The following is a 72089-nucleotide window of genomic DNA, read 5'->3' as shown; positions in this document are numbered from 1 at the left end:
GCCGCGGCACAGGAAAAGGCGGTCAATTGAACCAGTGGCCCCACCATGCGAGGACAGATAAGAGAGCACGGTTCTGCTGGAAGAGGAAAGAAGGTGCCCTTCTCCTCGTGGACCTTCAAGTCACCACAGTTGAGTCTTGTGACCCAATAGTTGCACGAGTAGACGAGAATGCAGACATTTCTGTGATCCTAGTGGCTAGTGATCATTTCTAATCTACGCAAGGCCATAATGTCAACTATGCAGCTTGACAAAAGACCACAAGTTCGACTTTAATTTCAGATACCTCATAATCCCTAGCAACTCATCGGACGAATGTCTGTGCTATGTGAATATTGTAATTGAGCAGTCCATCTTTTTGTTTGCTAGAGGAGATCATGGTTTACAATGTCCACGCTGACCTATATAGATGAACATGCGCAGTTAGTTCCTCCAATGCATTTGGCTGATGGTTGGCTCACATCATTTTTATACATGCGTCTATGGTGGACACGTGATGTTCACATGAGTGTGGTTCATTCACTGCCGTGCATTTAGGTAGCTAGCTTCAAGCCAATATTTCCATGCTCTTGGTCACGTGTACTTTTCACTTGAGTTAAAAAGAGGACTTATCACCATTGAACGATTAGTACTCTGGACACATGGTGGTGAATAGTATCTGGCTAGTTAACTTCTTCTTGTAAAGAGAGCTTTTGTTGTCTCAAAAAATCATATCATGATGACACAACTAACTAAAAATAGTTTTTCATGTTCACATTTGCATAATAAGATGCACAAAACCCACAAAAGGCAAAATTAAAATATAATAGATGTCAAAATGTGATATTAGCCTATTACCAACGGCGAAGGTGAAAGCAATGTCTAATGAGGCTCATTAGCTTACGAAGCGAAGGAGAAATTTGTTTTACAATGTCCCTAGTCAACCGAGAAGGCACGTGAAGTTCCTATATTTTATTGAATTCATGGTTATGTGCGCGTCGCGCGAGAATCTGATGAACTTCTGTGAGTGTCTATCAAAATGGTTTGCAATGCATGTACGAATAGATAACTATTATGCTTTGTGAGTGAATACACTAGTTAGTAAAACCACAAAGAAAATCAAGAAGCTCATCTATGTTGTATGATCATAGAGATTACAATTAAATTAATTTAGTAAAAAAAGTCCAGACCATCAAAGTGTAAAGAGTTTTTGCATGTTTGTCGAATACCCCAATCGAGTGGCACAGAAGAATAGTCTTAGAGGATCGTTTGCATTCTTCTTTTAGCATTGCTAGATAGTACTTAACACTAGCAATGTTTATCCCAGATGATGCATTTGGGTAGGTAGTTCAATGGTTGATTTTCATACATTTGTGGCAATCTCTGAAGGAAATATGCCCTAGAGGCAATAATAAAGTTATTATTTATTTCCTTATTTCATGATAAATGTTTATTATTCATGCTAGAATTGTATTAACCGGAAACATAATACATGTGTGAATACATAGACAAACAAAGTGTCACTAGTATGCCTCTACTTGACTAGCTCGTTAATCAAAGATGGTTATGTTTCCTAACCATGAACAATGAGTTGTTATTTGATTAACGAGGTCACATCATTAGTTGAATGATCTGATTGACATGACCCATTCCATTAGCTTAGCACACGATCGTTTAGTATGTTGCTATTGCTTTCTTCATGACTTATACATGTTCCTATGACTATGAGATTATGCAACTCCCGTTTGCCGGAGGAACACTTTGGGTACTACCAAACGTCACAACGTAACTGGGTGATTATAAAGGAGTACTACAGGTGTCTCCAATGGTCGATGTTGAGTTGGCGTATTTCGAGATTAGGATTTGTCACTCCGATTGTCGGAGAGGTATCTCTGGGCCCTCTCGGTAATACACATCACATAAGCCTTGCAAGCATTACAACTAATATGTTAGTTGTGAGATGATGTATTACGGAACGAGTAAAGAGACTTGCCGGTAACAAGATTGAACTAGGTATTGGATACCGACGATCGAATCTCGGGCAAGTAACATACCGATGACAAAGGGAACAACGTATGTTGTTATGCGGTCTGACCGATAAAGATCTTCGTAGAATATGTAGGAGCCAATATGGGCATCCAGGTCCCGCTATTGGTTATTGACCGGAGACGTGTCTCGGTCATGTCTACATTGTTCTCGAACCCGTAGGGTCCGCACGCTTAAGGTTACGATGACAGTTATATTATGAGTTTATGCATTTTGATGTACCGAAGGTTGTTCGGAGTCCCGGATGTGATCACGGACATGACGAGGAGTCTCGAAATGGTCGAGACATAAAGATTGATATATTGGAAGCCTATGTTTGGACATCGGAAGTGTTCCGGGTGAAATCGGGATTTTACCGGGTTACCGGGAGGTTACCGGAACCCCCCGGAGCCATATGGGCCATCATGGGCCTTAGTGGAAAGGAGAAAGGGGCAGCCCAAGGGGGCTGCGCGCCTCCCCCCTTCCCCTAGTCCTATTAGGACTAGGAGAGGTGGCCGGCCACCCCTCTCCCTCTTTCCCCCTTGGGAATCCTAGTTGGAATAGGATTGGGGGGGGGGGGGAGTCCTACTCCCGGTAGGAGTAGGACTCCTCCTGCGCCTCTCTCTCTCTTGGCCGGCGCCCCCTTCCCCGTTGGCTCCTTTATATACTGAGGTAGAGGCACCCCAAAGACACACAAGTTGACACAAGTTGACACAAGTTGATCCACGTGATCGATTCCTTAGCCGTGTGCGGTGCCCCCTGCCACCATATTCCTCGATAATACTGTAGCGGAGTTTAGGCGAAGCCCTGCTGCTGTAGTTCATCAAGATCGTCACCACGCCGTCGTGCTGACGAAACTCTTCCCCGACACTTTGCTGGATCGGAGTCCGGGGATCGTCATCGAGCTGAACGTGTGCTCGAACTCGGAGGTGCCGTAGTTTCGGTGCTTGATCGGTTGGATCGAGAAGACGTACGACTACTTCCTCTACGTCGTGTCATCGCTTCCGCAGTCGGTCTGCGTTGGGTACGTAGACAATACTCTCCCCTCGTTGCTATGCATCACATAATCTTGCGTGTGCGTAGGAAATTTTTTGAAATTACTACGAAACCCAACAGTGGTATCAGAGCCTAGGTTTTTGATGTTGATGTTATATGCACGAGTAGAACACAAGTGAGTTGTGGACGATACAAGTCATACTGCCTACCAGCATGTCATACTTTGGTTCGGCGGTATTGTTGGACGAGACGACCCAGACCAACCTTACGCGTACGCTTACGCGAGACCGGTTCCCTCGACGTGCTTTGCACAGAGATGGCTTGCGGGCGACTGTCTCTCCAACTTTAGTTGAACCAAGTATGGCTATGCCCGGTCCTTGCGAAGGTTAAAACGGAGTCTATTTGACAAACTATCGTTGTGGTTTTGATGCGTAGGTGAGATTGGTTCTTACTTAAGCCCGTAGCAGCCACGTAAAACATGCAACAACAAAGTAGAGGACGTCTAACTTGTTTTTGCAGGGCATGTTGTGATGTGATATGGTCAAGGCATGATGCTGAATTTTATTGTATGAGATGATCATGTTTTGTAACCGAGTTATCGGCAACTGGCAGGAGCCATATGGTTGTCGCTTTATTGTATGCAATGCAATCGCGATGTAATGCTTTACTTTATTACTAAACGGTAGTGATAGTCGTGGAAGCATAAGATTGGCGAGACGACAACGATGCTACGATGGAGATCAAGGTGTCGCGTCCGGTGACGATGGTGATCATGACGGTGCTTCGGAGATGGAGATCACAAGCACAAGATGATGATGACCATATCATATCACTTATATTGATTGCATGTGATGTTTATCTTTTTATGCATCTTATCTTGCTTTGATTGACGGTAGCATTATAAGATGATCTCTCACTAAATTATCAAGAAGTGTTCTCCCTGAGTATGCACCGTTGCCAAAGTTCGTCGTGCCCAGACACCACGTGATGATCGGGTGTGATAAGCTCTACGTCCATCTACAACGGGTGCAAGCCAGTTTTGCACACGCAGAATACTCAGGTTAAACTTGACGAGCCTAGCATATGCAGATATGGCCTCAGAACACGGAGACTGAAAGGTCGAGCGTGAATCATATAGTAGATATGATCAACATAATGATGTTCACCGATGAAACTACTCCATCTCACGTGATGATCGGACATGGTTTAGTTGATTTGGATAACGTAATCACTTAGAGGATTAGAGGGATGTCTATCTAAGTGGGAGTTCTTTAAGTAATATGATTAATTGAACTTTAATTTATCATGAACTTAGTCCTGATAGTATTTTGCAAATTATGTTGTAGATCAATAGCTCGCGTTGTTGCTTCCCTGTGTTTATTTTGATATGTTCCTAGAGAAAAATTGTGTTGAAAAATGTTAGTAGCAATGATGCGGATTGGATCCGTGATCTGAGGTTTATCCTCATTGCTGCACAGAAGAATTATGTCCTTGATGCACCGCTAGGTGACAGACCTATTGCAGGAGCAGATGCAGACGTTATGAACGTTTGGCTAGCTCAATATGATGACTACTTGATAGTTTAGTGCACCATGCTTAAACGGCTTAGAATCGGGACTTCAAAGACGTTTTGAACGTCATGGACCATATGAGATGTTCCTGGAGTTGAAGTTAATATTTCAAGCAAATACCCGAATTGAGAGATATGAAGTCTCCAATAAGTTCTATAGCTAAAAGATGGAGGAGAATCGCTCAACTAGTGAGCATGTACTTAGATTGTCTGGGTACTTCAATCGCTTGAATCAAGTGGGAGATAATCTTCCAGAGAAGATAGTGATTGACAGAATTCTCTAGTCACCACCACCAAGTTAGTAGAACTTCGTGATGAACTATAATGCAAGGGATGACGTAAACAATTCCCGAGCTTTTCGTGATGCTAAAATCGACGAAGGTAGAAATCAAGAAAAACATCAAGTGTTGATGGTAGACAAGACCACTAGTTTCAAGAAAAGGGCAAAGGGAAGAAGGGGAACTTCAAGAAGAACGGCAAGCGAGTTGCTGCTCAAGTGAAGAAGCCCAAGTCTGGTCCTAAGCCTGAGACTAAGTGCTTCTACTACAAAGGGATTGGTCACTGGAAGCGGAACTACCCCAAGTGATTGGCGGATAAAGAAGGATGGCAAAGTGAACATAAGTATATTTGATATACATGTTATTGATGTGTACTTTACTAGTGTTTATAGCAAACCCCTTAGTATTAGGTACTAGTTCAGTTGCTAAGATTAGTAACTCAAAACGGGAGTTGCAGAATAAACAAAGACTAGTTGAAGGGGAAGTGACGATGAGTGTTGGAAGTAGTTCCAAGATTAATATGATCATCATCGCACACTCCCTATACTTTCGGGATTAGTGTTGAAACTAAATAAGTGTTATTTGGTGTTGGCGTTGAGCATGAATATGATTTGATCATGTTTATTGCAATACGGTTATTCATTTAAGTAAGAGAATAAACTGTTGTTCTGTTTACATGAATAAAACCTTATATGGTTACACACCCAATGAAAAATGGTTCATTAGATCTCGATCGTAGTGATACACATATTCATAATATTGAAACCAAAAGATGCAAAGTTAATAATGATAGTACAACTTATTTGTGGCACTGCCGTTTGGGTCATATCGGTGTAAAGCGCATGAAGATACTCCATAAAGATGGATTTTCGGAATCACTTGGTTATGAATCATTTGATGCTTGCGAACCGTGCCTTTTGGGCAAGATGACTAAAACTCCGTTCTCCAGAACAATGGAACGTGCTACTGACTTATTGGAAATAATACATACCGATGTATGCAATCCAATGAGTGTTGATGCTCGTGGCAAGTATCATTATTTTCTGATCTTCACAGATGATTTGAGCAGATATGAGTATATCTACTTAATGAAACACAAGTCTGAAACATTTGAAAAGTTCAAAGAATTTCAGAGTGAAGTGAAAAATCATCGTAACAAGAAAATAAAGTTTCTACGATCTGATCGTAGAGAAGAGTATTTGAGTTACGAGTTTGGCCTTCAGTTAAAAAACAATGTGAAATAGTTTCACTACTCATGCCACCTGGAACACCACAATGGTGTGTCCGAACGTCATAATTGTACTTTATTGGATATGGTGCAACCTATGATGTTTCTTACCGATTTACCACTATCGTTTTGGGGTTATGCATTAAAGACAGCTGCATTCACGTTAAATAGGGCACCATCAAAATCCGTTGAGACGACGCCTTATGAACTGTGGTTTGGCAAGAAACCAAAGTTGTCGTTTCTTAAAGTTTGGGGCTGCGATGCTTATGTGAAAAGGCTTCAACCTGATAAGCTCGAACCCAAATCGGAGAAATATGTCTTCATATGATACCCAAAGGATACTGTTGGGTACACCTTCTATCACAGATCCGAAGGCAAGACATTCGTTGCTAAGAATGGATCATTTCTAGAGAAAGAGTTTCTCTCGAAAGAAGTGAGTGGGAGGAAAGTAGAACTTGACGAGGTAACTGTACCTGCTCCCTTACTGGAAAGTAGTTCATCACAGAAAACTGTTTCTGTGACACCTACACCAGTTAGTGAGGAAGCCAATGATGATGATCATGAAACTTCAGAACAAGATACTACTGAACCTCATAGATCAACCAGAGTAAGATCCGCGCCAGAATGGTACGATAATCCTTTTCTGGAAGTCATGCTACTAGATCATGATGAACCTACGAACTATGAAGAAGCGATGGTGAGCCTAGATTCCGCAAAGTGGCTTGAAGCCATGAAATCTGAGATGGGATCCATGTATGAGAACAAAGTATGGACTTTGGTTGACTTGCCCGATGATCGGCAAGCAATTGAGAATAAATGGATCTTTAAGAAGAAGACTGACGCTGATGGTAATGTTACTGTCTACAAAGCTCGACTTGTCGCAAAAAGGTTTTCGGCAAGTTCAAGGCGTTGACTACGATGAGAGTTTCTCACTCGTATCTATGCTTAAGTCTGTCGGAATCATGTTAGCAATTGCCGCATTTTATGAAATCCGGCAAATGGATAAACAAAACTGCATTCCTTAATGGATTTATTAAAGAAGAGTTGTATATGATACAACCAGAAGGTTTTGTCAATCCTAAAGGTGCTAACAAAATATGCAAGCTCCAGCGATCCATCTGTGGACTGGTGCAAGCATCTCGGAGTTGGAATATACGCTTTGATGAGTTTATCAAAGCATATGGTTTTATACAGACTTGCGGTGAAGCCTGTATTTACAAGAAAGTGAGTGGGAGCACTACAACATTTCTGATAAGTATATGTGAATGACATATTGTTGATCGGAAATAATGTAGAATTATTCTGCAAAGCATAAAGGGGTGTTTGAAAGGAGTTTTTCAAAGAAAGACCTCGGTGAAGCTGCTTACATATTAAGTATCAAGATCCATAGAGATAGATCAAGACACTTGATAAGTTTTCAATGAGTACATACCTTGACAAGATTTTGAAGTAGTTCAAAATGGAACAGTCAAAGAAAAAGGTTTCTTGCCTGTGTTACAAGGTGTGAAGTTGAGTAAAACTCAAAGCCTGACCACGACAGAAGATAGAAAGAGAATGAAAGTCATTCCCTATGCCTCAGTCTTAGGTTCTATAAAATATGCCATGCTGTATACCAGATCTATTGTATGCCCTACCACTGAGCTTGGCAAGGGAGTACAATAGTGATCTAGGAGTAGATCACTGGACAGCGGTCAAAATTATCCTTAGTGGAATAAGGATATGTTTCTCGATTATGGACGTGACAAAAAGGTTCGTCGTAAAGGGTTACGTCGATGCAAGTTTTTGACACTGATCCAGATGATTCTAAGTCTCAATCTGGATACATATTGAAAGTGGGAGCAATTAGCTAGAATAGCTCCGTGCAGAGCATTGTTGACATAGAAATTCGCAAAATACTTACAGATCTGTATGTGACAGACCCGTTGACTAAAATTATCTCACAAGCAAAACATGATCACACCTTAGTACTCTTTGGGTGTTAATCACATAGCGATGTGAACTAGATTACTGACTCTAGTAAACCCTTTGGGTGTTGATCACATATCGATGTGAACTATGGGTGTTAATCACATGGTGATGTGAACTATTGCTATTAAATCACATGGCGATGTGAACTAGATTATTGACTCTAGTGCAAGTGGGAGACTGAAGGAAATATGCCCTAGAGGCAATAATAAAGTTATTATTTATTTCCTTATTTCATGATAAATGTTTATTATTCATGCTAGAATTGTATTAACCAGAAACATAATACATGTGTGAATACATAGACAAACAAAGTGTCACTAGTATGCCTCTACTTGACTAGCTCGTTAATCAAAGATGGTTATGTTTCCTAACCATGAACAATGAGTTGTTATTTGATTAACGAGGTCACATCATTAGTTGAATGATCTGATTGACATGACCCATTCCATTAGCTTAGCACACGATCGTTTAGTATGTTGCTATTGCTTTCTTCATGACTTATACATGTTCCTATGACTATGAGATTATGCAACTCCCGTTTGCCGGAGGAACACTTTGGGTACTACCAAACGTCACAACGTAACTGGGTGATTATAAAGGAGTACTACAGGTGTCTCCAATGGTCGATGTTGAGTTGGCGTATTTCGAGATTAGGATTTGTCACTCCGATTGTCGGAGAGGTATCTCTGGGCCCTCTCGGTAATACACATCACATAAGCCTTGCAAGCATTACAACTAATATGTTAGTTGTGAGATGATGTATTACGGAACGAGTAAAGAGACTTGCCGGTAACGAGATTGAACTAGGTATTGGATACCGACGATCGAATCTCGGGCAAGTAACATACCGATGACAAAGGGAACAACGTATGTTGTTATGCGGTCTGACCGATAAAGATCTTCGTAGAATATGTAGGAGCCAATATGGGCATCCAGGTCCCGCTATTGGTTATTGACCGGAGACGTGTCTCGGTCATGTCTACATTGTTCTCGAACCCGTAGGGTCCGCACGCTTAAGGTTACGATGACAGTTATATTATGAGTTTATGCATTTTGATGTACCGAAGGTTGTTCGGAGTCCCGGATGTGATCACGGACATGACGAGGAGTCTCGAAATGGTCGAGACATAAAGATTGATATATTGGAAGCCTATGTTTGGACATCGGAAGTGTTCCGGGTGAAATCGGGATTTTACCGGGTTACCGGGAGGTTACCGGAACCCCCCGGAGCCATATGGGCCATCATGGGCCTTAGTGGAAAGGAGAAAGGGGCAGCCCAAGGGGGCTGCGCGCCTCCCCCCCCTTCCCCTAGTCCTATTAGGACTAGGAGAGGTGGCCGGCCACCCCTCTCCCTCTTTCCCCCTTGGGAATCCTAGTTGGAATAGGATTGGGGGGGGAGTCCTACTCCCGGTAGGAGTAGGACTCCTCCTGCGCCTCTCTCTCTTGGCCGGCGCCCCCTCACCCCTTGGCTCCTTTATATACTGAGGTAGAGGCACCCCAAAGACACACAAGTTGACACAAGTTGACACAAGTTGATCCACGTGATCGATTCCTTAGCCGTGTGCGGTGCCCCCTGCCACCATATTCCTCAATAATACTGTAGCGGAGTTTAGGCGAAGCCCTGCTGCTGTAGTTCATCAAGATCGTCACCACGCCGTCGTGCTGACGAAACTCTTCCCCGACACTTTGCTGGATCGGAGTCCGGGGATCGTCATCGAGCTGAACGTGTGCTCGAACTCGGAGGTGCCGTAGTTTCGGTGCTTGATCGGTTGGATCGAGAAGACGTACGACTACTTCCTCTACGTCGTGTCATCGCTTCCGCAGTCGGTCTGCGTTGGGTACGTAGACAATACTCTCCCCTCGTTGCTATGCATCACATGATCTTGCGTGTGCGTAGGAAATTTTTTGAAATTACTACGAAACCCAACAATCTCAAGGGTTTATTGAGGGTATGACAGGTCAACATGAGTTTACCAATCATATAATTTCTGTCAACATACATTGTTTTGGTGGAAAGAATCATGTATTTACAGGCAAAGTGTATAATACAATTTTTCTAATGATCATCTTTCGTCTTTTAAAATTTACCATGTGACCACTATCACAATTCCATATGAGTTACAAGCCACTCACGTAGGAATTTGTTAGAGGATGAGAAAAGACTACTATCCCAAACCATATGAAAAGAAAAATGAATAACAAAACTAAAATCGGGACCCTACAGATTCCTGAGCAAATCGAGCCAAGTGTTTTTATGCAAATCAACACCATTGCCAAGAGGAAAGCCGGAGGAAGGTGTCGGAAACCATGGTTAGAGAGATCCACTACCATCTTCAAGCTTGCATATCGAAGAGAAAGCATCTACCAAATGGTTGAGCATTGATACAAGGAACTTCCATATAGAACATTTCTTGATATTAAAATCCTACAAAGTTCTTATGAAAACCCTTCAAAGCAATTGTTAAGCTTTTGATTTTGATAATTAAGTATGTGTTTCCCAATGATTGTCCTTTCTATTTAATAAATATATTTTACAACAATACAATAATCAAACAATAAATCATATATATTTTTTGTTTCAGTTTTTACATTATTAATTCAAATATTCATGTTTCGTAGAACAAAATCTCATTGAAATATAACATTTGGGGTGTCATCTAGTTAACAATATGCACCAGCCACATGCATGCATGCATCCACACTGTTCATAATTACCCCCCAAAAGTCACATATAAAAAGTAAGATGAGTTTTGGAAGTTGTGTGTGTTATTTATGAAGAGTACAAACATTTTATTTGGTTATTTTATATAGTGTTTGTCCTAGATGATGCATTCGGCCGGGTAGGTAGTTCAATGGTTGCTTGTCATATAATTTTGCCATCTCAAGGGTTCATGTAGGGTATGATGAGTCAATGTAATTTTAATGATCATATATATTCTCTCAACTTAATTTTTGAGCAAAATCTGAGATGACAAACCACACAATGTTGGTGTCCGCATTATTGTATGTCCATGATGCAAAATCTGAGCACCCTTCTAAACTTGTTGGTGGTGGGGGGGGGGGGGGGGTCTTGAGGATCTTTGCAGCTAGGTCTGCTGGAAACATTTCACTAACATTTACCATCAATGGAGAACACACGGTTGACAATCTTATCCTCCTCCCCCATGAAATTTGTACATGTCATGCTAGGAAATGAGTTTGGAATCCAGTTATCTTTAACCAAAGGTAGCTGCTGCGCATCTCCTATTTGCACAATAAGCCCATGTGAATGAGTTTCTTATGGAACAATATGTCGCGCTATATGCAGGAAGCCGATCTTGGGCATCATTATCTCCAGAAATCTCCATGTGGGAAATATCTTCCTTTCAAGACCTTGAAGCATAAGGAATTGGGGTTCACTAAAGGCCTCCAGCATTGCCTTGCAAGCATGGCTTGGTGAAAAAGCACAAAGTCCCCGACTCCCATTTCTCCGAGATATTTGGGAGTGGATAACCAATCCCAAGACCTCCAATGAAAATTTTCCTCCCATCTTCCACTACCCACCGGGAATTGGAGATAGGTCTACACACGTTCTCACATATTTTGGCTGGACGTTAGAAGCATCTCATAACATATCTTGGGATGGCTTGATCCACTGACTTCATAAGTACTTCTTTACATTCTCTAGATAACGGCCTGTCATTCAACCAGTTTAATTCTTCCATAGCCTCCAAGAGAGAATAGTGAAACTTCTCATTGGAGAACGCCCCACCCATGAAGGCTTGGCTTGTAGAGACTCTCTTGAACTCTCAGATTGTTCCTTATTTGCTCTTTCACCCAGTTGTCACAATGTGGTCCAAAGAAGACAAATGACTTATGCAAGTTGATCTTATGGACCGAGCCTTTATTAGTCACAATTGCAGTTTTATGAGTGTGTGCGCTTCTATTGTCGCCTTTCACAAAAAAGATGTTGTCGTCGAAAAATAAAACTAGGAAGGCTTGTTTTCTATTTTGGGATTCCTCTGATGTTCCCTATTGATTCTAAAGCCGCACCAGCGAAGTTTCATAGGTTTGCTTTTCCCTATATGTATTCAACTTTTATAAATAAAGAAAAGTCTAAACGGCCAACAAACTGGCCAACTTATATTTTGGATGTTTGAGGCAGTCCAATACGACATTTTCTATTCAACGCCATGTCTCCCGAATCACATAGGGGAACGCTACATGGGCAAGTCGATGCTCGCCTTTAGCGAGACAAAAGCTGAGGTCGCCTGCAGGGAGCTAGTAGCGGGCTGCCCAGTAGCCATGACCTTTCGTCACACTGGCATCACACATGTGTTTTCTAAATTTTGTTTATATTTTGAGAAAGATGAAATATCTATATTATGAAAAATAATTTAAATACTTTTTTTAAAGTGGTCATCAAACATTTTTAAAATATTTGTGCAGTGTAAAAATAGTCACTCAACTATTAGAAAATATGTTCACCATTAGAAAATATATGAGTCACTTCAAAAATGTTCACCTGTTTCAAACAAATGTGCGTGAAACTTATGAAAAATGTTATACAATGTGGAAAAAATCTTCGTGTAATTCAGAAATATCCATTTGTGCCATTAAAAAATGGATGTAACATTTAAAAAAATGTTCTTGCATTTCAAAAGTATGTTTGTGACACTCAAAAAAATGTCAAAGTGTATTTATAAAATGTTCAACATGTATTCAATTTCTTTTTCAAAATATGTTTTGAAATAATTGTTAACCATCCATTTGAAAAATGTTAAACGTATATAAAAATTTCAAATTCGTGTGGAAAAAAGTATACATCAAAATATATATTTTAAAAAAGTAAATCATGTACTTTAAAAATGTTTTACATGCATACGAAATGTTCTTGATGTATAAATAAAATGTAGAATGTGTATCACAATTAGAGATGTGTTGAAAAAAAAAGTAAACCAGGAAACTGAGGACAGAAAAAAAACCAGCGAAAAAATAAAACTAAATGAAAGTGGAAAATGGAAAACCCAAAATTTATGCAAAACAGTGAAAAACCGAAATAAAAAGTCCGCCGAAAAATAAACTACTGCGTAGTTACAGTATTTGGAAAAATCCTATTTGACGCTAAGTCCGTCAAACTGTCGAGGGTTCGCACAACCCAGAGAGCTCCTAACGGGCGCTTGATGCGCTGGTTGAGGATCCGGGCGCCCACTGCAGCATATTAGTGGACCGGCCATGAACACGCAGCGCACTGTCAAAAATATATTTAGGGCGCAAAAAATTCAACCCAAAACTCGCTCTTGGGAGGATTCGAGCCGAGCCAACTAGCTGTAGTGCATGCTAGCTAACTACTAGACCAACTACGCCCACGTGAAAGATTGTAACGCGAAACTTTTAAGAACTGAACCATTTCCGCGCTATATAGAAAAATGCGATTCCTTTTGATTTTATTTTTTAAATTGAATGTCCACAGAAATAGAAAAAAGTTCATGCAATCAAAAAGTTCATAAAAGTGAAAAAGAGTTCATCGATTTTCAAAAAGGTTCACAAATTTGAAAATAGTTCATAGATTTTGAAAAAAAAAAGTTCACTGACTTTGTAAAAAGTTCATCGATTTTTTAAAAAAGTTCAAAATTTTAAAAAAAGTTCACTGATTTTGGAAAAAAGTTCATTGAATTTGAAAAAAGTTCATCGGTTCTAAAAAGGGAAAACACTGTTTTTCCCACTCTAGTTTTTGCCCACTTTGCTTATGCCACTCTAGAATTTGACATTTTACTTTTTCCACTCCTAATTTTTGACAATATATCTCTTTTACCATTCAGTGGCAAAAGCAAAAAATTTAGAGTGGCAATTGTGATACATTGTCAAAAGCTAAGAGTGGCAAAAGTGAAATGAAAAATTATCGTTTTTGCCACTCTAGAAGTTTTCCCTTTTAAAAAAAGTTCATCAAAGTCCTAAAAAGTTCATCGAATTTGAAAAATAGTTCATCGATTTTCAAAAAGGTTCACAAATTTGAAAGTAGTTCATAGATTTTGAAAAAAAAAGTTCACTAACTTTGTAAAAAGTTCATCGATTTTTTAAAAAAAGTTCACAATCTAAAAACAAATTCACTGATTTTGGAAAAAAGTTCATTGAATTTTAAAAAAGTTCATCGGTTTTGAAAAAAGTCCATCAAAGTTGTAAACAGTTCATCGAATTTGAAAAATAGTTCATCAAATTGGAAAAAATTCATTAAAATTTTAAAAAGTTCATCGAATTCAAAAAACGTTCACGAATTTGAGAAGGAAATTCTTGTATTTAAAAAAAAGTTTAGCAAAAAAACCATTCCAAAAAGAAAGAAAGAAAAAAACCAAACAAAAGCATTCCAGAAAACAAAACAGATTATAAGAAGAGAAACGCTAAAAGTACACACGTGAAGTCCGTTGGCTGGTTGGTTGTGTCATAGAACGTCGAGCCAGTAGATCGCGTGTTCGATACCCCGTATTTGCTGTGTTTTTTGCGTCTTTAAACAGGAAAAAGAAAGTAACGTGGGCCGGCCCAGCGCGGAAAAAGGGGTTGTCCGCCCCGTACGGTTAAGGCTATAACGGGCGCTACGGGCGCCGTTTAGGAAATGCCTACAAGCGATCCCCCCGAGCGCGAGAATTGGACCGGCCCACTATACCATAGCGAGGCAGCCGGTTTTGGGAACGTTCCAGAAGCTTCGCTGAACCGATTTTTGTTTTTAAACCGGTTTAGTAGTTTTGTTTTGTGATTTTTTTTATTTTTCTTCTTTTAGTTTTTATGTTTCATTTCTTTTTTTTTCAGTTTCATTTTCTCTGTTCCTTTAATCATTTTTTCGTTATTTGTTCCTTTTCAGGTACATATTTTTCTTGTTTGCCTTTTCTTAGTCGCAAATTTCAAAAATGTTTAACATCTTTCGAATTTTTTTTGTTTTTTACATTTTTCGGAAATAAAAATTTTATTGGTTTTTTAAACAATTGTTCAAGTTTTTCAGAAAGTTTAGAATTTTGAAATTTGTTCATGTTTTTCCCAAAATTTTGAAGTTTCAAAATTTTGTTCATGTTTTCCAAATAATTTTTGTGATTTCAAATTTTTTTCCCGTTTTAAAAAATGTTCAGAGTTCTGGATAAAATCATGTTTAGAAACCATGTTCGTAAATTTTTTGTTCTCATTTTTCAAAATTTGTTTGCATGTTCCAAAAATGTTCATAAATTCCAAAATTTGTTCACGTTGACCAAATTTGTTCGCAGCTTCCAAAGTAATCAAAACTTCAAAATTTGTTCACATTTTCAAAAAAGGTCAAAGTATTAAAAAATATCATGTTTCTCGAAATTTGTTTGTATTTTTCTTGAAATTTCAGAGTTCAAATTTATTTCATGATTTAAAATTTTGTTCTATTTTTTAAAATTTGAAAATGTGTTCGAAAATGTTGAGAATTTTTTTTAAAACATGAACAATCCTCACTTATGGCTCCACACATGGCGTGGGGAATAGGTGGGGCCCTTGTTCACGATTTTTTTAGCATCAGTACAGACACAAGCGCTCATATACACGCGCATACACTCATCCTATGAACGCACACACGCACACCCTACATATCATCTTGAGATTTACGAAGTCATCGTAGGCGCCTCATTGTCGACGGGAACGTCTCCTCCCACTGAAAACGCATCGCCGGAAATCTTGAAATAAATACAGAAATAATGCGAGCACCAGGATTTGAACCCTAGTGGGTTGAGGATAGCACTGTCCAACTAACCAACTCAACCACAGGTTGATTCGCCTCGTTCACGATTTTTTACATGTTAAACTTACTGGAGAGGAAGGGCGCAGCGCCTTCCGGCCAACTCCGAACGAGCTGCGAGTACAGGGACCCCCGTCATCGACTGCTCAATCCATCCGAGTCGTCACCCCACTCCACCATGGTTTCCACGCCGGTGAACATCACCCGCCGCTGTCCCCCTCCCTCTATTTAAATCTGCCGAATGGCCTCACTAATCAGCCAGTCAGGGCTCTCCCGAATCGGTATTTAAGTGAAGATGTACTTCTAAAGTACGCCTTCGACGCGGCACCTATGGAATTTCTAGAAAATCATTTTTAATTCATTTTTAATTACCAAGTTGACCCAACTTTGACATCATGTATCTTTAACTTTGACAACATGTCCAATTGAGCTGAAACTTTTTGCACTATTTTTATTGTAAGCTCTTTTTTCTGCTTAAAAATGCTTGGATTCTTGTGACCAGTTTAGAATTTATGGAGAAATAAATTTCTTTATACATTTATTTATTAAAAATATTTCCAGAGACATATAGCTAGGTGGTGAAGATCAAAATTCCTATATCTACTTGGAGTAAGGAAAGCCACACCATCCATTTGCATGATGGCAATGCAGTGCCATGGTTTTAAAATAATATTTTGGCTTAAATTTGAATAATTCAAAAATGGTTTATTCATGCCTATTATGTGGTAACATTTTAGTTTGCTACTTCCATGTTGAATTTGGTGTCTAATATGACCAGTAGGTGCATATTTAAAATAATCCTGGGACAATATAGAATACTTGTTAATTCACATAGGTTGAAAGTAGAAATAACATGGTTATCATATTCTTTGGAATGGTAAGTTGGATAGTACTATGACTATGATCATGTTTATAAAATTAATAGGGAAGGAATTGTTTTAACTAAACTAAACTTGATGACATAATTCCTTCATATGTTTATCAAGAGATAATGTCGTTCAACCGAACTTATCAGTGCAACCACATTTGCCTTTATGGGAAGGTCCTAACTTGGTCTAATGTTTTGCATGTTATCCATATCACCAGAGGGAAGGTCATGTGTGCGTGCTATCCTTATCAGGTAGGCGGCGATAATATTGTGAGCCCACTTTAGTTTATATGGATCCAGATCCCCAGTTGGGATCACTGAGCCACAAGGTGACATAGGAGCCACCCAGGACATGACACAAGGGTATGTCGTGATACGGTAAGAGTGTCATAAGGTAGACAAGTTTTCTTTGACGTATGTCTGTAGTGTGGATAAAGTGTTCAACCACTTCATAGTGTTTGAAACTATTCGAATAGTAGTGTTTGTGGTATTGGACACAGTTTATACTAGGTCACACTATCTGATCGCCACTGATACTGATGGAAGGACTCATCTTTATAATTTAGTAAGTAACAGTTTGGCAGAAAGTCGATGATGATTGTGGCATGATCGTGAGGTCATCACGAGATTAAATTGATTGATCAGATGGTCAAAAATAAGATGGTCCGTGTGACCTTAAAACGATGGGTTATTACTACAAAAAGTTTAACAATATCATGTTTATTATTTACTTTCACCCATTTAATAATTGCTCATAATATAACCTATTATTGCCATGTAATTGTTTTGTCTTGATGCTTTTGGTTGTTGTAAGCTTGCAGTACATTCAAGGTACCCCCCTTGCGTGTCATGCCAGATGTAGGTGATGCCGTGAATGTGTATCTCAAGGATCCCGAGCCCGTGGACTAGGATGTTTCCCAAAAGTGTCCCTTTGGAGTGGAGTCCATCATTGTGCGCTATTCCGCTGCTAGTAATAGAGGCTCGAGCATGTTCACCATCTTGCCTCACTAGGAGTTGTAATACCTGAACCCATATACCCTTAATTAGTATTTGCAATAAATAGTTGTTATTTCTGTGCCAAGTTAGAGTTAATTGTACAGAAGTACTACAATTGGGGTATTGGAAGCAGATTGGTACCAAATTTGGTAATTTTTCGGGCAAGGCGTTGCAGAACTGACTAAATGACGTATAAACACGTATTGACGGGGAAACTGACAGCGGGCTTCAGAGGCTGACGTGGCATCTTCTTTCACAGAAAAATCCCTCGGTTTATATTTAATCACACAAATGGCCTCGTTTGTGGAAAAAACTCAAAACCAGCAAAAATAAACTACGCGTGCGCGCAACGATTCGAACATGCGATGCAGTACCCGAGGGAAAGGCGCGTTACCACTACGCTACGAAACTCTATTCGGTATAGTTGATGATTAAATGTACTCCCTCCGTCCCAAAATTCTTGTCTTAGATTTGTCTAAATACGGATGTATCAAGTCACGTTTTAGGTACAGTTGATGATTAAATGTACTCCATCCGTCTCAAAATTATTGTCTTAGATTTGTCTAGATACAGATGTACCTAATACTAAAACGTGACTTGATATATCCGTATTTAGACAAATCTAAGACAAGAATTTTGGGACGGAGGGAGTAGTAGTCATGAACCAAGCTTTGGATGCGTTTATGGTCTTCACAAATTGTGCCATCAATCTTTCGTAAAAAAATGATTCTATTTACTCTTCTCCTTTTTGAGGCTCTTACTTGCAAAAATAATTATTTATGTCCTCTTCCTTGAGCTAGTGTATTCTTGACTGTGTTTGGGTCATTATTTCTTCTCTTTCAAGCATTTCACGTAGCTTATTTTAAATATTTATTTTCCTATTGAGAAATGTCTGACCCATTATTGCCTCCGGATTGGAGTCAATCTTTTCTCCAGCTTCTTAATCTCCTTTTTTATAGACCCGGAAGAGTTCCTACTCCAGGTTTGCAAAAAGTTATACATTCTGTTCATCGTATTCCATGTATTTCTAAGAGATGGCGAGACTTCTTTAAGGGTCGCCCACTTGTCCAACACCATCTCCAAGTAATGTGGAGCCCTCACCCATGTTGCCTCAAATTTCAAGCTGCTCTGAACCGGAACACTCGTGAAATTGCATCTCAATTGAGATACATTATAACTAAGAACTTTTCCCGCCCTCTGAGGCTATTAGTGTTCCGATCTGTTGGATTGTCACTTTTAGTCACTTTTGGTCGTCCGATTACATTATAATGCCACATCAATGCTTCGTTCCAATCCAAACGAGAGCTAGACTGATCAGGCCGCTGCTCTGGTGGTTGTTTTGGGCGTCTGAGATTTAATTGGGCCTACTGGGCCTGTACCAGGCTCCCGTGTGACCAAAGCTGGTAAAACCTAGAAACACTCGACGCTCACAAGCCACTCACGACCTCTGCTCTTTCATTGGCTCTCACCTCGTCTGGCGGCTGATACGTATCCGACGTATCTATAATTTATGAACTATTCATCCCATGTTTACAATAATTTTATATGGTTTTAGTATGGTTTGCATGGAACTAATCCGGACTAGCGCTGTTTTCAGCAGAACTACTGTGGTGTTGTTTTTGTGCAGAAATGAAAGTTCTCCAAATGAGCTGAAACTTTTTGATGATTTTTTTGAAACAAAAGAGACCCCGAACCTTCGTGGAACGACCAGAAGGTGAAGGAGTAGGGCACAAGACACCGGGGCGCGTCAGGGGGCCCAGGCGCGCCCCGGTGGGTTGTGCTCACCTCGCAACCAGAAGGTGAAGGAGTAGGGCACAAGACACCGGGGCGCGTCAGGGGGCCCAGGCGCGCCCCGGTGGGTTGTGCTCACCTCGAGGCCCATCTTCGCGTGAAACCGACGCCAAAAATCCTATAAATAGAGAAGCCATCAAAAATAACCCTAGATCGAAAGTTCCGCCGCTGCAAGCCTCTATAGCCACGAAAAATCAATCGGGAGCCCGTTTCGGCACCCCGCCGGAGGGGAAGATCATCACCGAAGGCGATCTTCATCATCCCTATGGTCTCCATGATGAGGAGGGAGTAGTCCACCCTCGGGGCTGAGGGTTTGTACCTGTAGCGATGTGTTTAATCTCTCTCCCTCTCGTGTTTTTGATGGCACGATCTTGATGTATCGGGGGCTTTGTTAATATAGTTGGATTATATGGTGTTTTCCCCTCTCTATCTTGTTGTGATGAATTGAGTTTTATCATTGAGATTTCGTTTGATTGGATTGAATACTTTTATGGATTTGAGAGCACTTGATATATGTCTTGCATATGAATACCCGTGCTGATAATGGGGTATTATTTTGATTCACTTGATATATGTTTTGGCACTCAACTCACGGATTCCCGAGGTGATATTGGGGTAATCTATGCATAGGGGTTGATGCACGTTCTCGTCTTTGTTTCTCCAGTAGAAATCTTGGGGAACTCTTTGAGGTTCTTTGTGTTGGATCGAGTATTATAAATCTGAATTTTCTTTCGTGTTATTTTAGTACGAACTCTTGATAGATTGATCGGAAAGAATAGCTACAAACAATTTATTCTTATGTTCTCCGCTAGATAAGAACTTTGGGGTGATTCTTCATTGCATGTTGAGGGATCATTATGTGATCCAATTATATTAGCATTGTTGAGAGGTTGCACTAACGAAAGTACGTACCCCAAGCCTCATTTTCAAGCATTGCAATACCATTTGTGCTTACTTTTGTTACTTGCTACCTTGCTGTTTTTTATTGTTACTATTACAAAAACTAATATCTACTATCATTACTACACTTTTATTACCATCTCTTCGCCGAACTAGTGCACCTATACAAATTACCATTTTATTTGGTGTGTTGGGGACACAAGAGACTCTTTGTTATTAGGTTGTAGGGTTGTTTGAGAGAGACTATCTTCATCCTACGCCTCCCATGGATTGATAAACCTTATGTCATCCACTTGAGGGAAAATTGCTACTATCCTACAAAACTCTGCGCTTGGAGGCCCAACACGTATCTACAAGAATAAAGTTGTAATCCCGGACTTGGAGACAAGAATTGGATATAAGAGATGAACTAGGGTTTTGAGAGGAGATGGTGCTGGTCAAGATGTTGATGGAGATTGCCCTCTCCCGATGAGAGGAGTGTTGGTGATGACGGTGGCGATGATTTCCCCCTCCCGGAGGAAAGTTTCCCCGACAGAACAGCTCCACCAGAGCTCTAGATTGGTTCCGCCAAGGTTCCGCCTCATGGCAGCGGAGTTTCGTCCGAGAAGATGGCTTATGATTTTTTTCCTCATCGAAAGACTTCATATAGCAGAAGATGGTCATCGGAGGGCCACCAGGGGCCCACGAGGTAGGGGGCGCCCCCACCCTCGTGGGCAAGGTGTGGCCCCCTGGTGAACTTCTTGCGCTCGGTATTTTTTATATTTTCTGAAAACGTCTTCCGTGAAGTTTCAGGACTTTTGGAGCTGTGCAGAATAGGTCTCTAATATTTGCTTTTTTTCCAGCCCAAAATCCCAGCTGCCTGCATTCTCCCTCTTTATGTAAACTGACGGTGTCCTGGACTAGGGGGTACTCACCACGTCGTCTCCCGATCTATTAGATTGGGCTGAGGACACCCGTGGCCGTATACTCATGGGCCAGTTCGGACGGCTACCGCATACAAGAAAGATTCCACAAGACTTGGCGATCAAGACAAGGACTTCTCCCCACCGGCGTATTCGGCTAGGACTCTTGTTATCCTAGGCCTCCGGTGCATTATATAAATCGAGGCCAGACTAGTCGATAGATATACAATATATACAACAATCATACCACAGGACAGCTTCTAGGGTTTAGCCTCCTTGATCTCGTGGTAGATCTACTCTTGTACTACCCATATGATTAATATTAATCAAGCAGGAGTAGGGTATTACCTCCATCAAGAGGGCCCGAACCTGGGTAAAACAAAGTGTTCCCTGCCTCCTGTTACCATCCGGCCTTGACGCACAGTTCGGGACCCCCTACCCGAGATCCGCCGATTTTGACACCGACATTGATGCTTTCATTGAGAGTTCCGCTGTGTGATCAACAAAAGGATCGATGGCTCGCCTGCAGATCAACTGCGACTTCGGCATCCTTGTCACCAGCTCGACTGGTCACCTTGGTTCGACCAAGAATTGCGCCCCGTGTTCAGATCACCATGTCCGGACGAGGGCCTTCATCAAACATCAACTCCGATCTCTATCAAGATCACGGAGGAATCATCTATGGAGCTCGGGGGCTCAACGTCAACATTGCCCTCAAGCGACCGTGCTGTTTTTCTGGACAGCGAACTCGTATCTGCCACCACCACCTCCTCGAGTATCGCTTTGACGATCGCTTTGGTGGAATTGTGCGGAATTGAGTCTACAACAACCCTGGAAAATTTCGTCGAGTTCCGATGGAGGAATCTCTGGCAATCCACGATATACCGGAGCCCTGTCAAATCTGGACGGGAATTTGGATGAGTTTAGGGCGTGGTGTCCAGCTTCTAGCTCGGACGTCCTTTGGAAGATCCAACCGTTGATCGGCTGCGGAATTCCTATATCTACCACCTCTCAAAATTTCGGCTCGATCCGACCGTCCAAACTCCGGGAACCTTCGATTAGTGCATCACTTTTCGGATCTGTTTTCTGCGCGAAAACGAATCCGACCCGAGTTCATCTTTTTTATGAACAGGATTTCGGACATCCCTTTTGAAGGAAGTTTTGTATGGGGTATTGTGTTTTGTTCCCGAACACATCCCACTAACTTTAAGATCTTTTGAACATGATCTTCAACATCATGCTGGTGTCAAACCAGTCCGGCAATATTACTCCACGGCTGCCGACCTGCGCTAGACACGGCGTCACTTTATTGAGCCGAGCTCAACTTCTTCGGATCATCATCTCGGTAAGCCGAACAAGAGCCCGGCATCGCGAAGGATAAATCATCACCAACATTGCCGCCCCACGGATTACACGGAGCGGGCATACCGGCATCGCCGCACGGTCGCTTCATCAAGCCGGCATCGACCACGTCACGACCTACATCGACAGGGCCGCACTATTGCTTCTTCAAGCTGGTATCCATCACGCCGACCTACTTCGACTCATCGGCTGACATCGAGGCTTCGACATCTCGGCTAGACCGGGGGCTTCGCCATCTCTTCGTCAACCTACTCCGGACACTTCGACATCACTAGCCGACCAGCTCCGTCACGTTAGCTGGGCCGAGGGCTTTGCCTCGGCGAGTCAACCTTTACCAGCATTGCCATGCCGTCGTTTTATCGCCCATCAGGCAATGGGTGTGCGGAGCGAGTCCCAATTTTAGGAATCACCTTCCTTCGGATTGCTACAACAAATAAACCAGGTGCTATTAATCCCAATATTTTTTACTTGTTTGGGTTCATTTTTCCTAAGGAATTATTACTCTGGTTTATCCATGATATGTACACAGGTCTATCAAATGGTGACCGCATTAACGACGGTCGCGTGGTGGTTCGATCAGTTTCCATACATAGTCCGGCGACCGCCGTATCCGGAGCTCGGACCGACCTGTGAATTCAGGCTTTGCCACGCCTTTACTACATCACGCCAACGCCCTGCATCGACATTGACATCGGCGCCAGGCCATATTTATTTTATTACTCACTTTGCATAAATTATTCATTATGCAACGGTTTTTTTTAATTATCATTATTACTATTATCTCCGGTTTGCACTATTTTTTGTGCACAGGAAAATGATCCGGGGACTTCGGCGTCACTCTGCCGGTCTGCATTGACCCTGCTATGTCACCACTTCGGCGTGTCGAGCTCTCCGCTCCGCCACCTCGGGACCGGCTTGAGGGATGGAACCTTGCCCCGCATCAAGCTCTGACCGCATCATCAATACCGAACACATTAACCAGCTAAGTCGCTTTCATGCTCAAAGTTTTAATTTTTAACTTGCGTTCGGTTCGACCAAGCATTATACTTTTTTGGAAAAAAGTTGCTTGTAAAAATTTCCTTGTCCAAACTTTGTTTGTGACACACAAATTCAAGGACCCAATTCACTTGGGGGCTTCCTTTATGAAGCTTTTCCTCTTGCATATGATTATACTTGTACGGCTTCGTTCCTTGTTCGTGTATTATGCCACAATATGCACCATATTGACTTAAGCGATTTGCAAGCTGGGTTGCCTCGCTCCTGTGTTTACCCCTACGTTCCCGATTGTTCGGCTAGGGAGTAAAGGGAGCACCTCTGCGATTGTCACGATCGGGTCACCCGAGCCGGACCTCAGACTGGGTGAAGCCGAAAGCTAGCGCTCTTATAGTTTTCAATGATGGTCGGCACACAACGGAACTCATGAGTACAAAAAATCTATTGCACAAGTCTCATAATAACAATGAGCACCGAAGAAAGGTATCGGTGGGGGTACTATTTTCTTCGAAGATGCTTCTTACACTTCACGGTAATATAGCATAAGTTCCCTGAGCGCGCTTTGTCTGTTACAGCCTTATAGCCTGATTGCCTGATTATTGGAAACACTGTCGATATTCTCGACCGATGGAGTACATAACACTTTTCGGTCCTTGACCGAAGAGGGAGAAGCTGACGGTCGGTTAAGACGCGTTTAAAGTTCGGTTGAACATAGATATGATATAAGTACTTCAGTACATGCAATCATTCTTCTACCCAAGTCACTTGGGGGCTCTTAAGTTTATTTGAGCCGTTTTATAATAAGTGTTCTTCTTCTTAGTCGTTGCAAAGTTTTATTATTATTTATCACTCCTTTTTTCGACGCGAGTGTGTGGTCACTAGCCGGGGAGCCTAATTTCTCTCTCAAAGCCGCTAGAGTTTAGTTTGCTAAACTGGCCTAATGAGAAGTACTCCGCCCTCGGGATAGGAGGTTGAAGCCGTAGGCTGACCCGCTCGAAGTCTTGAGATAGGATGTGTCATGTTAAAGGACGACAGAAGCACTTCTTTTTTCTAAGACCAATTTTCGGATTGGCACCGAACACTTGATCTTGTTCGGACGTCATGTTTTTACTGACGTTTCTTGGTTTTCCAAGCTTTTTGCCACTTTTAAACTATTTGTGCTTTTCCAGCATTAGTCTCGCAGTGCAACGCCAGTCACCTTTAGGGATTCAGCAAAAACATTCTCAGATATTGCTATATATGCATCGGTTTCGAATTGTGTCTTCGGTCAATAGTTGGGTTGCCCGGCTCCTGCACTTGCTTCCTACGTTCCGTTTTGTTCGGCTAGGCGTGCAAAGGGAGAACCACTGCGATTGTGCTTCCAGCTCACATGGTTAAGCACCTTAGTGGAGAAAGCCGAAAACTGACTGTCACAATAAGCGTAAACTGGTCAGCGATCCGATGACTATGACGGGCCATTCATAACATTGGCCGAAGTGTTTATGGCTTGACCTCGACTGTCGCCGAACACTACCGGGGGCTATTAACTGGCCTCCCAAACTAAATCCTCGATATTTTGCTCTTACATTCGAGCTGAGGTTTCATGATCATGCTTAGCATGACAACCAAAGAAAGGAACCGATAGCGGGACTATTTTCTTTGGAATACATTTCTTCTGTTAAACAGTAATATAACATATCTCTCTGCGTACCTTTGTTTATAAAATCGTGTGGCCAGATTGCCTTGTTTGTCGTAAATCTTTGCCCTCATAAAAGCTTTATAAAGTAGGACAAACACTCCTCGGCTACTGGCCAAGGAGGTGGAAGCCGATGGTCGGTCAACAAAATTTTGTACAATGCGGATCCGAGCATTAATGACGTAAAGTACTTGGATACATAGAGTCATTACACATAATTTGTGATTTTACTACGGATATTGATCCTTAATTCGGCCACCCGTGCCCGCATTAAGGCTCGGGGGCTACTAGGCTTCGGGCTTATTATTTACAAACATTAAAGGGGCACATCGATCCCCTGATCTGGTGTTGCCACCCGACCAGTGTCTCGCGGGCTACTGCATTGCTTGTCCAATGCAGAAAATTTTATGTGCAATATAGTTTCCGAGGAGATTTTGATCCTCAGGTTGGTCGGCCGCACCTAACCTGAGTCTTGAGGACTGAGCACGCCGCTTTTGTGTCCCGAAGTATTATGCCGAGCTAGGACTTGATCCTCAGGCCGATTTTGCAAATCAACCTGAGTCTCAGCGGCTACTGGGATCAGCGGTCTTATGTCATCCTTCATGTGCATCTCGGGTTTTAGACCGATACACACCTTGAGGGCTACTGTCTATATATCTCGGCAGAGAATAAATTGCACCAATAAAAAATATTGACAAAAAATCGGCCCATAGTCGGGGTGGTGCACCACCTCGGAGGCAGTCCGGCATAAAGCTTGGGCGCTAGTGGTTGGCTCCATAGAGGGCATTTCCGGCATTAAGCTCGGCTAAACTCCTTCAACTTTTTTGAACCAAGGTGATATGACACCTCGGATATACTTCGGCGTTGGAGCTCGGATATACAGTCCGGCGTTGGAGCTCGGATACATAGTCCGGTGTTGGAGCTCGGATACATTCCGGCGCTAGAGCTGGGAAGCGGTCCGGCATTGGTGCTCGGCTGCAAAAGATACCTCGAATGCAGTCCGGCGTTGGAGCTCGGACGCAAGAGGACCCTGCCTCCCGGGAACAACTTCAAACCCGAGGTGTGGCATAAAAATAAACAAGGCATTGATAAAGGCCGGAAACTTAAAGGCGCTCCTCGGATACCCGACGTGTAAACTCGTCGAATGCATTTCGGCGATCCTCAAGATCGAAGATAAAGAAGATTTGTTGAACCAGTTTTCAAGACCGGCAACCGAAGATGAAGAACAGTTCGGAAGAATCGAGGAGCGTCCCTAACTTGAAGACCGGTTCAGGGGGCTACTGACGGTGTCCTGGACTAGGGGGTACTCACCACGTCGTCTCCTGATCTATTAGATTGGGCCAAGGACCCCCGTGGCCGTATACTCATGGGCCAGTTCGGACGGCTACCGCATACAAGGAAGATTCCACAAGACTTAGTGATCAAGACAAGGACTTCTCCCCACCGACGTATTCGGCTAGGACTCTTGTTATCCTAGGCCTCCGGTGCATTATATAAACCGAGGCCAGGCTAGTCGATAGATATACAATATATACAGCAATCATACCACAGCCTAGTTTCTAGGGTTTAGCCTCCTTGATCTCGTGGTAGATCTACTCTTGTACTACCCATATCATCAATATTAATCAAGCAGGAGTAGGGTATTACCTCCATCAAGAGGGCCCGAACCTGGGTAAAACAAAGTGTTCCCTACCTCCTGTAACCATCCGGCCTTGACGCACAGTTCGGGACCCCCTACCCGAGATCCGCCGATTTTGACACCGACATAAACCTTGTAAAATAAGAGAGAATTGGCATAAGTATTGTGACATAATGTGTAATAACAGCCCATAATGCAATAAATATCGATATAAAAGCATGATGCAAAATGGACGTATCAACTCCCCCAAGCTTAGACCTCGCTAGTCCTCAAGCAAAAGCCGAAATCAAAAAATATGTCCACATGTTTAGAGATAGAGGTGTCGATAAAAGTAAAATACGGACATGAGGGCATCATGATCATTCTTAGACCAACAACTTATATAATTCTTGTCATATGATTTATTATGCTAGAGTGATAATTCAATCACAATTTCAAGTACGAATCGTAAACTTCATTGAAAACTAACAAACTATAATCTCAGTCATTGGAGCAATTGCAATTTATCATAACATAGGAAAGAGTCAATATATAAGAGCTTTTTAGCAAGTCCACATACTCAACTATCATAGAGTCTTTCACAATTGCTAACACTCACGCAATACTTATGGGTATGGAGTTTTAATCAGACACAGAGAAAGATAGGGGATTATAGTTTTGCCTCCCAACATTTTACCTCAAGGGTAATGTCAACAATAATAGTTCATGAAAACTCACATCCAATTAGCCATATATACCAGGATCTTTCCAACATATTGTTCTTGCCAAAGGATAAAATGTAAAAAGGAAGGGTGAAGATCACCATGACTCTTTGCAAGGTAGGAGATAAAGGTAAAAGATAGGCCCTTCGCAGAGGGAATCAGAGGTTGTCATGCGCTTTTATGGTTGAATGCACAAAATCTTAATGCGAAAGAACGTCACTTTATATTGCCACTTGTGATATGGACCTTTATTATGTAGTCTGTCGCTTTTATTTCTTCCATATCACACGATCGTATAAAGCTTATTTTCTCCCACACTAATAAGCCATACATATTTAGAGAGCAATTTTTTTATTGTCTGCACCGATGACGACTTACTTGGAGGATCTTACTCAATCCATAGGTAGGTATGGTGGATTCTCATGGCAAAACTGGTTTAAGGGTATTTGGAAGCACAAGTAGTATCTCTACTTGGTGCGATGAATTTGGCTAGCATAAGGGGGAAAGGCAAGCTCAACCATGTTCGATGATCCATGACAATATAATTTATCTCAGATGTAAGAGAACATAACCCATTACATTGTCTTCCTTGTCCAACGTCAACTCTTTAGCATGTCATATTTTAATGAGCGCTCACAATCATAAAAGATGTCCAAGATAGTATATTTATATGTGAAGACCTCTCTTTCTTTATTACTTCCTATTAATTGCAACGATGACCATAACTATGTTTTTCAACCCCCAACAACTTTTATTCATCATACTTTTTCTATGTGAGCTCATTACTCTCCATAAGATCCATATGATCTCTTTGTTTCCTTTTTTATTTATTTCTCTTTTCTTTTATTCACTTAGGATTATGGCAAAATAATCAAGCCCTTGACTCAACACTTATCTTTATTATATAGCTCACGGACTCGATTACATAGAAGGATCATAAAGCAAAACTCACAACTAGATCATACTAAGAACTCTTATTCTACTAGATCAAGATATTACCAAAAGGATCGAACTAAGAAAAATGGTAAAGATAAAAGTGATGGTGATACGATACCAGGGCACTCCCCCAAGCTTGGCAGTTGCCAAGGGGAGTGCCCATACCAGATACTCAATTCTTCTTTGTTGGTGAAGAAGGTGATGGTTTTGTTGATGGCGTAGGCTTCTTCCTTAATTTGCGCTTGAGGACAGAATTTTGGTCCCTTAGGTCCTCGATCTCTTGCTCCAGGCTCGGTATCCTTTTGCATAGTTCCTGCTTGTTTTCCTGGAAGAGGCGAAAAGGGATAAACTCGATCTTAGGTTTCTTTACTCTACCCGGGAGGCTTGACTTTTTGAACTCCACATGCATGTCCCCAGGTTGAGGTAGTGGGACTTCATCTTCATATGAGCTCGTCTCCTCCTTTCCCTTAGGTTCATAGTCCTCTTCTTCTTCCGTAGTCCAACCACAATGCTCCACATCTCCATTGTGAAACAGTAAAATGGGGAGAGCTATGCCCCTCCATAGCGATTCGACCTCTTCAGCCGTTGGATTCTGCATACAAAAAGAGCAGATCGCTCAACTATCCCGTAGTGCATGCATGGGCCTTTTTTATCTCGCCAGCCCCGAGCGTCATGATTGGCCCACGTCTATGGGCTGCTACTCCGATGACCAACTTGGACGTCCTCACATTAATCGGGCCGAGGAACCATCAACGGGCCGCAATTTCTCTCTTATGTACGAATTGGGTGTTAATCTGTGGGCTTCTTGTATGCGGTTGTCTCATGGATCGTGGCGCCCGAGATGACGGGTGATGGCGGTAGGTTACGGGCGACGGCGGCGGCAGGCGATGTGGAGCAGGTGGAGGTGCGGCGCCACCAACGACTTGAGAGTACGAAGAAAGAAGAGGAGTGCTTGATCCATCTAACACAGCTGCTTAGGAAGAGATAGGGGGTTGAAGAAGACATGGGATCCAATCCAGGTGTCCACACTGCACCATCTGGCTGCAACATCTACGATTTACCAGAGTCAGCGCCTTCCATCATGGTAAGATTTCGTTACCATAGACCTTAGGATCTGCAAGGTAATCGGCCACATAGCTTTCTCCTCCCGAATCCTGGGACGACATGTTGCTCTAATCTGCAGCAGCAACAACTCGAAACACAAACAGAGGATAATTGCGTGATACGGGTGTCAAAACCCCCGGGAGGTTATATAATGAATTTTTACCGACCAAAATACGTATTGTGTAAGTAAATGGAGTCCGGAAAGCGCACGAGGTGCCCACGATGTAGGGAGCGCGCCCAGGGGGGTAGGGCGCGCCCTCCACCCTCATGGAGGCCTTGTGTCCTTCCCGGACTGCTACTTATTTTTCTATTTTTCTAAATATTCCAAAACGGAGAAATATTGCCTTAAAAGCTGTTTTGGAGTCGGTTTACTTACCGTATCACATACCTATTCCTTTCGGAGTCTGAAACATTCTGGAAAGTGTCCCTTATGTATTCCTCCGGGGTTACGATTTCAATAACATTGGTTTCAACATTTATGAGATTACCTGAGATATAATGTTTGATTCTTTGACCGTTCACCACCTTCGGATTTGTGCCTTCAAAGTTGTTGATTTTTATGGCACCACAACGATAGACCTCCTCGATAACGTAAGGACCTTCCCATTTAGAGAGAAGTTTTCCTGCAAAAAATCTTAAACGAGAGTTGTATAGCAATACATAATCACCTATATTAAACTCACGCTTTTGTATCCTTTTATCATGCCATCTTTTAACTTTTTCTTTAAACAACTTGGCATTCTCGTAGGCCTGGGTTCTCCATTCATCAAGTGAGCTAATGTCAAATAACCTCTTTTCACCGGCAAGTTTAAAATCATAATTGAGCTCTTTAATAGCCCAATATGCCTTGTGTTCTAGTTCGAGAGGTAAGTGACATGCTTTTCCATAAACCATTTTATATGGAGACGTACCCATAGGATTTTTATATGCAGTTCTATAGGCCCATAATGCATCATCAAGTTTCTTGGACCAATTCTTTCTAGACCTATTGACAGTCTTTTGCAAAATTAATTTGAGCTCTCTATTACTCAATTCTACTTAACCACTAGACTGAGGGTGATAAGGAGATGCAATTCTATGATTAACATCATACTTAGCAAGCATTTTATGGAAAGCACCATGAATAAAATGTTAACCACCATCATTCATTAATTATCTAGGGACTCCAAACCTTGTAAAAATAACTTCTTTAAGCATCTTAATAGAGGTGTTATGATCAGCACTACTAGTTCGAATAGCTTCTACCCACTTAGTAACGTAATCAACAACAACTAAAATATGTGTATATCCATTAGAGGCAGGAAAAGGTCCCATATAGTCAAAGCCCCAAACATCAAATGGTTCAATAACGAGTGAATAGTTCATAGGCATTTCTTGACGTCTACTAATATTACCAATTCTTTGACATTCACCACAAGATAAGACAAACTTACGGGCATCTTTGAAGAGAGTAGGCCAATAAAAACCAGATTGCAATACCTTATGTGCAGTTCTATCTCCAGCATGGTGTCCTCCATAAGCTTCGGAGTGACACTTGCGTAGGATCTGTTCCTGTTCATGCTCAGGTACACAACGTCTAATAACACCATCTACTCCTTTATAAAGATGTGGGTCATCCCAAAAGTAATGTCTCAAATCATAGAAGAACCTTTTCTTTTGCTGGTATGTAAAACTAGGTGGTATAAATTTAGCAACAATGTAATTAGCATAATCAGCATACCATGGAGCAGTATGAGAAGCATTTATGACATTTAATTGCTCATCGGGAAAGCTATCATCAATAGGTAGTGGGTCATGAAGCACATTTTCTAACCTAGACAAGTTGTCTGCAACGGGGTTCTCAGCTCCCTTTCTATAAACAATATGTAAATCAAATTCTTGTAGCAAGAGAACCCATCTAATAATTCTAGGTTTAGCATCTTTCTTTTTCATAAGATATTTAATAGCAGCATGATCGGTGTGAATAGTTACTTTAGAATCAACAATATAAGGTCTGAACTTATCACAAGCAAATACAACTGCTAAGAATTCTTTTTCAGTAGTAGCATAATTTCTTTGAGCATTGTCTAGGGTTTTACTAGAATATTGAATAATGTTTAATTTCTTATCAACTCTTTGCCCTAGACCAGCACCTACAGCATAATCACTAGCATCACACATAATTTCAAAGGGTAAATTCCAATCAGGTGGCTGAACAATAGGTGCAGAGATCAATGCTTTTTTAAGTATTTCAAATGCTTCTACACAATCATCATCAAAGACAAATGGTATATCATTTTGTAATAAATTAGTCAGAGGCCGAGAAATTTTTGAGAAGTCCTTAATGAACCTCCTATAAAATCCGGGGTGACCAAGGAAACTTCTTATTATACCTTTGATGTCCTTGGGGCATGACATCTTTTCAATAGCATCAACCTTGGCTTTATCAACTTCAATACCTCTTTCAGAAACTTTATGCCCCAAGACAATACCTTCATTAACCATAAAGTGGCACTTTTCCCAATTCAAGACAAGATTAGTTTCTTTACATCTCTGCCAAACTCGATCAAGGTTGCTCAAGCAATCATCAAAAGAAGATCCATAGACGGAAAAATCGTCCATGAAAACCTCACAATTCTTTTCACAAAAGTCAGAGAATATAGCCATCATGCATCTTTGAAAGGTAGCAGGTGCATTACATAAACCAAAAGGCATACGTCTATAAGAAAAATTACCAAAAGGGCAAGTAAAGTAGTCTTTGATTGATCCTTGGCTGACACGGGTATTTGAGAGAAACCAGAATAACCATCTAGAAAGCAAAAATGTGTATGTTTGGATAATCTTCCTAGCATTTGATCGCTAAAAGGTAAGGGGTAATGATCCTTTTTAGTGGCCTTATTTAATTTGTGGAAATCAATTACCATTCTATAACCTGAAATAATTTTTTGAGGAATCAATTCATCTTTATCATTAGGAACGATAGTAATACCTCCCTTCTTAGGGACACAATGGACATGACTTACCCACTGACTATCAGCAACGGGATAGATTATACCTGCCTCGAGGAGCTTTAGTATTTCCTTTCGTACCACTTCTTTCATTTTAGGATTCAGCCGTCGTTGATGATCACGAACTGGTTTAGCATCTTCTTCCAAATTTATTTTATGTTGACATAGAGTGCGACTAATGCCCTTAAGATCATCAAGAGTATACCCAATAGCAGCACGGTGCTTCTTCAGAGTTTTCAATAATCTCTCTTCCTCATACTCTGAAAGGTTAGCACTAATAATAACATGATATATATTTTTCTCATCAAGATAAGCATATTTAGGAGTATCAGGCAACAGTTTAAGCTCAAACACGGGATCACCCTTGGGTGGAGGAGGATCCCCTAGGATTTCAACAGGAAAAATGTGTTTCAAAATAGGTTCCTGTTTAAAGAATACTTCATCTATTTCCCTTCTTTCATTCATAAGCATATCATTTTCATGGTCCAGCAAATATTGTTCTAAAGGATCACTAGGAGGTACAGCAATAGAAGCAAGACCAATAATTTCATCCTTATTAGGTAATTCTTCTTCACGGTGTTGTCTACTAAATTTAGAGAAATTAAATTCATGAGACATATCATATAAACCGATAGTAACAACATCTTTGCAATCTATCTTAGCATTAACAGTGTTTAAGAAGGGTCTACCCAATATAATGGGACAAAAGCTATCTTGTGGGGAACCAAGAACAAGAAAATCAGCAGGATATTTAGTTTTCCCACACAAGACTTCAACATCTCTAACAATTCCCATTGGTGAAATAGTATCTCTATTGGCAAGTTTAATTGTGACATCAATAACTTCTATCTCAGCAGGTGCAATATCATGGATAATTTCTTTGTATAAGTTGTAAGGTATTGCACTAGCACTAGCACTCATATCACATAAGCCATGATAACAATGATCTCCTATTTTAGCAGAAATAACAAGCATGCCTACCACAGGTCTGTTTTTATCTTTAGCACGAGGTTTAGCAATTCTAGCAGTCTCATCAAGGAAATGAATAACATGCCCATCAATATTATCAGATAAGAGATCTTTAACAATAGCAATAATAGGTTCAACTTTAACTTGCTCAGGAGGTGTATATGTTTTAATATTGCTTTTACGAACCACATTTGAAGCTTTAGCATGATCCTTTATCCTAACAGGACAAGGTGGTTTCCCAACATAAGAAGTAGGAACAATAGGATCATTATAAGTGAAAGTCTTTTCTTCAACTTTAATATGTGCAGCTACTTTTACTTCTATGGGAGGATGATATTTAAACCACATCTCCTTGGGGAGATCAACATAAGTAGCAAAAGATTCACAAAAAGAGGCTACTATCTCAGAGTCAAGTCCGTATTTAGTGCTAAATTTACAGAAAACATTGGTATCCATAAAAGATTTAACACAATCAAACGTAGGTGTCATACCTGACTCCTTACCTTTGTCGAGGTCCCAATCTTCAGAGTTGCGTTTAATTCTTTCCAATAAATCCCATTTGAATTCAATAGTCTTCGTCATAAAAGAGCCAGCACAAGAAGTGTCGAGCATGGTACGATTGTTATCAGAAAGCCGAGCATATAAATTTTGAATAATCATTTCTCTTGAGAGCTCATGATTGGGGCATGAATATAACATTGATTTAAGCCTCCCCCAAGCTTGAGCGATGCTTTCTCCTTCGCGAGGCCAAAAATTATATATATATAATTGCGATCACGATGAACAAGATGCATAGGATAAAACTTCTGATGAAATTCCAATTTCAATCATTTGTAGTTCCATGACCCCGTATCATCACATAGCCTATACCATGTCAATGCATCTTCCTTCAAAGATAAAGGGAAGACCTTCTTCTTAACAACATATCCGGGTACACCTGCAAGCTTAAATAATCCACAAACTTCATCAACATATATTAGGTGCTCATCAAGATGCATTGTTCCGTCTCCTGCAAAAGGATTATCTAGCAGTTTTTCTAACATACCCGAAGGAATTTCAAAGCAGACATTTTCATTTTCAGTAGGTTCAGTAGGTTGAGGAGAAACTCTTTGCTCTACTGGTCGGGGTGAAGATACCCCGAACAAGCCCCTCAGAGGATTACCTTTCCATAGTAACAAGTGATAGTAAATTTCAGCACACTATATAAATTTTTCCTTACCAAATTCCACCTACCAAAGGTGCTTCACTCCCCGGCAATGGCGCCAGAAAATACTCTTGATGACCCACAAGTATAGGGTATCTATCGTAGTTCTTTCGATAAGTAAGAGTGTCGAACCCAACGAGGAGCAGAAGAAAATGATAAGCGGTTTTCAGCAAGGTATTCTCTGGAAGCACTGAAATAATAGGTAACAGATAGTTTGTGATAGGATAATTTGTAACGAGCAATAAGTAACAAAAGTAAATAAAGTGCAGCAAGGTGGCCCAATCCTTTTTGTAGCAAAGGACAATCCTGGACAAACTCTTATATAGAGAAAAGTGCTCCCGAGGACACATGGAAATATCGTCAAGCTACTTTTCATCACGTTCATATGATTCGCGTTCGGTACTTTGCTAATCTGATATGTGGGTGGACTGGTGCTTGGGTGCTGTCCTTACTTGGACAAGCATCCCACTTATGATTAACCTCTATTGCAAGCATCCACAACTACAACAAAAGTATTAAGGTAAACCTAACCATAGCATGAAACATATGGATCCAAATCAGCCCCCTTACGAAGCAACGCATAAACTAGGGTTTAAGCTTCTGTCACTCTAGCAACCCATCATCTACTTATTACTTCCCAATGCCTTCCACTAGGCCCAAATAATGGTGAAGTGTTGTGTAGTCGACGTTCACATAACACCACTAGAGGAGAGACAACATACATCTCATCAAAATATCAAATGAATACCAAATTCACATGACTACTAATAGCAAGACTTCTCCCATGTCCTCAGGAACAAACGTAACTACTCACAAAGCATATTCATGTTCATAATCAGAGGGGTATTAATATGCATATAGGATCTAAACATATGATCTTCCACCAAATAAAGCAACTAGCATCAACTACAAGGAGTAATTAACACTACTAGCAACACACAGGTACCAATCCCGTACATGGAGACAAGAATTGGATACAAGAAATGAACTAGGGTTTTGAGAGGAGATGGTGCTGGTGAAGATGTCGATGGAGATTGCCCTCTCCCGATGAGAGGAGCATTGATGATGACGATGGCGATGATTTCCCCCTCCCAGAGGGAAGTTTCCCCGGCAGAATAGCTCCGCCAGAGCACTAGATTGGTTTCGCCAAGGTTCCGCCTCGTGGCGGCGGAGTTTCATCGGAGAAGATGGCTTATGATTTTTTCCTCATCGAAAGACTTCATATAGCATAAGATGGTCATCAAAGGGCCACCAGGGGGCCCACGAGGTAGGGGGCGCGCCCAGGGGGGTAGGGCGCGCCCCCCACCCTCGTGGACAGGGTGTGGCCCCCCTGGTGAACTTCTTACGCTCGGTATTTTTTATATATTCTAAAAACATCTTCAGTGAAGTTTCATGACTTTTGGAGCTGTGCAGAATAGGTCTCTAATATTTGCTCATTTTCCAGCCCAGAATCCCAGCTGCCTGCATTCTCCCTCTTTATATAAACCTTGTAAAATAAGAGAGAATAGGCATAAGTATTGTGACATAATGTGTAATAACAGCCCATAATGCAATAAATATCGATATAAAAGCATGATGCAAAATGGACGTATCAATGATTTTTCTCCTGATAAGTTAACTCAGAGCCATCGGCGTAGTAGGTTATGTCTAACATGTTCCGCACATTGTTTGAACAATGAAAATAAGCTGTCAACTATTTTGAAATGAACAATATAAATTAGTTAATAACTATGTTTGAGAAACTCACATAGTGGTAGAATTGGAAGCGTATCAACAAGGACCCAAATGTCCAAATTGTCTTGGTCGATGTTAGGATCACCAAGATCCATGGTGATAAACATACCCTCTTGACAATCATACATCTTGTAAAGTGCTTCCCAACCCGGGCAACCAAAATGGGATACGCTCTCAGAATTGTATAGATTTACCTCAAAATCCATACCATGATGGGTCCTTAGGTTAATTTTCTTTGTTTCATTCCTCTCATGGTCTTCAAAACCCATCCTCTCCAAGACATAGCGTCTTGCATGACATGGGATAAGCTAGTTGAATTGTAAAAGACGAAAATTACACGCTGAAGTAGTAGAAGTCGAGCTTAATTACGAAAAAAACACTTTGCGTCGTAGCTTACCATATCACAATCGAAGGCCTCCTCAAGCTTAATGCTGAAGTGCCGACCTTCGTCTAGGTGAGGCCTGTCGTAGAAACCCCGGTCGCCGTGGCACTAGTGGCACTCCCCCAGGAGACTTTCATCGTCCGAGTACGACATTTCCTATGTTCATAATTCAAATATTAAACTTGTACAATTAAATATATGTACTAAAAAACCTAAATTAGATCATTATTATTCATCACGGGTTGACTATCGATCTGTCGAGTCTTTTCTTGTTCCCGAGTGCATTACACCCCACGACAACAGTCAGGATTCTTCGGCCTCGACAGACTTAAAGTCAACCCGAAATATCGTTTAGTTATCTTTCTAGAAAATGCAGGCCACTTGATATTTCCTACATATTCTAGCACAAGTCATGCCAAAATTCACGGAAATTCCGGCATGACCTTTGTTAAAACAGGACATATTGAGCGCCTTAAATTTGCAGGAACGGAAATTAATCAGGCCACTCGGAGGTGTAACCTGAACATGATTGACCACTTGGGCAACCACATATCCTATTTGAGCAACACAAGAAATACATGTTTTAATCTACATCATATCTTATAGGACTCATATTGGCATGGAGATTTGGCAGGTCTCACCTCGAGGTCGGAGGGGGTCGGTGACGGGGACGACGACGGGGATGATGGAGGGGTTCCTTGATTTCTGCAAAAACAAAAACCCTATAAGTTATCACTAATACATCCCGAATAGTATCATACATATAACATCACTAATACAACTAAAACCCTAGCGAACGAAGGGTATGGACGAGGATGCGGGATAGGCATCGTCGACATCGATGCGGGAATAATTGCTTAAACTAAAAAAATAACAACAAATGTGACATGTTCAACTAGTTCTATTAATTCAACTAGTTCTTACTAAATATAAACTTACTATAAATAGAAATAAACTAGTTCTTTCCAAAAATACACTAGTTCAACTAGTTATATTAATTTTCTTACTAAAAATACATTAGTTCTATTAATTCAACTAGTTCTTACTAAAACTAAACTAGTTCAACTAGTTTATTAATTTACTTACTAATTATTTTAAACACTTACTAAAAACAGTTAAAAAAACTACATTATTCAATAGTAAAAAACTACAGTGAAAACAAAAAAAAAGATGGAGGGGGAAGGGGAAGGGAGGAGGAGAGAGGAGGAGGGGGAGGAGGCCGGTGGGATCGGATGAGGGAGGGGCGGGGGGAGGAGGGGGAGGGGGCGGCCGGAGGAGGAGGAGGGAGGGGCGGGGGTGGAGGGGGAGGGGTGGCCGGAGGAGGAGGAGGGAGAGGGCGGTGGGAGGAGGAGGGGGAGGAGGGAGTACCTCAGCGAGGTGCAGCGCGGCGGCGGCGGATGACGTACGGGTTCGGCGCGGACGAGAGCGAGTGAGAGGGAGTGAGTGTGAGAGGGTGAACCACTCTAGGATAAGGTAAGTAAGTAGTAGCGCGTTTCAAAGAAACGCGCTACTGCTACGGGCCGTAGTAGTAGCGCTGGTCAGTGGTACGCGCTACTGCTAAGTGGGGCTAGCCATCTGCACCCAGTACAAATATAGCAGCAACGAGGTTTCGCGGGACGCACTTCTGCTAAAGTAGTAGCAGTAGTGCGGTCTATTTAAAAACACTGCTACTAAGTAGCAGTGGTGCCCTGTTTTGTCCAGCGCTACTGCTAAGATGCTGTGTATAAAGTTTTCCCTAGTAGTGTATAGCTGAGTCGATCTATGCTCACTTCTTTCATAATAATTGTCAATATGAAGGATGGAAGGGGAAAATTGCACTCTAGCATTAGGATTTAGCCTCCTGCGCACTCCATTATTTTTGGAGGATGGTCCAAAAAGAGTGATTTAACCTCCATATTTGGAAGCTATAGCGGGGTATTTTGGAATGCACTCCAAACCAAAACCACTGGTGTGCCACTGAAGTTTCAACTTTTCCTCCAGTCATCCTCTCTTTCCCCTCTGTTTAATGGTGTTGTTTCCCGTACCATTCTCACATGCATAGAAAACGACAGGAGATGTGATGGAAACCAACCCATTAATGGTATTTAGCGCATGCTCCTGTCGCACGCCACCAATTCCCATCACGCCCCTAATATTCCCACCGCACCACCCATTGTCCCCAGTTATAAAAGGCCGACGGCAATGAGTGCACACCCAAACACCCTCTCGAACCCTAGATCAACTGCCGCCTCCCCATTCCGATCCACCGCTACCTCCTCTACTCCCGTCGTCTAACAATGTTGGTGCACTGCACCATGAGCACTGGCTTACCTGATTCACAAGGAGAATGCAGTGGTGCAGTTGTCGGGGCTGTCTCCCCCACGCTGGGTTCGTTGCGGCTATCGGTGCTTCTTCCTTTAATGGCACCACTTGGGAAAGTGTTGACCTCATAAAAGTGAAATCATCAATCATACGAGTATTTTCTTTATCTATAAAAGAGATTTTTAAATATTTCTTGAAATGAATTTTCACAAATAAGTTGTCATAAGTAAAAACATAATATTTATTTTAGAAAAATAAATAATATGTGTTAATAGGTTGCTCAAGTTTCCAACTCATATAGATGCAGGAGCTTCCAGAGTCAACTCATCGCCGTGAGCACTATTTCGCGTGCATGGTATTTGAGCACATCGAGCTAGGGGTGCGACAACTCTTATTTATGAAATCTCACAACCATGTAAAATTTTGATACCAAACATGTATCTCCACCGACGCAATGATATAGCTCACTTGTCTTCTGATGCGCCTGCATCATTGTATGCTTGTCGCTTCGCTAAAAATGATGGAGGGCCACTAAGGTGAGTTGGAAAATCCGATTGTCGGTGTCAAAACCGGCGGATCTCGGGTAGGGGGTCCCGAACTGTGCGTCTAGGCGGATGGTAATAGGAGACAAGGGACACGATGTTTTACCCAGGTTCGGGCCCTCTTGATGGAGGTAAAACCCTACGTCCTACTTGATTAATATTGATGATATGGGTAGTACAAGAGTAGATCTACCACGAGATCAGAGAGGCTAAACCCTAGAAGCTAGCCTATGGTACGATTGTTTGTATATATCTATTGACTAGCCTGGCCTCGATTTATATAATGCACCAGAGGCCTAGGATAACAAGAGTCCTAGCCGAATACGTTGGTGGGTAGGAGTCCTTGTCTTGATCACCAAGTCTTGTGGCATCTTCCATGTATGCGGCAGTTTTCCGAACTGGCCCATGAGTATACAGCCATGGGGATCCTCGGCCCAATCTAACAGATCGGGAGACGACGTGGTGAGTACCCCCTAGTCCAGGACACCGTCAGTAGCCCCCTGAACCGCTCTTCAAGTTAAGGACGCTCCTCGATTCTTCCGAACTGTTCTTCATCTTCGGTTGACGGTCTTGAAAACTGGTTCAACAAATCTTCTCATCTTCGATCTTGAGGATTGCCGAAATGCATTCGGCGAGTTTACACGTCGGGTATCCGAGGAGCCCCTTTAAGTTTCCGGCCTTTATCAATGCCTTGTTATTTTTATGCCACACCTCGGGTTTGAAGTTGTTCCCGGGAGGCAGTGTCCTCTTGCGTCCGAGTTCTAATGCCGGACTGCATTCGAGGTATCTTTTGCGGCCGAGCACCAATGTCGGACCGCTTCCGAGCTCCAACGCCGGAATGTATCCGAGCTCCAATGCCGGACTATGTCCAAGCTCCAACGCCGGACTGTATCCAAGCTCCAACGCCGGACTATATCCGAGCTCCAACGCCGGACAGTGTCCCAACTCCAACGCGGGACTATATCCGAGGTGTCATATCACCTTGGTTCAAAAAAGTTGAAAGAGTTTAGCCGAGCTTAATGCCGGAAATGCCCTCTATGGAGCCAGCCACTAGCGCCTGAGCTTTATGCCGGAGTGCTTCCGAGGTGGTGCACCACCCCGACTGTGGGCCGATTTTTTGTCAATATTTTTTATTATTGCAATTTATTCTCTACCGAGATATATAGCCAGTAGCTCTCAAGGTGTGTATCAGTCTAAAACCCGAGATGCACCTGAAGGATGACGTAAGACCGCTGATCCCAGTAGCCGCTGAGACTCAGGTTGATTTGCAAAATCGGCCTGAGGATCAAGTCCTAGCTCGGCAGAATACTTCGGGACACAAAAAGCGGTGTGCTTAGTCCTCGAGACTCAGGTTGGGTGCGGCCGACCAACCTGAGGATCAAAATCTCCTCGGCAACTGTATTGCACTTAAATTTTCTGCATTGAACAGGCAATGCAGTAGCCCCCGAGACACTAGTCGGGTGGCAACACCAGATCAGGGGATCGATGTGCCCCTTTAATATTTGTAAATAATAAGCCCGAAGCCCAGTAGCCCCCGAGCCTTAATGCGGGCACGGGTGGGCGAATTAAGGATCGATATCCATAGTAAAATCACAAATTATGTGTAATGATTCTATGTATCCAAGTACTTTACGTCATTAATGCTCGGATCCGCATTGTACAAAACTTTGTTAACCGACCATCGGCTTCAACCTCCTCGGCCAGAAGTCGCGGAGTGTTTGTCCTACTTTACAAAGTCTTTATGCGGGCAAAGATTTACGACAAACAAGGCAATCTGGCCATACGGTTTTATAAACAAAGGTACGCAGAGAGATATGTTATATTATTCTTTAACATAAGAAATGTCTTCCAAAGAAAATAGTCCCGCTAGCGGTTCCTTTCTTTGGGTTGTCATGTTAAGCATGATCATGAAACCTCAGCTCTAATGTAAGAGTAAAATATTGAGGATTTTAGTTTGGGAGGCCAGTTAATAGCCCTCGGTAGTGTTTGGCGGCAGTCAAGGTCAAGCCGTAAACACTTCGGCCATTGTTATGAATGGCCCGTCATTTAACACCGTCATCGGATTGCTGACCAGTTTACGCTTATTGTGATAGTCAGTTTTCGGCTTTCTCCAATGAGGTGCTTAACCATGTGAGCTGGAAGCACATCCCAGTGGTTCTCCCTTTGCACACCTAGCCGAACAAAGTGCGACGTAGGAGGCAAGCGCAGGAGCCGGGCAACCCAACTATTGACCGAAGACACAATTCGAAACCAATGCATATATAGTGAGATCCGAGAATGTTTTTGCCGAATCTATAAAGGTGTCCGGCATTGCACTGTGAGACTTGTGCTGGAAACACATAAATAGTTTAAAAGTGCCATAAGCTTGGAAAACCAAAAAACGTCAGTGAAAATGTGACGTCCGAACAAGATCAAGTGTTCGGTGCCAATCCGGAAATTGGACTTTAGAAAAAAAAAATGCTTCTGTCGTGCTTTAACATGACACATCCTATCTCAAGACTTCGAGTGGGTCAGCCTACGGCTTCAACCTTCTATCCCGAAGGCGGAGTACTTCTCATTAGGCCAGTTTAGCAAACTAAACTCTAGCGGCTTTGAGAGAGAAATTAGGCTCCCCGGCTAGTGACCACACACTCGTGTCGAAAAAACGAGTGATAAATAATAATAGTAATAAAAACTTTGCAACGACTAAGAAGAAGAACACTTATTATAAAACGGCTCATATAAATTTAAGAGCCCCCAAGTGACTTGGGTAAAAGAATTTTATGTATAATGATTGTATGGACCGAAGTACTAATATCATATCTTTGTTCGACCGAACTTTAAACGCGTCTTAACCGACCGTCGGCTTCTCCCTCTTCGGTCAAGGACCGAAAAGTGTTATGTACTCCACCTGTCAAGAATATCGACAGCGTTTCCGATAACCAAGCAACGGGCCATAAAGCTGTAACAGACAAAGCGCGCTCAGGGAACTTATGCTATATTACAGACGAAGTGTAAGAAGCATCTTTGAAGAAAATAGTACCCCCACCGATACCTTTCTTCGGTGCTCATTATTACTATGAGACTTGTGCAATAGATTTTTTGTACTCATGAGTTCCGTTGTGTGCCGACCATGATTGAAAACAATAAGAGCGCTAGCTTTCGGCTTCACCCAGTCTGAGGTCAAAGCTCGGAGGACCAGGTCGTGACAATCGCAGAGGTGCTCCCTTTACTCCCTAGCCGAACAATCGGGAACATAGGGGTAAGCACAGGAGCCAGGCAACCCAGCTTCCAAATCGCTTAAGTCAATAAGGTGCATATTGTGGCGTAATACACGAACAAGGAACGAAGCCGTACAAGTATAATCATATGCAAGAGGAAAAGATTCATAAAAGAAGCCCCCAAATAAATGGGGTATTTGAATATGCGTGTCACAAACAAAGTTTGGACAAGGAAATTTTTTACGAGCAACTTTTTTCCAAAAAAGTATAATGCTTGGTTGAACCGAACACAAGTTAAAAATTAAAACTTTGAGCATGAAAGCGACTTAGCTGGTTAATGTGTTCGACATTGATGACGCGGTTCGAGCTTGATGCGGGACAAGGTTCCATCCCCCAAGCCGGTCCTGAGGTGGCGGAGCGGAGAGCTCGACACGCCGAAGTGGTGACATAGCATGGTCAATGCAGACCGGCAGAGTGATGCCGAAGTCCCCGGATTATTTTCCTGTGCACAAAAAATAGTGCAAACCGGAGATAATAGTAATAATAACAATTAAAAAATTGTTGCATAATAAATAATTTATGCAAAGTGAGTAATAAAAGAAATATGGCCTGGCGCCGAAGTCAATGTCGATGCAGGGCATCGGCATGATGCGGTAAAGGCGTGACAAAGCCTGAATTCACAGGTCAGTCCGAGTTCCAGATGCGGCGTTCGCCGGACTATGTACGGAAACTGACCGAACCACCATGCGACTGTCGTTAATGCGGTCATCATTTCATAGACTTGTGTACAGATGATGGACAAACCAAGGTAATAATTCATTGGGAAAAATAAACCCAAACAAGCAAAAAATACTAGGATTAATAGCACCTGGTTTATTTGTTGTAGCAATCCGAAGAAAAGCGACTCCCAAAATCGGGAATCGATTCGCACAGCCATTGCCTGATGGGTGATAAAGCGATGGCCTGGCGATGCTAGCAAAGGTTGGCTCGCCGAGGAAAAGCTCGTGGTCCAGCTAATGCGATGAAGCTGGTCGGCTGGTGACGCCGAAGTCTCCGAAGTAAGTTGATGAAGAGATGGTCTAGCGGAGGAGTCGGAGCAGGTCAGTAAGGAGACGTTGCAACTGCCGTGTCAGCCGAGGTGTTGAAGCAGTTCGGCGTGATGAACATCGGTTTGAAGAAGCAACAGTGCGGTCATGCCGATGCAGGTCGTAACTTGTGACGCGGACAATGCCGGTTTGATAAAGTGACCATGCGGCGATGCCTGTGTTCCCGCTCCGTGTAATCCGTGGGGCGGCGATGTTGGTGATGATTTATCCTTTGCGATGCCGAACTCTTGTTCGGCTTGCCGAGATGATGATCGAAGGAATTGAGCTCGGCTCAGTAAAGCGGCGACGTGTCTAGCGCAGGTCGGCAGCCGTGGAGCAATACCGCCGGACTGGTTTGACACCAGTGTGATGGTGAAGATTACCTCGAAGGAGGCTTAAAATTTTATGGGTACGAGTTTAAAAACAACGCACAATACCATAGAAGAAAATTCCTTAAAAAAAGGTTGTCCAATATCACGTTCATAAAGAAACATGAATTCGGGTCGGATCTGTATTCGCGCAGAAAACAGATCCGAAAATTGGTCCACTCATCCGAAGTTTCCCAGAGTTTGAACCGTTGGATTGAGATGAAATTTGGAGGGGTGGTAGATATGGGAGTTTCGCAGTAGATGAACGGTTGGATCTTCCAAAGGACCTCCGAGATGGGCTCTGGAGACCACGCCCTAAACTCGTCCATATTCCCGTCCAGATTTGACACGGCTCCGGTATATCGTAGATTGTCGGAGATTCCTCCATTGGAACTCGACGAAATTTTCCAGGGTTGTTGTAGACTCAATTCCGCACAATTCCACCAAAGGGATCGTCAAAGCGATGCTCTAAGAGGTGGTGGCAGCGGATACAAGTTTGCTGTTCGGAAAAACAGCACGGTCGCCCGAGGGCAATGTCGACGTTGAGCCCCCGAGGTCCATGGATGATTCCTCCATGATCTTGAAAGAGATCGGAGTTGATTTTGATGAAGTCCCTCGTCCGAACATGACGATCAGAGATGGACCATGGTCCTCGGTCGAGCCAAGGTGACCAGTCGAGCCAAGGTGACCAGTCGAGCCGGCGACGAAGATACCGGCATCGCAGTTGACCTGCAGACGAGCCATCGATCCTTTTGCCGATCACACAATGGAACTCTCAATGAAAGCACCAATGTCGATGTCAAAACCGGCAGATTTCGGGTAGGGGATCCCGAACTGTGCATCTAGGCGGATGGTAACAGGTGACAAGGGACACGATGTTTTACCCAGGTTCGGGCCCTCTTGATGGAGGTAAAATCTTACGTCCTGCTTGATTAATATTGATGATATGGGTAGTACAAGAGTAAATCTACCACGAGATCGGAGAGGCTAAACCCTAGAAGCTAGCCTATGGTATGATTGTTTGTATATATATCTATCGACTAGCCTGGCCTCGGTTTATATAATGCACCAGAGGCCTAGGATAACAAGAGTCCTAGCCGAATACGCCGGTGGGGAGGAGTCCTTGTCTTGATCACCAAGTCTTGTGGAATCTTCCATGTATGCGGCAGTTGTCCGAACTGGCCCATGAGTATACGGCCATGGGGGTCCTCGGCCCAATCTAACAGATCGGGAGACGACGTGGTGAGTACCCCCTAGTCCAGGACACCGTCACCGATCTTGGCTAAAACAAGAGGATAATATTAACTTATGTAATGTGACCTCATCTTTATTGATGGTCATCATTAATCATGGATGCTTTTGACCAAATGCTTGGACATAGACTGGTGATAAAACTTACAATACTCGCCCAATGCATCACTGTAATGTAGAAAAGAAAGCCATCTCAAAGACAAATTTGACTAAATGCACAGCATAAAATGTAATATATGCCAAGCATGTCGTTAATTAATCCCACATTAATCATACTTGCAACGTATGCAGGACCAAGAGAGGTTGACTTTTAGTTAACCAACTTACGGTGATTGAACAATTGAAGCTCATGCATTTTCTGCAGCCCGTTCATCAAGCACAATGAAGGAAACCTTTGCGAACGTGAAGTGCCCAGTGATATCATCACTAAAGACCTCACCAACATGTGAGATATGTTTGCCCATGAACATCCCGGAGGCACCTCACTAGAGATATGACTCGGATGTGTCTTCCTCTATTACTTAGAGTACTGTAGTAACAAGTGCAGCGTTCACATAATCTTTGGCAAGAGATACATTTCCAAACTCCTCCCATTTCCATGCATGGATCCAACTCCACCTAATTAACCATGTTTCCACATTAGTATCTCTCTTGAATTATAGTTCATGACTCTATCTGTGTTTATTGGGGTGCTGGTAGGATTTGGGAGAAGATAGCAAAGATGGTTGGCGCAACTGATAGAGACCAAGACTAACTATGTACATACAAGAATAGAAGGCCTCATACACATGCTTTATAAATATGGATCATGCTCGAAAAATCCATATCATATCATATCATATCATATCATATATTCTAGGCCTAAAATAAAGAGCATATGTCTCGAAAATGATCTACCCACATAATTTATGGAGTTACGGTGTTCAGTTTGGTACCAATAAATGTGAGATATTTTCTTCCACTCGTATTCCCTACCAACCAGTTGTGATATTATGTGTGTGGCGATTAGGTGGGCTTCTTCTTGCGTGTTGATGCTTCAACCACCAACTCATCAACTTGGCTTTGCACACCGCCATCAATAGAGGAACTTGTCCTCGAATGGATTGTTCATAATTTGGAGTAAATTAATTATTAACAAAACATATAGATAGGGAAAGTAGAGGTCTCAACAAATCTTATTGAATCCCCCAATCTGATAAGACATTTTAACCTACAAGACTATTTGAACTTCAACGCTTCAAATTGCTCAAATGTCTGGTTCTTTGGGTAGAAAAAGAAAGTGATTTATAATCAAACTTTGCATATTTGAGATCCATGGATGTGAGGTTTACATGTACTTACATGCGTACGTACGATAATGGCCATTCTAAATTATTCAAGATTTTTATTGATGGGTGATTCATGCAAACAATGTATTTAGAATCTATATGTGGCAAATCTATCATAATTAAATAAAATAACAATACAAAGAAAATAGAGAGTTGTGTTAGAAATTCTCGCCAAGAAAAGATCAGATAAACATGTTGTTCTTGTTTTTTAGGCAAAGCCTACTGGCTCATTTTATTTCAACTTGATAATAGTAACATCATTTATATATCTGAACAAACAAATCTATGAGGATTGCAATCCCAATGAAAGTAAAGTTTGCATCAAACGTGTGGCTGGCTAGATTATGTGCCACCTTGTTAGCTTCCCATTGAAAGTTTTGAAATGATACATCTTCAATCAGGTGCGCTCTCTAAAGCAGTCAATATGAAATGACATGTATGGACTCCACACCAATTATAGGTGAGCAACCAATAGTTTCCACCAATCCCAATCCTTTCTGGAGATCAACAGCCTTTGTCATCGTTGTGTCTAGATGATGTCCAAGTAACTAGTTTGCCCGGGCCACAGATTTTCCATGATCATTTCAATGGACTGGTCCAGTCCAACCCGTCCTGGGAAAAGGTGCCGGCATTGCCCTATTTTATGATGAGAGTGTTGAAATAAAGAAGATTGCCGCAGGGGCGAGGTATATTGATGTGTTGGTCCGATTAAATCCGAATGGCTTCCAATGGAGGGGCACGTTTGTCTATGGAGAACCAAAAGCGCACGAACGCCATCACATGTGGACCTTGTTAAGAAGAATCAAAGATACTAGCAACCTCCCATGGCTGATGGTGGGGGACTTTAATGAGACTTTGAGGCAAGAAGAGCACTTTTCTGCTTCAAAAAGATCCGAGAGCAACATGGATAATTTCCGCAAAGCTCTTTCGGACTGCAACCTTTTTGATCTTGGTTTTAGAGGACCTTCATGCACTTACAACAACAAATAGGAAGGGAAGAGTAATGTGCGTACCCGTCTGGACAGATTTGTGGCATCTCCAGAGTGGTCGGACCACTTCAGGAATGCCTTGGTTGAGCACATATGCTCTTCAAGATCAGATCACCTCCCCATCTATCTCCGAGTGGGTAGCAGAAAGGAGTGGAGGCCGGTGGATAAAAGGAATACGAGCATTTTCAGGTACGAGCAGATGTGGGAAAGAGTGGACACTTTGGAGAATACTATTGTGAACGCTTGGAAGCAGAATGGACCAGCAGAAAACCTTCAAGAGGTTCGTGAGAAAATTCTGACCCTGCAAGGGGCACTAAAAGGATGGGCCGAGAGGGATTTTGGGTCAGTTGTCAAGAAAACAGTAGAGATCCGAAGAAAGCTGAGCAGGTTATGGAACTTACCACCTACGGATCATGTAAGAAGTGAGGAAATTAAATTGTCAGCCGAGTTAGATGAATTACTCTTGAGAGAGGAGCTAATGTGGAGACAAAGGTCGAGAGCCACCTATATTAGAGAAGGGGACAAGAACACCAAGTGGTTCCAACAGAGGGCTACTTGGAGGAAAAAGAAAAATGCGATCCTCAAGTTGAAAGATAATAGTGGCGCTTGGGTTCAGGATAATAAGAAAGTACAGGAAATGACTTCAGCCTTCTACAAGAAATTGTATGAGGCAGAGAAGGAGGTTGACCCAACCGATATCCTGGACCTAATTTCGGAGCGTGTTGACAGTAACATGAATGATCAGCTAACAAAACCCTTCACAAGCACGGAAATTGGTGACGCATTATTTTAGATCGGCCCCCTCAAAGCTCCGGGTCCCGACGGACTTCCGGGCCATTTTTTTCCAGCGGAACTGGGAGGTGCTAAAGGAGGATGTGCTAAGAGGAGTACGTAAGTTCTTTGATAAGGGAGTGCTTCCGGAGGGGATAAATCACACGATGATAGTCCTAATACCTAAAGGTAATGATCCGCAATCCCTCAAGGACTACAGACCAATCAGCCTATGCAATGTGATATACAAAGTGGTCTCAAAGTGCCTTGTGAATAGACTGAGACCCATGCTCGACGAAATCATCTCAGAGACCCAAAGTGCTTTCATCCCAGGCAGGATGATAACGGATAATGCCATCATTGCTTTCGAGTGTTTCCACAAGATCCAACACAGCAAAAACCCAAGAGATAACTACTGTGCGTATAAGTTGGATCTTGCCAAAGCCTATGACAGAGTGGATTGGGGATACCTAAAAGGGGTGTTGAGGAAGTTTGATTTTTGCAACAAATGGGTTGGGTGGGTGATGCACTGTGTCAGTTCGGTGAGATACTCGGTAAAATGTAATGGTGAGTTACTGGAGGCTTTCTCCCCATTCCGGGGATTGAGACAAGGCGACCCCCTTAGCCCCTATTTCTTTCTATTTGTCGCTGACGGGCTTGTGCACCTATTGAAGAAGGAAACGACAGAGAACACACTGTCCCCCATCAAAATCGCGAGAAACTGTTCGGGTATTTCTAATCTTCTATTTGCAGATGACAGCTTGATCTTCTTCAGAGCTGACCCAAGACAAGCAGAGACCATAAAGAGTGTCCTGGCAAAATTCCAGAAATGCACGGGACAGCTTCTCAGTGCCAACAAATGCTCCATCCTCTTTAGCGAAGTATGCCCTACGACAATTAGGGAGGAAATTAAGGACATTCTTGGGGTGACATCGGATACTTTTGAAAGCAAGTATCTTGGTTTGCCGACCCCGGAGGGTATAATGAAAGATGACCAATTCCGGCCAATCATGGACAGATTCCAGAAAAGATGTAGCGACTGGTCAAAAAAGTTCATGTCCTATGCAGCTAAGGAGGTCCATGTTAAATCAGTTGTGCAGGCCCTCCACACCTTCGTCATGAGTGTCTTTATGCTCTCCAAAGGTTTCTGCGAGAAGTATGAACGAATGATACGAGATTTCTGGTGGGGAGATGAGGATGGGCACCGGAAGGTGCATTGGATGTCATGGGAGCGGATGACAAAACCGAAGAGGACAGGAGGCATTGGTTTCAGAGATATGCACCTATTCAACCAAGCACTCCTAGCCAAACAGAGATGGAGACTACTTCAAAACCCGGATAGCCTGTGTGCGAGGGTACTAAAATCCAAATACTACCCCAACCGTAACCTCCGAGATACGGTGTTTGCCTCCGATGCATCTCCTGTTTGGAGGGCTATTGAGTTCGGACTTGAACTTCTGAAAAAGGGTATCATATGAAGGATTGGCAATGGGAGAAACATTCAGCTACAAAGAGATCAATGGATCCCAAGACGAGAAGGCTTGAAAACCACCTCATTTATCCGTAGTTCGAGGATCCATTGGGTAAACCAACTCATGCTTCCGGACCGCAAAGAGTGGAATGTGACCCTAATTAGACAACTTTTCTTCCCATTTGATGCTGATGAAATCTGCAAGCTGAATATCCCCTCGTCGGATGTGGATGACCAAATTGCATGGCACTATGAGAAGAGCGGCATCTTCTTGGTAAGGAGTGTGCACAAGTTAGCAGCTGCAGACCTCCCCCAAATGGCACAGAACCCGTCATCTAGTGAACCAAATGACAGAAGTATTTGGGACCTCATTTGGAAATCAAAAGTGCCTGGTAAAGTGCGAATTTTCAGTTGGAGAGTGGCGACAAATACGTTAGCCACAAAGGAAAATAAGTGGAAGAGAACGCTCGAACTTGACAACACCTGTAGTATATGTGGGAATGGAACTGAGACTGAGCACCATGCATTAATCATGTGCACAAAGAGCAGAGCTCTCAGGTCAGCCATGAGAGAAGTGTGGAGCTTGCCCACTGAAAACAAGTTCAGGTATACCGGAGAGAATTGGTTGCAAACTCTGCTAGACACAGTCAATGATGAAGACCGGACAAAAATTTTGTTGCTGCTATGGATAAGCTGGTACTTAAGAGAAGACTGCATACGTAATTGCGGTAGAGAATCAATTGTGAGTTCGAAGCAGTTTCTGCTAAAATATGAAGAGGAACTGAGAGCTGCAGCTGATCCTGGTGAGGGATCTAGCAAGAGGGAGACACTGACAGATGAGAGCTATGGAGAGCGGCTTGTGGCTATGGCCGTGGACAAATGGTCGCCGCCGGATTTGGGTATGACAAAAATCAATACGGACGCGGCCTTCCTCGCCGAGACCGGAGAAAGTGCTGCCGGAATAGTCGGCAGAGATCACCAAGGACTTGTTCTCCTATCTATCTGCATGAACTTGCCGCGCTGTCAGAGTGCTGAAGAGGCTGAAGCCCGCGCTGCTCGCGCAGGACTGAAGGCAATGGTGGCACATACTAATGGTCAGATTGTGCTGGAGTTGGATAACCAAGTCATTGTCAACGAACTGAATGCACCAACCTGGACACGCTCCCCTCACTATGGTCTGATCATGGACATCAAACAGGCCATAGCCAGCTTTGCGGCATGCAAAGTTCAGTATGTGAGGCGTGGATGCAATGCTTTAGCTCATGGCCTTGCTGCACTTACAAGAAGCTCAGGAGAACAGTCGCTTATAGCAAACGTACCGAGTAGTCTTCAACCCTTGATGATCTCCGAGTGTACTCCCCTATCTGAGTAGATGACCCTACTTCAGATCTCAAAAAATAAAATAAAAAAATAAGCAGCATCTATATTCAGTTTATAGCTTTTCTTAGGTGGCAACTGCGATGATATTTCATGTGGTTCTCAAGGTTATGATGCAACTCAGAAATTAACAACTGGTGCTTTGGTTTCAAATGCCGAGCATGGCATTGCTGCGGTGCTGCCGCCCAAGTATCCTTGATAGCATGACAACATGTTGTTGTCGTTAGACCTACATAATTGTACACAAATGCCATCTCCTTTCATCATAATTGTATAAAAACAGATCACATATTTTTTGTCTTCACAATTGTACCAAAATATATCACAGTCGTTGGATCTTCACAAACGTACCAAAATATATCACGTCTGTTAGATCTAGGTAACAAAAACTATAGTAACTGCATCTGTTAGATCTACCAACTGTAGACATAAACAAATCAAATTCCCGGTATCTAAGTAGAGATTTATAAATATATCAAGTTAGATCTTTCATATTTGTACGTAAACAGACCATAATTAGTAACTTATCTCACAAAAAATCATAGTTGACGATGATCATCGCTGCACTTTCAAAAATATGACTCTTAATCTAATGCACATGATAATTATTAGTTAAACTATAAACATACAACTATATGTTATGCTTCATTTAAGTATGTTAGTTCTCAACACATACATCGATGTTAGTCTAATGCAATAGATAGAAACATGATTGAAATCATAAAAACTATTATAGCTGATGGAAATATTTCTCTAACCAACTTATGCTACGTAGAAAATTAGCTCTACTAGCAATGTACAAAAGTCCTTAGGGACAATACATAAAATAAATGGTAGATAAGTGACTAGGCACCAAAATGAGCATCAGCTGAGGAGTAAAGAAATGAACATTAATTACTGAAACAATGTGATTGTTGGTCATCAGGTACTTAAGTGGACTGTTCTCTTTTTCTCTTTATTAAGAAGTGAAACCATGAAATATTTTCATTTAAATTAAGTATGATGTCGAATGCATGAGAGAGAGAGAGAGAGAGAGAGAGAGAGAGAGAGAGAGAGAGTAGAACATCCACAATGCAAGTCTGGTGCATGGAAGCATATGGATTAAGGTTCTTTTGTGTGCAATCCCTTGAATTGAATTATTTACGCCGCACTGACAGAGGATGGTTATTCTTTCTTTTAAATTACCATTGTCTTTTTGGTCTAGAAATATGTTATATCATTTGGTTCACATTCACGTTAGGTGGAAGGATGGCAGGGTCGAGTTACATGGTGGTTGAGATGTTGTGTTAACTGATCTCCGCGGTATATATATGGACCGTAATTATTCGTCATCCTGGGTGTGAGGAATAGTTATTCTTCACCCCCCCCCCCCCCCCCCTCTATTTTATCATCAATGGACCGTAATTTTACGTTTCGTAAGTTTTGCCTTATTTCCGATGTAAAAAGAGACCGTAAGAAAATATATAATCATCGAAAAAAAATATTTTATGTTATGTAAAATTACAAACGTAAAAACATAGTGTAAAATACATATAAACTACAAATCTTCTTGTCTTATGACATATATTTTTATTTTATTATGCCAAATTTTACATAGTGAATCAATAGGAATGTAACTATTTGAATTACAAACGTAATGTAATTATGAAATTATCGTAAGATTACCTTAGCTGAAGAATAACTTATTCTGCATCCTGGGTGATGAATAGTAACACTATAGGGATTGACTATTCGTCACCCTGGGTGAGGAATAGTTATTCTTCACCCCCCACCCCCTTTATTTTACCATCAATGGACCGTAATTTTACGTTACGTAAGTTTTGCCTTATTTCTGACGTAAAAAAAGACCGTAAGAAAATATATAATCATCAAAAAAGTATATTTTATGTTATGTAAAATTACAAACGTAAAAACATAGTGTAAAATACATATAAACTGCAAATCTTCTTGTCTTATGACCTATATTTTTATTTTATTATGCCAAATTTTACATAGTGAATCAATAGGAATATAACTATATGAATTCCAAACGTAATGTAATTATGAAATTATCGTAAGATTACCTCAGGTGATGAATAGTAATATATATAGGGATTGACTATTCGTCACCCTGGGTGAGGAATAGTTATTCTTCACCACCACCACCACCCCCCCCCCCCCCCCCCCCCCTCTCTTCTATTTTACGATCAATGGACCGTAATTTTACGTTCCGTAAGTTTTGCCTTATTTCCGACGTAAAAAGAGACCGTAAGAAAATATATAATCATTGAAAAAATATATTTTATGTTATGTAAAATTACAAACGTAAAAACATAGTGTAAAATACATATAAACTGCAAATCTTCTTATCTTATGACCTATATTTTTATTTTCTTATGCCAAATTTTACGTAGTGAATCAATAGGAATGTAACTATTTGAATTCCAAACGTAACACACACACACACACACACACACACACACACACACACACACACACACACACACACACACACACACACACACAAGAGGATGTACATATAGTCATGCCCAAGAGATGTAAGGGTTATTGCTGAACATCATCAACAAATGTCGTTTTGTCATCTACTGTATTATTCTTCAATGATTTGACATGATAATTATAACGATTGTCCATTCTGATGTAGAGTCCATGTGTATTTTTCCTTCACAATGTGTAGTCAAATCTTAATTTGCTATTTCTTTTGGTCCATGTGTATTTGTCCTTCACATTGTGTAGTTAATTTTGAAGTTGCTATTTCTTTTGGTCCATGTGCTCTTCTTCAAAAGAAATTCTAGCCACATTCTAGCATACCATTTCAGCTATAATATTTTTTTGTTCCCCAAAATCATTTTTATCCATGTCGCAAAAACCATTTTTCAGAAGAAAATTTGTTAGAAATGATAGATCGAACAATTACGTGGAAACATCTTTTATCATTTTCAGAAAGAAAAATGTAATAATGGCTGAAAATACAACTTAGGATTTTGGGGAAACATCTAAACAAACACGGGCCTGCTGTGTCCAACAAGCATAAGTGCGCACAACTATTCTCTGTGCATGAGAAGGTTGGTAGCAATACTTTAGAGCCAGGTGCATGGCCCGGGAGGGACATGGACAAGAGAAATCCGGAAGAATCGCGCGCCCTGCAGCTTTGGCGCATGTTGCCGACTACGCAAAACAGACCCGCCACGCCATGCGGCACCATAAGCCCAACTCCAATGACAGACGGTGTTGTCGCAGTTGGTACCGCACCCTGGCGCTGGCGCCTGCGCGTACCACCAGCCAGCAGTACACGGCCTCACAAGTCTCCTTATCCCGAAGCCTGGCTCCCCAGAGACGAAGACAAGAGGCAAATCACCTTGCATCACCTCACCCCGTTGTTTTCCGTGTGGTTTTTGGCTAGGCCCTGGCGCTTCCTATCCCGGATGCATCCAAACCGGATGGGGTCGGCGGTGGCTAGGCGTTTCGTTGGGGTTCGAAAACCAACCCGAGCGCAGGTGGAGGCCGCACGCGGCAACGCTCCAAAGCGTCGGCCCCGTGACGGAGACACGAGCAGGTGGTGCCGGTGAGGAATTTAAGGCCGTCTGCGATGCGTCCAAGGAGACAGCGGCCACGACCAAGCATGCGTTCGGTTTCTTGCCTCCTTTCCCTGACTTTTGTTTGTCTGGTTCGCCTGCCGAGTACTCTTCTCCTCTTCTCGCGGCCGTATCATGCGCGGCTCCTCCTCTGCTTGGCCGGGCAGCGATAAGTTCAAACTTATTCGGTTCTCTCTGTGTGTACGTTGCTGCAAAAAAAAAATTTTGTGGTACACACTGCATTTGTGCATCCGGCTAACTACTACTCTGTGTTTTTCTCCGGACTTGTTGATCAACTTGCGTGCCCTGTCCTCTACTCTTCTCGTCAACTAGCAATATACATACACAATGAGACAGCAGAAAGATCTACGATGTCGCTCTCGTGAATCACATTACCTACTACTTTGGACGACTAGTCCAACCGTTAATGCAGATGCAGCCGGTACGACACACACATCTGTTGGTTTCATGTCACGGGTCGTCGCCACTCGCCAGTATCGTACTACTCCACATTAGCAAGACCATCGTTTCACAAATTAGTTCAAACTTTTCAAGTAGATCCCAACCACAAGATCATATAATATACTTCGTTGTTTCCTTCAGACAAAAAACTGAATATGTTTTTTTTTTGAAACGGAGGCAAAAGTTTTGCCTCATCCATTAATTAAGAGAGAAAAGAGTTTGTTACAAGTCACTCAATACACGGCATGAGATCACTCTCGCAAAATAAGAGACCCTAATTTTTTTTACACCGGCGATGACCCAAAGGTTGGCCTCAGTATCGATGGACTCAAGCAATGTAGGTGGAGGGGCGCTCTTGTGCTTGAAGACCCTTGCGTTTCGCTCATTCCAGATGGTCCACGTAACAAGCATGGTGAGGGACGCCTTGGCTTGGCGGTTTGGCGTGCCATTGTCGCAAGTACTTGCCCACCAAGCCTCAACCGAGTCGAAGAGGGGCCAACCGTTGTTGTCAAGATCATGAATGTGGTATTTGTCAATGATCAAAGACCAAAGCCTTCGTGTGTAGCGGCATTTGAAGAAGAGATGAGACACACATTCCTGCACTCTCTTGCAAAGAGGGCAGAGATCACAGTTGGGCCACCCACGTTTGGCCAATCTATCGCCGGTCCAGATTCTGTCTTGCAACGCCAGCCAAGCGAAGAACTTGACTTTGGGGGGGGGGGGGGGGGGCAAGCCTTCCAAACCATTTTATCCAAAGGTGTAAGAACCATCCCTAAGAATTGCGCCTTGTAAGCAGATGCCGCCGAGTAGATCCCACTAGCCGTATGCTTCCATACAATGTCATCCTCGGTGAGTTCATCAAGTTGGACCTCATGCAAAAGCGCCCAAAGAGTGAAGAACTGCGTGATGTGCTCCGCGGAGATGTTGATGGGGGGTTTGATCTTGTGGATCCATGCATTGTGTGAGAGGGCCTCCCGCACCTTCCAATTCTTTCTCTTTGACGCTTCGTGAATGAGCGGGGCAATGTCTTTTGGCTTGCGCCCAAGGAGCCAAGGTGAGTCCCAAAAGGGGGTCTTCGCACCGTTGCCAATGGTGATAGTGGTGGATGCATAGAAAAAATTTAGGTCCTCCTCGTCGTATGGGTTTCCCATCCCCACCCACATCTTGGTGGGCTCCTTCCATTCATACCATGGCCATCGCAACCGGAGGGCACGTGTAAACTTGTTGGTGTTAAGGACCCCAAGTCCCCCATATTGAAGTGGCCGGCAAACAATCCCCAGTTCACCTTGCATTTCGCTCCCGTCGTCTTGTCCGAACCGGACCAAAGGAAAGCTCTATGAAGTTTATTGACTTTGAGCAAGATGGTTGGCGGAATAACTAGCGGTGTGGAGGGGTAGACCACTTGGGAGGTGATCACGGACTTGACAAGAGTCGTTCTTCCGATGGTGGTGATGTTTTTGTCCTCATAAGTTGTTAGCTTGCAGCCTTGTCCACTAGAAACTGAAGATCCACCAACTTTAGTTGCCAAACTGAGAGAGGAAGCCCCAAGTAGCGCAGAGGGAAGGAAGTCTTAACAGCCGGTAACCTCTGGGCCAGGCAGCCTAGATCGAGGTGATTGCAGCGGATGGGCACAAAAGAGCTCTTGTGGAAGTTAGTGCACAACCCCGTGACCTCATAGAAGCCGCTCAAAATGTCTGCAAGGTTGTCAACGTCCCTTTTGATCGGAGCCAAGAAGACAGTCGCATCGTCCGCATAGAGGGAGGTCCTCATCATGGCTTCCCTACCCCCTATTTTATGGAGGAGCCCTTTTCTCGTAGCCACATCAAGAATACTTTGGAGAGGATCAATGGCGATGACGAAAAGCAGCGGGGATATGGGGTCCCCTTGCCGAAGGCCCTGTCCATGTTTAATTGGCTCGCCGGCAATACTATTGAGGATGACCCTCGAGGAGGAGGAGCAAAGGAGGGCTGCAATCCAGTCCCTAAATTTGCTTGGGAATCCTCGCCGTTGGAGAAGGTTGAGCAAGTACTCCCACTTCACGGTGTCAAAAGCCTTGCGGATGTCAAGCTTGAAGAGAAGTGAAGGGTCTTGCTCTTGTGTAGGCGCCGAGCGAGATTACGGACATACATGAAGTTGTCGCGGATGCTTCTTGTTTTGATGAAGGTGCTCTAGGCGTTGGAAACGAGCTTTGTCATGTGGGGGGCAAGCCTTAAGGAGAGCACCTTCGCAATAATTTTTGCGATCGCGTGGATGAGGCTAATGGGCCTATAATCGGCGATTCCCTCCGCCCCTTCTTTCTTAGGCAGTAGCACCACGTTGGCGGAATTGAGCCACTAGAGGTTTGAGGTGTGGAGGGAGTAAAAATGGTTGATGACTCGCATGAGGTCGTCCTTGACAATGTTCCAACACCTCTTGAAAAAAAAGGCCCGTGAACCCATTTGGTCACGGGGCCTTGTCACTTGGCATGTCGTTGATCGCTTCGAGGACCTCACCCTCGGTCATAGCAGAGTCAAGGCCATGGAGGTCAAGGGGTTCCAAATTTAGCTCATCCCAGTTGAAATCCTTGCTGCTTATGGGGCCTCTCTTCATGATGTTGGAAAAATGATCATGGATTACTTTCTCCTTGGCCACATGCTCGGTGACCCATCCATGCTCGTTCTTGATTCTGTGGATGTGATTTTTACGCCTTCTAGCATTAACACGGCGGTGGAAGAATTTAGTATTCGCATCCCCCTCCCTAAGGTTGGCGATTCTGGCCCATTGCTTCTTGCGAGATCTTTCAAGAACGGACAAGGCAATGACTCGCCTCTTGAGCCTAGCCCGTAGCTCACGCTCGTCGGCGGACAGGATTCTACCCTCTTGGGCAATATCAAGGTGGAGAATCACCAAAAGGGCGGCTTGGAGGTGGATTTTTGCCTTTGAGAAGAGGCCCCTACTCCACTCGGAAAGTTGAAGCGCCGTCTTTTTGAGCTTGTGGTAGAGAATTTGGTATGGCTCGGTGTGATCAACTCTTTCACTCCACGCCCTTTGAACCACCTCAATGAATCCGGGCATGGATACCCAGAAGTTTTTGAATTTGAAGACCCGAGGCCTTCGCCGTCCCTTATCATCGGCAAGCAAGAACGGGCAGTGGTCGGAGAGTGAGGAGGAGAGTGCATTTAGGATATGGGAGTTGAAGGTAGTATCCCATTCTGCATTGCAGAAGAAGGAGTCCAGCTTGCTCAGGGTTGGGTTTACCCTCTCGTTGCTCCATGTGAATCTGCGGTTTTGAAGGTGGATTTCCTTGAGCTCACAACTCTGAAGCGCTGCCCTGAAGCGATTTATCCTGCTGCAATTAACATTTCTCTTGTTCTTGTCTCTCGCCCGAAAAATTTGGTTGAAATCTCCGGAAGCAAGCCAAGCCATCCCTGGCGGTGGCTTCCGATTCAGAAGCTCGACAAAGAAAGCGTCTTTGCAGGAGTTGTCCGTGGGACCGTAGACGGAAGTGACTTTGAAGAGCACATCGGTCCCGTGCACACTAACCATGGCGGAAAGGCAATATGTATTGAGGGATATGTCAGACACGTCCACAAGAAGATCATTGATACGTCTCCGTCGTATCTATAATTTTTTATTGTTCCATGCCAATATTCTACAACTTTCATATACTTTTGGCAACTTTTTATAGTATTTTTGGGACTAACATATTGATCCAGTGCCCAGTGCCAGTTTCTGTTTGTTGCATGTTTTTTGTTTCGCAGAATATCCATATCAAACGGAGTCCAATCGGGATAAAAACTGATGGAGATTTTTTTGGAATATATATGATTTTTGGGAAGAAAAATCCACGCGAGACGGTGCCCAAGGTGGCCACGAGGCAGGGGGCGCGCCCCTGACCCTCGTGGGCCATCCGTAAGGCGGTTGATGCCCTTCTTTCGCCACAAGAAAGCTAATATCCGGATAGAGATCATGTTAAAATTTCAGTCCAATCGGAGTTACGGATCTCCGGGAATATAAGAAACGGTGAAAGGGAAGAATTTGGGAACGCAGAAACAGAGAGAGACAGATCCAATCTCGGAGGGGCTCTCGCCCCTCCCACGCCATGGAGACCATGGACCAGAGGGGAAACCCTTCTCCCATCTAGGGAGAAGGTCAAGGAAGAAGAAGAAGGAGGGGGGCTCTCTCCCCATCGCTTCCGGTGGCACCGGAGTGCCACCGGGGGCCATCATCATCACCGCGATCTACACCAACACCTCCGCCATCTTCACCAACATCTCCATCACCTTCGCCCCTCTATCTACAGCGGTCCACTCTCCCTCAACCCGTTGTACCCTCTACTTGAACATGGTGCTTTATACATCATATTATTATCCAATGATGTGTTGCCATCCTATGACGTCTGAGTAGATTTTCGTTGTCCTATCGGTGGTTGATAAATTGCTATGATTGATTTAATTTGCTTGTGGTTATGTTGTTTTCCTTTGGTGCCCATCATATGATTGCGCGCGTGGATCACACCCTAGGGTTAGTTGTATGTTGATAGGACTATGTATTGGAGGGCAAGAGTGACAGAAGCTTCAACCTAGCATAGAAATTGATGCATACGGGATTGAAGGGGGACCAATATATCTTAATGCTATGGTTGGGTTTTACCTTAATGAACATTAGTGGTTGCGGATGCTTGCTAATAGTTCCAATCATAAGTGCATAGAATTCCAAGTCAGGGATGACATGCTAGCAGTGGCCTCTCCCACATAATACTTGATATCGGTCTAGTAAAGTAGTCGATTGCTCAGGGGCAATTTCGCAACTCCTACCACCACTTTTCCACACTCGCTATATTTACTTTATTGTTTCTTTATCTAAACAGCCCTACTTTTTATTTACGTACTCTTTATTATCTTCCAAACCTATCCAACAACACCTACAAAGTACTTCTAGTTTCATACTTGTTCTAGGTAAAGCGGATGTCAAGCGTGCGTAGAGTTGTATCGGTGGTCGATAGAACTTGAGGGAATATTTGTTCTGCCTTTAGCTCCTCGTTGGGTTCGACACTCTTACTATCGAAAACTGTTGCGATCCCCTATACTTACGGGTTATCAAGATCTTTTTCTGGCGCCCTTGCCGGGGAGCAATAGCGTGGGGTGAATATTCTCGTGTGTGCTTGTTTTCTTTATCACTAAGTAATTTTTATTTGTTGTTCTTAGTTGTTTTCTATCTTTAGTTATGGGTAGGAAACGCAAAATACCAAAAAAAATAGTTTTACCTACTGAACCAATGGTTGAAGAACCGCTCAAAATCTATCACACTGTTGAAGCCTATTACTTGGATCATATTCGATCCTTATGTGCTCGTGCTGAAACCCAAACTAGCTTAGTTGACGGTAAATCCTTGGATGAGCATGCTTGTTATGTGCGACACCGAATATCTGAAAAAGGGAAAACTTTACTGGACCAAATTCATCGTTTGCAATGCTATGCTTGGAATTTATGTGAAATATATGATTTTACTTGTTGTTCTGAAAACCCTTAGAAACACCTTCCCTATCAATGTGAGTTTAGTGATAATGGAATCATATCTTCATATGCTAAGGGTGTTTATAATTACTATGATGTTCAACAAATTGAAAAATTTGTTGCTTTTAAGGGTGCTTACGAAATTGCTTCTTTGATTGAAAAGTATGATGCTACTCTTTACAAATCTGCAAATTTTTCCATACTTAAATATTGCTATGATAATTATGCTTCTAATGCCTATGTTGAACCATATATTGAGGACTACTCCGCTGTCCAAGAAGAGACTAATATTTTGCAGGAGTCTATGGAAGAAGAAATTGATGAAACTATGAGCTCATTGGATGAAAAAGATGAGGAGGAGAGCGAAGAACAAAAGGAGGAAGAGCGGATTAGCTACCCGTGCCCACCTTCTAATGAGAGTAACTCTTCAACTCATACATTGTTTAGTTTCCCTTCGTGCTTACCGAAGTATGATTGCTATGATGATTGTTATGATCCCCTTGATTCTCTTGAAATATCCCTTTTTGATGATGCTTGTGGCCAAGATGCCAATATGAATTATGCTTATGGAGATTAACTTGCTATAGTTCCTTATGCTAAACATGAAATTGTTGCTATTGCACCCATGCATTATAGTCTTATTATCTTTTTGAATTCTCCCAACTACACTATATCGGAGAAGTTTGCCCTTATTAAGGATTATATTGATGGGTTGCCTTTTACCTTTGCACATGATGATTTTGATGAATATAATATGCATGTGCTTGCTGCTCCTACTTGCAATTATTATGAGAGAGGAACTATATCTCCACCTCTCTATGTTTCCAATATGATAAAATTGCAAGAAACGGTTTATACTATGCATTGGCCTTTACTTTGTGTGCATGAATTGTTCTTTTATGACATACCGATGCATAGGAAGAGAGTTAGACTTCGTCATTACATGGTATATGTTACCTTGTGCTCACCACTAAATTATAAATCATTGTTAATTAAAATTGGCTTTGATATACCTTGGGATCCGGGTGGATCCATTACTTGAGCACTATATACTTAGCTTAATGGCCTTAAAGAAAGCGCTGCCAGGGAGACAACCCGGAAGTTTTAAGAGTCATTTATTTCTGTTGAGTGCTTTTATATAGTTTAAAAACAACAAAAATAAAGAGGGAAACCCAAAACTTTTTCAAAAAGGAAAGCGAAAGTGAGAAAGACAAGCATTGTTGAAGTAGGAGCTAGCCTTGAACTTTGCTCATGCTCATGGAAACTTTGTGAATCTTGATTACATAAACTTTTCAATAAAAATAATTATCCCCTTGTACAATTCCATTGTATTATAAAAATAATGTGCCAAGGTTTGCCTTTAGGATGTTTACATTTGCTTGATGGTTTTCACGGTGCAGGACAGAAACTTTGGCTGTAGTGCGCGATTTTACATTTTTTGATGGAACGTCATATGGTTCTGATTTTTTTTGCACTGTCTTCCTATACAAATTTTTTATTTTTACTAATTTTGGTAGAATTTTTCAAGTAACATAAATATGGTGAATGTTCAGATTATTACAGACTGTTCTGTTTTAGACAGATTCTGTTTTTGATGCATAGTTTGCTTGTTTTGATGAAACTATCGATTCATATCAGTGGATTAAGCCATGAAAAAGTTATACTACAGTAGAAAAAATGCAAAAACAAAATATGAATTTGTTTGCAACAGTACTTAGAGTAGTGATTTGCTTTATTATACTAACGGATCTTACCGAGTTTTCTGTTGAAGTTTTGTGTGGATGAAGTGTTCGATGATCGAGAAGGTCTCGATATGAGAAAAAGGAAGAGAGGCAAGAGCTCAAGCTTGGGGATGCCCGAGGCACCCCAAGTAAATATTCAAGGAGACTCAAGCGTCTAAACTTGGGGATGCCCCGGAAGGCATCCCCTCTTTCTTCAACAAGTATCGGTATGTTTTCGGATTCGTTTCGTTCATGCGATATGTGCAATCTTGAATCGTCTTTTGCATTTAGTTTTCACTTTTCTTTTATGCACCATGCTGGTATGAGACAATCCTTGGTTGATTTATAGAATGCTCATTGCACTTCACTTATATCTTTTGAGTATGGCTTTATAGAATGCTTCATGTGCTTCGCTTATATCATTTGAAGTTTGGATTGCATGTTTCCCTTTACATAGACAACCGCCATTTGTAGAATGTTCTTTTGATTCACTTAGATTTGTTAGAGTGTGGGCATACCTTTTGTAGAAAGAATTAAACTCTCTTGCTTCACTTATATCTATTTAGAGAGATGACAGGAACTGGTCATTCACACGGTTAGTCATAAAATCCTACATAAAACTTGTAGATCACTGAATATGATATGTTTGATTCCTTGCAATAGTTTTGCGATATAAAGATGGTAATATTAGAGTCATGCTAGTGGGTAGTTGTGGATTGTAAAAATACTTGTGTTGAGGTTTGTGATTCCCGTAGCATGCACGTATGTTGAACCGTTATGTAACGAAGTTGGAGCATGAGGTATTTATTGATTGTCTTTCTTATGAGTGGCGGTCGGGGACGAGCGATGGTCTTTTCCTACCAATCTATCTCCCTAGGAGCATGCGCGTAATACTTTGTTTCGATGACTAATAGATTTTTGTAATAAGTATGTGAGTTCTTTATGACTAATGTTGAGTCCATAGATTATACGCACTCTCACCCTTCCATCATTGCTAGCCTCTCTAGTACCGCACAACTTTCGCCGGTACCATAAACCCACCATATACCTTCCTCAAAACAGCCACCATACCTACCTATCATGAAATTTCCATAGCCATTCCGAGATATATTGCCATGCAACTCTCATCATCATCATATACATGACTTGAGCATTCATTTCATATCGCTTTTCATGATCGTAAGATAGCTAGCATGATGTTTTCATGGCTTGTCCTTTTTGATGTCATTGCTACGCTATATCATTGCACATCCCGGTACACCGCCGAAGGCATTCATATAGAGTCATATCTTTGTTCTAGATATCGAGTTGTAATATTGAGTTGTAAGTAAATAAAAGTGTTATGATCATCATTATTAGAACATTGTCCCACGTGAGGTTATCAAAATAAAAGTAGCCAAAGAAGCCCCAAAAAAATAAAAGAGAGAGAGAGGCCAAAGAAGCCTAAAAAAGAAAAAAAAAGAAAAAAAAAGAAAAAAAATGAGAGAAAAAGAGAGAAGGGGCAATGTTACTATCCTTTTACCACACTTGTGCTTCAAAGTAGCACCATGTTCTTCATATAGAGAGTCTCTTGAGTTATCACTTTCATATACTGGTGGGATTTTTCATTATAGAACTTGGCTTGTATATTCCAACAATGGGCTTCCTCAAATGCCCTAGGTCTTCATGAGCAAGCAAGTTGGATGCACACCCACTTACTTTCAGTTTGAGCTTTCATATACTTATAGGTCTAGTGCATCCGTTGCATGGCAATCCCTACTCACTCACATCGATATCTATTGATGGGCATCTCCATAGCCCGTTGATACGCCTAGTTGATGTGAGACTATCTTCTCCTTTTTGTCTTCTCCACCATCATATTCTATTCCACCTATAGTACTATGTCCACGGCTCACGCTCATGTATTGCGTGAAAGTTGAAAAGGTTTGAAAACATCAAAAGTATGAAACAATTGCTTGGCTTGTTATCGGGGTTGTGCATGATGTGAGTATTTTGTGTGGTGAAGATGGAGCATAGCCAGACTATATGATTTTGTAGGGATAACTTTCTTTGGCCTTGTTATTTTGAAAAGACATGATTGCTTTATTAGTGGGCTTGAAGTATTATTGTTTTTATGTCAAATGGTAGACTATTTCTTTGAATCACTCGTATCTTAATATTCATGCCATGATTAGATTACATGATCAAGATTATGCTAGGTAGCATTCCATATCAAAAAAAATATTTTTTATCATTTACCTACTCGAGGACGAGAAGGAATTAAGCTTGAGGATGCTGATACGTCTCCGTCGTATCTATAATTTTTGATTGTTCCATGCCAATATTCTACAACTTTCATATACTTTTGGCAACTTTTTATACTATTTTTGGGACTAACATATTGATCCTGTGCCCGGTGCCAGTTCCTGTTTGTTGCATGTTTTTTGTTTCGCGGAATATCCATATCAAACGGAGTCCAAACGGGATAAAAATTGACGGAGATTTTTTTGGAATACATATGATTTTTGGGAAGAAAAATCCACGCGAGACGGTGCCCGAGGTGGCCACGAGGCAGGGGGCGCGCCCCTGACCCTCGTGGGCCACCCGTAAGGCGGTTGATGCCCTTCTTTCGCCGCAAGAAAGCTAATATCCGGATAGAGATCGTGTTAAAATTTCAGCCCAATCAGAGTTATGGATCTCCAGGAATATAAGAAATGGTGAAAGGGAAGAATCTGGGAACGCAGAAACAGAGAGAGACAGATCCAATCTCGGAGGGGCTCTCGCCCCTCCCACACCATGGAGATCATGGACCAGAGGGGAAACCCTTCTCCCATCTAGGGATAAGGTCAAGGAAGAAGAAGAAGGAGGGGGGCTCTCTCTCCCTCGCTTCCGGTGGCACCGGAGTGCCACCGGGGGCCATCATCATCACCGTGATCTACACCAACACCTCCGCCATCTTCACCAACATCTCCATCACCTTCCTTCCTCTATCTACAGCGGTCCACTCTCCCACAACCCACTATACCCTCTACTTGAACATGGTGCTTTATGCTTCATATTATTATCCAATGATATGTAGCCATCCTATAATGTCTGAGTAGATTTTCATTGTCCTATCGGTGGTTGATGAATTGCTATAATTGATTTAATTTGCTTATGGTTATGTTGTTGTCCTTTGGTGCCCATCATATGATTGCGCGCGTGGATCACCCCCTAGGGTTAGTTGTATGTTGATAGGACTATGTATTGGAGGGCTAGAGTGATAGAAGCTTCATATCTTAATGCTATGGTTGGGTTTTACCTTAATGAACATTAGTAGTTGTGGATGCTTGCTAATAGTTCCAATCAGAAGTGCATAGAATTCCAAGTCAGTGATGACATGCTAGCAGTGGCCTCTCCCACATAATACTTGTTATCGGTCTAGTAAAGTAGTCAATTGCTTAGGGGCAATTTCGCAACTCCTACCACCACTTTTCCACACTCGCTATATTTCATTTATTGTTTCTTTATCTAAACAACCCTTACTTTTTATTTACATACTCTTTATTATCTTGCAAACCTATCCAACAACACCTACAAAGTACTTCTAGTTTCATACTTGTTCTAGGTAAAGCGAACGTCAAGCGTGCATAGAGTTGTATTGGTGGTCGATAGAACTTGAGGGAATATTTGTTCTGCCTTTAGCTCCTCATTGGGTTCGACACTCTTACTTATCGAAAACTGTTGCGATCCCCTATACTTGTGGGTTATTAATCATCCCAGAGCAGCAAAATGCCTCCCTAGTGCCAATTGCCGGTCTTTGCGTGAAATTGCGCAATCTCTGCCCGCCTAAAAAGGCGGCCGTGAACTGATCGATGCTGTCGAGCTTGGTTTCTTGTAGGCAAACAACATGGCAAAACTTAGAGGCGATCGTGGCGTTGACAGTGGAGCGCCGATTTGGGCAGTTCAGCCCCCTCACATTCCAGCTCAGAAAATTAAACGGTTGCTCTAGCATTATATAACTGGAAACACCCTGGAGCTTGGCCATCTGATAGACGCAGATGTAGAAGAACTAGCAAAGTTCAGAGCATCACTGATACAACCAGGATGCAAACCACATGCCATGCATGGCATAACAACAGAGCCTGGCCCTCCGAATACACTAACGGAGTCAACCCAAAGATTACATGGCCATAGGCCGACTACAACTAGCATGCTTGCAGAACAGCTAGTGCCCTTACACATGGACCAAACACGTACAGGGACATGATCTTTGCTAACATAGGAAATTGGGAACCCAATTTGAGCAGAAGCAGCGAAAGCTCAGCTTGCCTCCAGCTGCGCCACAGCGTCGACGCCGTTCTGCACCAGGTCAAGAGCACCTCCCCCACCATGTGCTATGAGGGCCTCCTCGACATCCACTGCGCTGCTGTCATCAAGCTTGAACAGCCCACGCATGGCCACGATCACGTCCGGCGACAGCTGGTCCTTGAAGCGGTCCGCGAACGCATCCAACGCAACGGCAGTGACGTCTTCCCTATCTTTGACAATGCCCAAGCTGCGGCACACGAGGAGCTCGGCAACCCTGGCTGCCGGGGCTGACTTGGGGCGAGCACCAGACGTAGGCTTGCTGATGGAGAACCCACCGCCGGTCTTGGCTATGTTGATTCCAGCCATGGTCTTCCGACGAGCCGTCGGCGCCTTGACTTGGAGCAGGGGTCGGGAGGACAGCCTCCTGATGGTCTTCAAAGAGGGGCGCTAGGCACTGCAAGCCAACGACACCACCCGCCGCAGCCTTCCTTCGCAGCCGCATCGGCGAGGGCGTGCGCCACAAAGGGCCGTTGGAAACAAGTGGAGGCGTCGGGGAGGCCTCGAAGCCAGGCGGCTTGGCGGGCGAGAGCAGCGGCGCCTGAAGAGAGTCTGATGCACAGAGGCGGAGCAGCACTTGGCTTGGCCGCCCCTGCGAGAGCGGGGATGGGCGGTCATCACTTCTTTTGGACCGAGGCGGTGGTGGTAGCACTGTCGTTGACGACAGCGGAGGGGAGGCAGGCGGCGTGCGGGCCTCCTGTGAACGACGCCGCGCCAAGCGTGACGAAAGCTGGCGTGCCGGGCTGCGGCCACGCCTAGGAGCAGGCAGAGGAGGGGCCTACACCGGGAGCAACTCCAGGCCGCGGGCAGCGTCTTCACTGCCAGAGCCGGATCCCAGAAGCACCAAGGAGGGCTGAGCATCGACGGCTGGCTCGGCAGAGCGACGACGGCCTCCACCATCGCGGCGGCCATCGCGCCCCTCATCGCGGCGGGTGTCGCGCGATGCATTCCATGGCTGGCGAGAGAGGCTATGTCTGATGCGGTCGCCCCAGCCCTCGCGGCTTCGCGAGTTGTCGCATCCGCGGCTCTCCCCGTCGCCACGGCCGCATCCAGGGTCGTCATCGCGGTCACACCTGTGGTGCTCGATAGGGCGCGTGAGGCGCTCCCGTGGGTCGCGAGCTTGTCGCTCGCCGTCGATGACGCCCTTCTCGAAGTTGTACACCTTGGAGATGATCTTTGGCCCTTGCGTGGGGTCTTCGTGGATGGAAAGATGAGTAATCACCCTCCGCTCCAGCCTCCAGGCCGAAAATGTCAAGCCATCAAAGCTGAACACCTCCCTCAGCTAGACTTTCTTGGCGAATTGGTTGAAGGTGAGGATGCATCCCCCGCTAACAAACAGATGCAAGACCAACGGAAAAGTTCAATGTATCGTACAGTTCGGGCCATGTAGAAATTATAATCCCGTCCAAGAGAGAGAAGATTCCAGAGCTACGTACAACAAGCAGGTAGTATGAACTTGACTACTCATCTGGTCGTGCAAAGGCCTGAGCATATGTTGTCCTCATGTGCTAGCTGTTTAAGCTTTGACGATCAATTACTCTAATCAATCATGTTTCAATACAGAATCATGCCACAGACGGCTATCGATGTGATAGATGCATAATATATTTGGTAAGTACGGGCTGCTTGCAACGCCTAGCCAGAACATTATTGTATGCCCATGGATGGATGGTCTGAAATCTAGAAATTTCTTGGAAATCCAATTAGGTAAACTAGGGTCCCTCCCGCAGATCATGAGCAAGGAAGGGGTGGCCTTGCAGATACATAGCTTTAATAAGTTGCAACTATAGGCCCTGAGTTCTACTTTGTCCATCTCTAAAGTTCCTAACTAGTAAGATGCTCGTGCCTTGCACGGAACAGAAAAAAAGGTTTATTTTTCTATGTATGTGTTCAAATTGACCTATGTCGGTTCATCTTTTTTGTAATAAATATCGATATCTTTCTCCGGATATTCAATTTTGTTCGCGAGCATTCATGCATATGAGTGAATAGTAAATGCAAACAAAATAGCAACAATAATTATTACTTCATTTTGCTTATCTGAGATAATATTTATTACTTCTAGATGTAGCTCTAGAAAGAGCAACATAGAGTTCCCTGTGTGAAAATACCAGTTCAGGGAGGTATACACCAAAATTTCAAGTACTCGAAGTTTCATTCTGCAAGAAGATCCTGGATAAGAAATTGAAACCATTGGACACTGCCTATGGATACAATAGAACTATGGAAGACAACTCGATTTGTTACCACCAGAACGTATATGCAATTGCACAAGTAATTTAGGATTGTCTAACAGAGATGAAGGAAGGACCCATGAGATGTATAGAAGATTTTACTATTCGTCCACACTCATCCCTCTTGGTCCTCGATGAAGCATATTAGATGTTGAATGGTAGTGACCATTGAATCACACCTTCACAGACTCCACTCTATCTAAAGATTGTGTGGCTTCTTGGCGGTTTAGTTAGGTGTGAGTACCTATTCACAACGTATGGTATAACCACTGGCTGATGGGTACACGTGGAAGGAAACATCCCACCTCAATTCTGATCAGACAGAGAAAATGAACCGTGGGATTAATGCTAGAAGAAAGATGTATCCTTCTGGAATCATATAACCTACATGATCATGATCCGTAGTTATAAAGCATATGCGTGTTGCCCCGTGTTGTTGCATGTACATAGCTAGCTTTGCTCTACCTCTCTGACCATCCAGCTTTCCTCTCTTCACCCATATAGTATTAGCAACGAAATAAACACGGACAACAGAGTCATGAACCAATGATTTCAAAAACATACAATTTTTTTCGATAAAAGACGCTTTTATTATCTCAAAAAGTAACATCAAGAGGATACAAAGCATTATGAGTAACACCCGGCCTCTGCATAACTAAGATGCACACAGCCAATCACCTAAAGTCTGATAAAAGAAGAAAAAAGATGACAAATGGACGACAGTAGAGTCATATGGACCGACACTATGCCTATGTCGAAAGGGGTGGTGGACCGATCCGGAGATTATGCTGCCACCCATGTTGGGTAAAAACCTCCGTAGCCACCTGTTTCAACCGCGTACACACCGCTTTGAACAGCGGTTGGTACTCAACTCGTTGTAGCGTAGACTACGCATGAAGCGAGTGCGTACAACGGAAAATAACATGCAAAGGAGAAGCATTTTTTATTGAAAACCAAATCGTTTCTACATAGCCAAAGCTACCATAGTAAGGCATACGCTCCCACCCTTATTAGCGTTTTCAACCTATTTGGAATACCATCCAACCAATGACTAAAAATATTGGCGACACTTGTGGGAGGATACAAATTTAACGCTATTTGGATGACTGACCATATAGAACGTGCAAACTTGCATTGGAAAAAGAGGTGTTTGATTTTCTCTTCATGAGTGCAAAAACAACACTTCTTACTCCCTAGCCAGTTGCGCCGTGTGAGGTTATCTTTGGTTAGAACAACTCCCCTACGAAGATACCACATGAAGATTTTAACTTTTAGTGGAATCTTTGACTTCCAAATTTTCTTGTTATTACTCACTGGTACCTCAGAATGTGTGAGCGCACGGTACATAGAGTCTACTGTGGAAGACCCCGATGCAGTAAGGTTTCAGGGAAACACATCCCAACCTTGTGTCAAATTGATCAAATCCAGACGGGATAAAAGATTATGACATGACGTAAGATGGGGGCCAATCAAATCCCGCTTAAACAAAATATTGGGCGGGAATGAACTAAGCACCTGCGCAATAGTTTTATTCTTATCGCGAGCGATGTTATACAAGGCTGGATATTGTTCTCGCAGACTGGCATTGCCTAGCCAGATGTCTTCCCAAAAATGAACCTTTGACCCGTCCTTTATCGTGAAAGACCCAAAGCGAAAGAGATGTTTCTTTGCTGCCATTAGGCCAGCCCAAAAATGTGAATCACCAGGTTTCCAATATGCCTGAGACACCGCCTTTTGACCTAGATACTTGTTGCGCAGCATGGTTTGCCAAACACCATCCTCAGTAAGAAGTTTAAACAACCACTTACTAAGTAGGGCCTCATTCTTGACTTCCAGGTCATGAATTCCAAGGCCACCTTGGTCTTTTCACCTATAAACCACACTCCATTTGGCCAACCTGTATTTTTTCTTTTCACCATCTCCTTGCCAAAAGAATCTGGATCTAAAATAGTCCAGTCTTTGCAGGACCTCTTTTGGGAGTTGGAAGAAAGAGAGCATATAAAGAACCATATTTGTGAGGACAGAGTTAATCAAAACCAACTGTCCTCCAACTGAGAGTAATTTGCCTTTCCAACTGCTCAAACGTTTCTCTAGCCGCTCCTCTACATGCTTCCACTCCGCAATGGTGAGACGCCGATAATGAATCGGTATTCCCAGATATTTAATCGGGAATTGGCCATGTGTGCAACCGAACAGGTCAGCATAATCGGCCGCCGCCTCAACGGCTTCTCCAAAGCAAAAAAGTTCACTTTTATGGAAATTAATTTTAAGACCCGACATTTGCTTAAATGCTGACAACAAGAGTTTTAGGTTTCGAGCCTTATCTAGGTCATGTTCCATAAAGAGAATTGTGCCATCGGTGTATTGCAGAATAGAGAGGCCACCATCCACAAGGTGTGGCACTACTCCTGCAATCTGGCCATCCTGCTTGGTGCGCTCAAGGAAAATAGCCAACATGTCAGCAACAATGTTAAATAACATTGGAGACATGGAGTCACCCTGTCGTAGTCCTTTTTTCTATGAAAGTAATGGCCTACGTCATCATTGACTTTGATGGCCACACTACCTCCAGTTACAAAATTATGGGTCCACTGACGCCATTTATCGGAGAAACCTTCATCCTTAGGGACTGTTGGAGGAAAGGCCATTTGACCTTGTCATAGGCTTTTTCAAAGTTGATTTTGAA

The sequence above is a fragment of the Triticum aestivum genome, chromosome 3A (genome assembly GCF_018294505.1).
Source record: "Triticum aestivum cultivar Chinese Spring chromosome 3A, IWGSC CS RefSeq v2.1, whole genome shotgun sequence".
Classification (NCBI taxonomy): Eukaryota; Viridiplantae; Streptophyta; class Magnoliopsida; order Poales; family Poaceae; genus Triticum; species Triticum aestivum.
The sequence above is the reverse complement of the archived record's forward strand: the minus strand, read 5'-3'. Positions refer to the sequence as shown.